Source organism: Pleurodeles waltl, chromosome 1_1 (genome assembly GCF_031143425.1).
Source record: "Pleurodeles waltl isolate 20211129_DDA chromosome 1_1, aPleWal1.hap1.20221129, whole genome shotgun sequence".
Classification (NCBI taxonomy): Eukaryota; Metazoa; Chordata; class Amphibia; order Caudata; family Salamandridae; genus Pleurodeles; species Pleurodeles waltl.
In genome coordinates this window covers 304,521,440-304,593,528 of record NC_090436.1, presented here as the reverse complement: position 1 = coordinate 304,593,528, position 72,089 = coordinate 304,521,440, and the positions used below count along the sequence as shown (strand labels likewise).

Sequence of the window (72,089 nt, the reverse complement as noted above, 5' to 3'; positions counted from 1 at the left end):
GGTGCCAAAGCTTTCTCTGAGATAATCGATGCAGCCATGGACTTGTCTTTGCTAGTCTTTAGACAAATGGCAGGCGCAGCAGTTCTGTGCAGACAAGGACGGCTCAAGACCACATCATTTCACCATGAGGTGCATACTAAAATATTGGCCATGCCCTCCAATGGGGAGAATTTGTTCGGGAAGCATGTTGATCATGACCTTCAGGCAATTAAAGCATACACCAACACTGTGCGTTCCTTAGGTATACTCCAGAAAATAAGTTTTCTCTCCTTTCATGGGGCAAGAGGAAGAGGTCAATATGCTCAGAGGTTCTTCTTCCAGTCCTACAGGTACCAGCTGTATGCACAGATGGGCTATAAGCAACACCATGCCAGACACCATCAACAGTACCAATGCTCTGGGGCTGCATTCTCTAAGCAGCCAAAAAGAAAAGGGCAAGACTCTGTGAGAAGACATTGACAATTCTACAGTACAAGTCACCTCGCAACACCGCAGTCGGTACCTAACTCTTGGCCTCTCAGGCTATCTCAATCAATGGGAGAGTATTACCAGCAACAAATGGGTTTTTGGCATCAGGGTCTCACCCTGGGATTCCTGCAAAAGCCCCTTTACCACCCGCCATGCAAAAGGGCACATCAGCATCTTTCTCTCCCAAAACAGGACATACCGGACCTTCTTTTAAAGGTAGCTATAGAAGAAGTCCCTTACAGACAATAGGGCAGAGGGTTTTATTTAAACTTCTTCCTAATACAGAAAAAGTCCGGGAAGTGGAGGCAGGTCCTGGATCTCAGCCAACTAAACAAATAAATAAAAAAAGCAACCCTTTTGCATGCTATCATTGCAGGAAATCCTTCCCATGATCAAAAAAGGGGATTTTGGGAAGTCTTTCTGTCTTCTAAGCGCATATTTTCACATACCCATACACAAAAATCATCAGCAATTTTTAAGGTTTAAGGTAGCGGGCGCCACTACCAATTAAAAGTTCTCCCTTTCGGGCTAAGGTTGGCCCCAGGCGTATTCACAAAGTGTATGGTGCCTGTAGCAGCCTTACTCAGAAGACAGGGTTGCCAGGTATTTCCTTACCTGGACGACTGGTTGATCAAAGGTCCAGCATTCCTTGCTGCAAGAGACTGTTATAGATTGCAAGCAGCTTTTCAAGTCTCTGGGGCTTCAGCTAAATCTAGGAGAGTCATCTGTAAGGAAATAACTTCCTTGGCACGGGTACCCCCTGACTTTTTGCCTTTTGTTGATGCCAGTTATGATTGAAAGTGTGCTTGGACCCTGCTAACCAGGCCCCAGCACCAGTGTTAATTCCCTAAACTGTACCTTTGTTCCCACAATTGGCACAGCCCTGGCACACAGTACCAAGGGCCCAGTTGCCAGGGAAGGTCTATAAGGGCTGCAGCATGTCTTATGGCACCCTGAGGACCCCTCACTCAGCACATGCACACTGCCTCACAGCTTGTGTGTGCTGGTGGGGAGAAAATGACTAAGCCAACATGGCAATCCCCTCAGAGTGCCATGCCCACCTCTCATTTCCTGTGGCATAGGTAAGTCACCCCTCTAGCAGGCCTTACAGCCCTAAGGCAGGATGCACTATACCACAGGTGAGGGGCATATGTGTATGAGCACTATGCCCCTACAGTGGCTAAGCACAACCTTAGACATTGTAAGTGCAGGTTAGCTGTAGGAGGCTGGCCTGGCTTATAGAGGGTACCCTGTGGTACTTACACCCTGTGCCAGGTCCAGTTATCCCTTATTAGTAGAATAGAGGTGTTTCTAGCAGCTTAGGCTGATAGAAGGTAGCTATGGCAAAGCAGCTTAGGCTGAACTAGGAGACATGCAAAGCTCCTACTATACCACTTATATCATATATCACAATATCATAAGAAAACACAATACACAGAGTTACTAAAAATAAAGGTACTTTATTTTTATGACAATATGCCACAAGTATCTCAGTGAGTACCCTAAGTAAGAAGGTAAGTAATATACACAAGTTATATGTACACAAACCCAAAACCGTTAAGAGTCAGAAAAGTAATGCAAACAGTGTAGGATTACAATAGGATGTAATAGGCAAACATAGGTTTAGGGGGCAACAGAAACCATATACTCCAAAAGTGGAATGTGAATTACGAATGGACCCCAGACCTATGGAAGCTTGTAGAGGGTTGCTGGGACTGTAAGAAAACAGTCAGGGTGTCCAAGATACCCCACCCCAAGACCCTGAAAAGTAGGAGTAAAGTACACCTACTACCCCAAAAGAACACTATAGTCGTGATAGGGGGATTCTGCAAGAACAACAAACACCAGCAAGGCACTGAAGGTGGATTCCTCGACCTGAGGACTTGCAAGACAAAGGGACCAAGTCCAAGAGTTGCGATAGTGTCTAGGGGGGGCAGGAGCCCAGAAAACCCCAGATAAAGGTGCAAGGAAGCTGCCTCCAGGTGGAAGAAGCTTGGAGTTCTGCAACAACGAAGAGGACTAGGAACTTCTCCTTTAGAAGGAAGATGTCCCACGCCGCAATGAAGGTTGCAGAAGAGTTCCCACACAGAAATACCGCAAACAAGCCTTGCTAGCTGCAAGGGTCGCGGTAGAGGTTTTTGGGTGCTGCTGGGGACCAGGAAGGACCAGGATGTCGCCCCTTGGAGGGGGAGACAGAGGGGGCTCTCAGCAACTCAGAGAGCCCCCACAGAAGCAGGCAGCAACCGCAGAAGTACCCCAACAGGCACAGAAGATTTGTGAAACGGAGCTGGCTCAGAGTCACAAAGGAGGGTCCCACGACGCCGGAGGCCAACTCAGAGGGTTGAGCACTGCAGGACGGAGTGCTGGGGACCAAGGCTAGGCTGTGCGCGAAGGAAATCCTGGAAGAGTGCACAGGAGCTGGAGCAGTTGCAAATCACGCAGTACACAGGTTTTGCAGTCTAGCGTGGGGAGGCAAGGACTTAACTCCACCAAACTTGGACTGAAGGATCACTGGACTGTGGTTGTCACTTGGATATACCTCCTGTGTTCAAGGGACCACGCTCGTCAGGATGAGAGGGGACCCAGAGGACCGGTGATGCAGTCTTTTGGTGCCTCGATAGCAGGAGGAAGATTACTTCGCACAGGAGATTTCTTCTTGGCTTCCAGTGCAGGGTAAAGGCACATGACCCCCAGAGCATGCACCACCAGGAAACAGTTGAGAAAGCCGGCAGGATGAGGCGCTACAATGTTGCTGGTAGTCGTCTTGCTACTTTGTTGTGGTTTTGCAGGCGTCCTGGAGCAGTCAGCGGTCGATCCTTGGTAGAAGTCGAAGAGGGAGATATAGAGGAACTCTGAATAATTCCCCAGAGGAGAGACCCTAAATAGCCAGAAAAGGAGGTTTGGCTACCAAGAAAGGTAAGAGCCTATCAGAGGGAGTCTCTGACGTCACATGCTGGCACTGGCCACTCAGAGCAGTCCAGTGTGCCCCCAACACCTCTGTTAACAAGATGGCAGAGGTCTGGGACACACTGGAGGAGCTCTGGGCACCTCCCCTGGGAGGTACCGGTCAGGGGAGTGGTCACTCCCCTTTCCTTTGTCCAGTTTCGCGCCAGAGCCAGGCTGGGGGATCCCTGAACCAGTGTAGACTGGCTTATGCAGAGATGGGCACCATCTGTGCCCATTACAACATTTCCAGAGGCTGGGGGAGGCTACTCCTCCCAGCCCTTCACACCTATTTTCACACCTATTTTCAAAGGGAGAGGGTGTAACACCCTCTCTCAGAGAAAATCCTTTGTTCTGCCTTCCTGGGCAGGGCTGCCTAGACCCCAGGAGGGCAGAATCCTGTCTGAGGGGTTGGCAGCAGCTGCAGTGGAAACGCCGGAAAGGCAGTTTGGCAGTACCTGGGTTCTGTGCTAGAGACCCAGGGGATCATGGAATTGTCACCCCAATACCAGAATGGTATTGGGGTGACAATTCTATGATCTTAGACATGTTACATGGCCATGTTTGGAGTTACCATTGTGAAGCTATACATAGGTAGTGACCTATGTATAGTGCACGTGTGTAATGGTGTCCCTGCACTCACAAAGTCTGGGGTATTAGCCCTGAACGATGTGGGGGCACCTTAGCTAGTGCCAGGATGCCCACACACTAAGTAACTTTGCACCCAACCTTCACCTGGTGAAGGTTAGACATATAGGTGACTTATAAGTTACTTATGTGCAGTGAAAAATGGCTGTGAAATAACGTGTATGTTATTTCACTCAGGCTGCTGTGGCAGGCCTGTGTAAGAATTGTCAGAGCTCCCTATGGGTGGCAAAAGAAATGCTGCAGCCCATAGGGATCTCCTGGAATCCCAATACCCTGGGTACCTAAGTACCATATACAAGGGAATTACGTGGGTGTACCAGTGTGCCAATGAGAATTGGTGAATTTTGTCACTAGCCTGCAGTGACAAATTTAGAAAGCAGAGAGAGCATAAACACTGAGGTTTTGGGTAGCAAAGCCTTAGTGATACAGTTAGGCACCACACAGGGAACACATAAAGGGCACATACTATGAGCACTGGGGTCCTACCTAGCAGGATCCCAGTGACACAGGGGCTAAAACATACATACATACAGTGAAAATGGGGGTAACATGCCAGGCAAGATGGTACTTTCCTGCACAACCTCCCTTCCTTAACATCTTTGGTGTGAGGTTTTGGTACAAGCATCACTGGGCTAGCCCATGGGTTTTCAGAAGGTTCAGTCACCCCCAAATCCAACATTTTCTGCACCTCTTGTTTAATGCAGTCTCTGACATGGTCAGGCTGCCTATACATTTTACTTTTGACAGGCAGGCTATCTCCAGTGTTAATTGTGTGTTCACACCAGGATGTGGTACCTGGTACAAGTGAACAGAGGTCTGAAAATTGGCTTAGGAGACTGATGCAGTTGTCTTTCTGTTCTGCAGTCAGACAATCTGCTAAAACTACTCCCTCCACTAAGGCATCTGCTTCCGTGGTAGAGAAGAGATCAGGAAGAGGGTCACTCTCTTCTTCCTGTCCCTCATCTGTTGCCATGAGTAGGGTGAGATCAGCCCTGTCATAGTAGGGTTTCAGGCGGTTGACATGAATCACCCTAACGGGACTCCTGGCAGTGCCCAGGTCTACCAAATAGGTAACCTCACCCTTCTTCTCAACAATTAGATGGGGTCCACTCCATTTGTCTTGGAGTGCTCTTGTGGCCACTGGCTCCAATACCCACACCTTCTGTCCTGGTTGGTACTGGATCAGACCAGCCTTCTGGTCGTGCCATTTCTTTTGCAGCTCCTGGCTGGCCTGAAGGTTTTTACTGGCCTTTTTCATGTACTCAGCCATTCTGGATCTTAGGTCAAGTACATAATCCACTATGTCCTGTTTAGGAGCTTTAAAATGTTGTTCCCAACCCTCTTTAAGAGTAAGTGGACCTCTTACAGGGTGCCCAAAGAGGAGTTCAAAGGGGCTGAAGCCCACTCCTTTTTGGGGTACCTCCCTGTAAGCAAAAAGGAGGCAAGGTAACAGGACATCCCATCTGCTCCTGAGTTTTTCAGGGAGTCCCATTATTCCTTTGAGAGTTTTATTAAACCTCTCAACCAGACGATTTGTGGATGGTAAGGGGTGGTGAACTTGTAGGCAACATCAGACTCTTTCCACATTGCTTTCAAGTATGCAGACATGAAGTTGCTACCTCTGTCTGACACCACCTCTTTAGCATAACCCACCCTGGAAAAGATTCCCAGGAGGGCCTTTGCCACTGCAGGAGCTGTAGTGGTCCTTAAAGGTATGGCTTCAGGATATCTTGTGGCATGGTCCACTACCACCAAGATAAGTCTATTGCCTGAAGCAGTAGGAGGGTCAAAGGGGCCAACTATGTCAACCCCTACCCTTTCAAAGGGCACCCCAACCACTGGAAGTGGAATTAGAGGGGCATTTGGAGTGCCACCAGTCTTGCCACTGGCTTGGCAGGTCACACAAGACTTGCAAAAATCTTTGGTGTCCTCTGACATATGGCTGCTCCAGGTTTCGGGCCCCTTGACTCTGTGTACAAGAGGTTATCTTCTCAGTATTCTCTGATTGTCACTGACATCCCCGTTCTGCTGCTTGACAGCTTGCTGTCTGAGACCCTCTAATATAGGACAGGTTTGCTGTGCCACACTCAGCTCTTCCCTGGCAGGCCCCCCTCCACCCAAAAGCTCAGCAGTGTCTGCTGCCAGCTCCTCTGGTGTAGGTTCTGCACAAGGAGGAAATTCCTCTAATTCAGAAGGGGAATCATCTGTAGAGCGAGGGATAATGTGTAGGGATTTACCCTTTTTACCCCTAGCTTTAGGGAGCACTTGGTCCATTGTTCAAGGATCCAAGCCACCCTGTCCTTTTTGCTTTTTGGCCTGAGCCCTGGTTAAAGCAAAAATATGCCCAGGAATGCCCAGCATTGCTGCATCAGCCTCCACCTCCACTTCTGCCCAAGCTGATGTCTCTAAATCATTCCCTAGTAGACAGTCTACAGGTAAATCTGAGGCAACCACAACTTTCTTTGGACCAGTACCCCCCCCCCCCAGTTGAGATTCACAACAGCCATGGGGTGGCTAAGAGTGTTGTTATGAGCGTCTGTCACTTGGTACTGCTGACCAAGTAGGTTTTGTTCAGGGTGGACCAGTTTTTCTATCACCATAGTTAAACTGGCTCCTGTGTCCCTGTAGGCCTGAACCTCAACACCATTTATTAGGTGAAGTTGCTTGTACTCATCCATATTAATGGGACAAGCAACTAAGGTGGCAAAACTAATGCCACCATCAGAGACTAAAATAGCCTCTGTGGTCTCCCTAACAAGACCAACCCCAACTACATTGCCAATAGTGAGCCCAGCTACACCCTTGGATTGGCTATTAGTAGTAGATTTCCCACCACCACTGCTATTACTAGGGGCATTAGAATTTGCAGCAGGGGATGTGGTGGTGGGAGGTTTGGTGTTTTTCTTTGGACAACTGGAATCAGTTGCCCAATGGCCTTTGACTTTACACAAATAACACCAAGGCTTTTTAGGTTGATTATTGGAAGAGGATTTTGACCCACCACCCCCAGAGGATTTTTGTGGGCCTGATGAAGACTCAGAATGTTTACTTTTGTCCCCACCCTTCTCATAAGACTTACCATCCTTCTTGCCATCCTTGTCACCCCCTGTATGAACTTTTCTGTTCACCCTTGTTCTGACCCATTTGTCTGCCTTCTTTCCCAATTCTTGGGGAGAGGTCAGATTCGAGTCCACTAGGTATTGGTGCAATAAGTCAGACACACAGTTGCTCAGAATATGCTCTCAGAATGAGATTGTACAGGCTTTCATAGTCAGATACCTTACTGCCATGTAACCACCCTTCCAGGGCCTTCACTGAACAGTCCACAAAATCTGTCCAGTCTTGAGAAGACTCTTTTCTGGTGTCTCTGAACTTAATCCTGTTTTGTTCAGTGGTTAAGCCAAATCCATCCAAGAGTGCATCTTTCAAAACTTTGTAGTTGTTGGCTTCACTTTCTCTAACAGTAAGGAGCCTATCCCTACCCTTTCCATTGAAAGATAGCCACATAATAGCAGCCCACTGCCTTTGAGGGACCAACTGTACCATACAGGCCCTCTCAAGGGCAGCACACCACGTATTAATGTCATCCCCCTCCTTGTAAGGGGGGACTATCTTGTGCAGGTTCCTGGAATCTTGCTCTCTAACAGGATTGCTATCAGGAATACTGCTGCTGCTAACCTCTGTCTTTCCTTCTCTATGTCTAGGGATTCCCTATCTAAGGCCAGCGGTTGCTGTTTAAGCTTCAGTCTGGTCTCTTCAACCCTCAACTTCTTGAGTTCCCTTTCTAACAAGTTATCCTCAGGGTGGGTGGGTGCTTAATGCTTTGACACAGATGACAGATTGGAAACTTCAGAGGGGGACCTGTCCCTAACTGTCTGGACCCTGGTAACCTGGCCTCTAGGGATAAAGGGTGCCCTACTGTTATGGGAACTTTTCTCACTGCCAGCATCACTAGGTACCCTGCTATGGGGCAGACCCTTGTCAGAACCCTCCCCAGCTTCTTCAGGGGGTTCCTCTGAATCAGACTGGGAAGCGTCTCCCTTTTCTAACCTCTCATTTGATGGTCCAGACTGGTTCTGGTCATCCACAACAAGCATATTAAAGAGAAACTCTTTTGTAGGGTTATTTCCTATACATAAACCTCTATCCAGACAGAGACCCCTTAAACGCTTGTAGTTCAAACTCTCATAAGTTGCATTAACAGTTTTGAGAGTGGAATCTACAACAGACATGATAGAAAAGGTTTAAGGATAGTGAGAAGAGAGAAAAAGCTTTAGAACTTTTGAAAGCACAGAGAATTTTTTTTTTCTGACTTTTAGAAAACCTTTAGAAGTTTTAAGAGACTTTTCAGAACTTTGCAAAAAGCTTTAGGATAGAAAAGCAAACTTTTTGGGTTAAGTGTACATACACTGAAATGTTTGGTATATGATTCTCTTATGAAAAGTACAAAATGACAAAGTGGTAAAGCAGTTGCAAGTACTTATCCCAGTGACACAGGGGCTAAAACATACATACATACAGTGAAAATGGGGGTAACTTCCAGGCAAGATGGTACTCTCCTACAGTAGCCATAAAGAGTATATGGTCTGGGAGTTTGTCAAACACGAGCTCCACAGTTCCATAATGGCTACACTAAAATCTGGGAAGTTTGGTATCAAACTTCTCAGCACAATAAATGCACACGGATGCCAGTGTGGGATTTATTGTAAAATACACCCAGAGGGCATCTTCGAGATGCCCCCTGAATACCAGTCCCATAGGATAACATTAGGGGGCAAATACATAAAACTGTGAGGCAACGCAGCGCAGCAGCCAAAAATGCTGCGATGCGTTGCGTGACAGGCTGGAAGCAGGAGAGCACCATATCTGCAGAGACAAGGCTCTTGCCTCCCCTCTCCCTAGTGCTGGTGCTGATTTCAGCTGCACTCCACACAAGTGTGAGTCTAGTATAGGTTTTGTACTAGAATGGTTCCCTTCCAGTGCAAAATAGTATGCCTAGACAACTTCTAAAACTTTTCCTGCTTGCTTTGTATGTGTGCTGCAAAGTAGGAAAAGAAAGAGAAATGACTAAGGGAGATTAACAAACATTTTGCGCTGGGTTAGCATCACTAAAGTGATGCCAACCAGCACAAAATGTTTTCTTCTCCTAATTTACTTTCCTGCACAAAACTTGTTTTGCACTTAAAAGAACCCTATAAGTAACGCAAAGCAGCCAGAAGCACTGCTTTGCCTTACTTAGTGCAGAGGGGGCGTTCATGGTTGGTACATGGGTGTTCCCATGCAACCACCCATGCCTTTTGACGCAAAACTTTATCCACAAACCGTAGTAGACAGGGCTTTGTGCCAAAACGTCATTTGAAAGCAGGCATTAAAAGGAGAAATGCTTTCATTTCTCCTTTCTTTTTTGACTTTGCATATGTGCTACACTATGCAGCACACATACAAAATGGGAAAAGTTTTAAAGTGTGTCTGATCATAGTATTTTGTACTGAAAGGGTACCCTTCCAGTACATAACCTGTGCTAGACACGCACACACACCCTTACACTATGGCGGAAAGGGGTGCGTGTTTGTGTGTGTGGGGTGGGTGTGTAGGGCAGCTGAAATCATAGCCGGTGCTAAGTGGAGGTTGGGAGAGTACCATATCTTTGTAGATAAAGGCCCTGATTTAAGAGGGCCTAGCACAGTCTAACCACAGCATCATTTAAAAAAAAAAAAAAGATTTTACGCTAATGTGAGGTAGATGGCCAAAAATGCTGCACCTTAATTACAAATTGGCGCAGTGCATGCATTGTGCCACTTTGTAACCCCTTGCGCCAGTCATAATGTTTGAAAGTGGGCTGCAAAAATGGAGCAAAGAAATCAAAGAGATTGCTTTACGCCATTTTTTTCTGTTATTATTGACACCTGCTCACAGCAGGCGTTAAAAGTGGGCCTACCATTGTTTTTAGTGGACCCCTATGTAATGTTCAGGGTTAGCGCCAAACTTTTGGTGTTAACCCTGAACAGTAATTAATATCGTCAGAAATTCTGACACTATTTCCCCCTACCCTGCTCCATGGTGCACCTTATATTAAATATGGCGTACACATGGTGGTGTTAGGGGGCCGCAAGAATAGTGGCGCTACATATAATGTAGAGCTACTTTTCTTAAATCTGTCCCAAAGTGTTCTGCTTCCTCCCTGACCCACAGCATTTTTTTTTTTTTTTACTGCTGCACTGTGCTTGGTGACAGTTTTGTAAATCTGCCCCAACATCTCTCCTTTTAACGCCTGGTTCTATACGGCGTAATTTTTTTTTTCCACAACCCTGTTTACCATTTTTTGGTACAATGGGTTTTGCATCAAAAAGGGTGGGTAGTTGCATTGAGACACCCATGTAAAACCTCCTTCACGCTAAGTAATGCAAAGCAATGCTTTGAGTTACATTGGTGAATTTCCAGCGCAAAAGAAGTTTTACACTGGAAAGTAATTTTATTTTTTATTTTTTAGATTGCACGTCACTTTTATGACGCAAAGCCAGTGCAAAATGTTAGTACATTGGGTTTCCAGAAGCAGTGGGGCATATTTATAAGCCCAGTGCACCCCGGTGCATCACTTTTTGAGACGCATCAAAGGTTCATAGTGTAGACCTATATCTACAAGGCCACACAAAGCACTGTGTGGCTTTTCATAGCTTTGTAGATATGGGTACATACTTAAAAAGTCTGTGGCACAGGGCAGCGCAGAAATGCATTACAAGCTACGACACATTTCAAAATTTTTCCCCCTCTGCGCTGGCGCACAATGGGCTTCCTAATGGCGCTGATGCAAGCACCCTTTCACCAAGGTGCAGTGCCTCGTAAATCTGGGAATTTTTCAAAACCGATGGGTATTGCATGGGAAAACCCACTGCAGCGCCCATGGAACGCTTCCATGAAGCAGTTGCAAGGCAGCAACTTGCACTGCGTTATCTTAAACCATATCTACAATGCCATGAAAAACACAGCCTTGTAGTTATGGGCCTGCACTTTGCGCCGTTGGTGTATCACAAAAAGACACACCCCAGCGCACACAGGGTTTGTAAATGAGCCCCTTGCTGTGCTGCTATGAACCATGGTGTTTGTAAATAAGCCCTGTACTTTTAAGTTTTACGTGTCCTGATAGTGAAAAACTCATAAATTCTTATTTCACTACTGTGATGCCTACCTATCCAATAGGATAAGACTGGTTTTCCGGAAGCAGAGAGCATATTTACAAGACGTGTGCTGCCAGTGCGTCACTTGTTGTGAAGCACCGACAGAGCATAGAGGAGACCCATCTATAAGGCCACGCAAAGCCACTTAGCCTTAGACTGCATCATGGAAGCATTTCAGAGGGTGTTTCTACCCAACATCCATGGTTTTTGACAGATTCCCAGATTTACAAGAATCTGTAAACCTGTGAATGCGTCAAAACTGTATGCCTCCCAGGGCAGGCGCAACGAAGAAAAATATCTTTATTTCTCCTCTTTCTGTATGTGCTGCACAATGCGTCTCACATAGAAAAAAGAAAATGCCTTCCTGCTCAGACAGTCCTGTCAACAACGAAGACACTCTTGCAAAGGTTCCTGCATTGGCCCTAGGCAGCAATTTGTGCCACAGCATAGGGAAAAAAGGACAGAAATGCACTGTATCTTGTAAAAACGGTCCAATTTTGCCCTTTTGAATTGGCATAGGGCAGCGCAACAGAAAAGCTTCCTGCGCTGCCCTATGCCAATTCCTTGTAAATATTCCCCCTAGGTTAAGGCATATGAGCTTAAAGATCAGTCATTAAGCCCACTCTAGACGCAGGCAGTGCCTTTTTGCCAGCCTAGGCCCAGGTTGACTTACTGTTGCCCAAAGCCAGGGGCAGGCATGCATGGGAGCAGGGATTCTCGCCCAAGCCCCTCACACCTTCCCTAACTCTCCCAAACATGGCAGAACCCTCGCCTGGGGGCCTAAGCCGGGGTCCGGGCCTGCGAAGGCAAGGGTGAGGCTACGGGCGGGCAGCTAGCCCACCCCCTTGGAACGCGTCTAAAAGGGATATACCTGTCTCTAATACAGGGCCTACTGCCCTTCCCCTAGATAGGACCCCAGAGTGGGAGGCCAAACCTATCCCAACATCCTCCAAGCTCATTAATTTGCATATTATTCCCCCAGCAGCACCCTGAAGAGACAGCAAAGCGTGCTCCAGAGTCAATTTTATTTTTACTTTTGTCTTTCCTAAAACCAGAGATCAGGGGAATGCGCGAACGCAGTCCCCCACTACCAGAAACTATACAATCGACTATCCAGCTTTTGCAGTCATCGCAGGGTTCCGCACATCCGAAGTGCAATGGATGAGCCGCACCCTGGGAGAACCTTAAGTTTTTTAAGTTTCAAAAACCTTTATTAAATTAAAAGGGAGCCAATCCATGTTTCAGGTGGCACTACATTTGACTAGGTGAAAACCGCAGAGTGTGCCAAGTTCAACACGGGGTTTACTTCTAGATGGTATTGTATTCTGACTTAAAAGAACCTTAGAGGAAGACTATTAAAACAAATGGAATAAACTGAGATTAATAAGCGAAAAAGTGAGTAAAGCAAATAAACACATTAACTCATGACTGAAAAAGCTAAAAATAAAAAATAAAACAACCATCACCCGCGATTCTGATAGTTAGAGATAATGTAATGCAAAAATGATTATCCAGACCATGATATAGTGATTAGAATAGGTGTTTATTGACACATGGTAAGAAATTGGTGATGTATGAGTAGAGTTAAAAGAAAGTTTGGACAATATGTTGTCTCCGACACAATCCTGCAGCTGTTTGCGCATGATCCCCCTCCTGTTGATGGACAGCATCCTCCTCTTCCTCCTCTTCAGGCATTTGTGGGTCTGGTTCATATAGTGGAATGTTCCTTCTTACACATATGTTGTGCAGGATGGCACAGGTCACATTTATTTTGCACACCATTTCAGGTGAGTATAGGAGGCTGCCTCCAGTGATGTCGAGGCACCTGAATCTTGACTTCAGGATGGCAAAGGTCCTCTCGACTGTGGTGCGTGTCCTCCTATGTGCTTTATTATAGGCACGCTCTGCTGCAGTGCTTGGGTTTGCAAATGGGTTCATGATCCAGGGCTGGATCCCATACCCCTGATCAGCTGAAAGAGAAAATGAGTGAGAACATATTGATGTAGCTTGCAGCATAATTATCACTTTGTATGGCAGTTGTTCTCTTGTGTTGTCTGTGACTCATCGGTGTTTGTGTTATTGTGTGGAATCCTAGGCTTCTAGGATGTACCATCAGCATTGGGTTGTTTCCTTATCTGAACGGGTGTTTGGCTGATTGACTGGTTGTCAGCAGTATTTTTGTAGAGTTGCAGTACGGTGTGTACTCCCTTGCATTATGTCATGTGAAAGAGGTGTACCTGTGTCTTAACTGGGGGGTGACATGATACTTCCATACACAGAATCATTTCCACAGTGGTGGCAACACGGTGGCATCTATATACCCTGGATATCCCATCCAATTTCACATATGCAATAGAATTATTGAAACATCAATGAGACCCTTAGATTTGGCTAGATGACAATGTACAACACATCTCCGTACGTTGTCAGTACTGACGTGTTGACAAATTACTATGCACTAATTTCACATGACAAGTTCACTGCAGACCTATTTCTCTGACCTTGCCAAGTCGACTCAGGTTGTAACGTGTACCTATACTACTAAACATGTTCTAGTTCAGATGGCTAACTTGGTTGTGAGATTGTCATTTTGAGTGTCAGATGGTCTGTATGCCTGTACATCTGTTCGTATGTGTAGGAATGTGCACCTTCAATATTGTCCCATCAATATGCGTTCTTCACACAGTCCACTTGCTTATTGGTAGTAGGCAGTGTGAGAGCAGGAGTGATGTGAGATATTGGTACAGCCTCAATGATTGCATGTGACCTTCATGGTAGTCGTCATCATGCTATGTGTGTCATGGTGTTTGACCTGCAGCGAAATACATTACACACCCCTTACACAGTACGTACTGGTTGGAAGGGTGTTTGATTGAGTGTTATTGATGTGATATTGAAAGATCAATTTTCCAAATTGTACTGCCAGTTGAGGCCATGTCAATGTGTTGTTTTAAATTGTCCCCTTGTGTGTGTGTGGAGTGACATCTGTTATTTGGATCTGTCATTTGTCCATAGGTGTGTATCCAGTTGGGTGAGGATATCAAACATGCCTAGCGGTGTCACAACCGCATTGTCTTCCTGGCCACGTGTCGATGTTGTGGTGTATGTGTTGTGTGTCCTAGAGGGTTGCTGTGCTGTGTGTGTATATACCTGGGTTTCTGTACTTACCAACAAGTAGGCCATTTCCATATCAGCCATCTTGGAAGTGTTGATTGATAGTGCAGTGACGGAAGATGAATGAATCATGTACACTCTCAGGATACTTTGCCACGATGTTGGTGATCAATCCCCGGTGATCGACAATGGCCTGCACATTGATGGAGTGTGTGTGCTTTCTGTGGCGGTATAGAGGTTCGGTTGCAGCAGGTGGAACAAGGCGTACATGTGTGCAGTCAGTGGCACCAAGCATGTGTGGGAACGCTATTAATTTGGTAAAACCCCTGTTTTGTCTCTGCTGTGTGTTGAGGAAGCTGATGTTGCGGGGTGTGAGGGAGATGACAGCATCCAGTACCTTGGGAAGGAAGGTGGAGAATGAGGGCTGTGAGATCCGGGCAACCAGGGCACCAGTGGTTTGAAAGGAGCCACTTGCCAACATGTGGAGTACAGCTAGCAGCTTGGTTTCTGATGAAATGGTGCGGGGTGTCTGCAAGCTGGGTGTCAACTGTGGCTCAATGTTGCGCAGCAGCTGCTGAATGGCTTGCCAGTTGAGCCTGTACCTCTGAATGATGTCTTCTTGGCGGAGTCCCAAAAGGGTGGTCCTGGTATGGAATATCCTCTCCTGCCTTCTGTGTTGCCTTTGGGGTCCCTGCTGGTGTTGTGGAAGCTTCTGTTGTTGGTCCTGTGCTCTGTGTGCATGCAGGATGAAAAGCACCTCCATGTCTTCCTTTTGGAGCTCTGTTGTTGCTTCTATGTGTTTTCATTAAGTACAGGTGTGTTTGCCCTATTTTAACGCCTGCCCTGAGCCAGGCGTTATTTGTTTACGCTAATCTGGCTGTGCGTCATTTTCCGACTCCGCCTCTCGGCCGTGCGGGATTTTTGCGCAAATTGATAAATAAGGCGCACAGGTGTTTACTTCATTTTTTTGGACGGGAACGCCTATTTTGCATGTCATTAACGCAAAGCGGTTTCCTGCATCCAGAAAATGACGCACACGGTGGAATTTTGGCATTCGCAGGCTCGGGCGTCAAAGTTTAAATATGATGCACGATTTGCGCCGAATGTGTGTCAAATATTTTGATACACATTTGGCGCAAACAGAGTATAAATATGCCCCTATATTTATCAGTGAGTTAGAGCTACTATCAAGGTACACTGTAGAAGAAGATCTGTCCTTTACATCCAGTAAACAGTTAAAATCACCTCCTAGGAAAACATTACCGTTCCATGAAAGGAGCTGAGGCAGGAAGCTCAAAACATTGTCACTGCAGGACAATGAGGGAGGGCAATACACATTGAGGCGAAAATCATGTCCATTCCATATACCATCCACACATAGTAGTCTCCCTTTATCCAAATGTAGTACCTTGTGAATAGTAAAATCTGAACTACAAAATAAAATGCCTATTCCTGCATTTCGGTCTGAGTTACAGCCTGACCAGAGTGAAGGGCCACAGGTCCACATTTGCTGCAAGTTTTTGTCCTTAAAATGTTCTGGAATAGCACATTCTTGTGTCTAGTTTTTGCTGTTCCAAAAAGTCAAAAACGCATGAACATTTGGCATCATTACCCAAACACCTGACATTATTACTTCCCAAGAGAAGCATCGGGAAATATTGAAAAAAATATTTAACATTGTAATATGTACTTCTAGTTTAATTTCCTATTCTTTTTCTTTGTCTTCCTTTTTATCACAGGGGTAAAAGCATCCTCCCCTGTCCACGCCTGGAAATTACATCTTTCATCCTTTGCACACAAGTCTCTAGAGTCATTGCTCTCAAATCCAGTCTCTTCAGCTTAATCACCCTTTTTAATGAGGTTGAGACATCCATGGCTGCTTTAATCTCTTCCTCAATAAAAGTGTCATTCTTGCCCCACTCAACAAACACACCAGCAACCGCAGTGTCAGAGAAAGGAGACTTTTCCAGGACATTACCGGCATACTCTATCTCAGTACAAGAGTCTGTAGAGGAAATTGTAGACACTGTTACTTGATTATCAATAGTATTTGCAGTATCAGGTCAAGCTATTTCTACTGTGTGCTGGCTTAAAGTAGAAAATACCTTTGGCGTGTAGCATACAGGCTCTGATCCTTATCAGAGTCTTGTAGGTGCACTTTAGAATGTGGAACAGGTTGCACCTTGGATGTTTCAGTGGCTACACCCGTGTTCGAAATCAAGGAAGAGCTTCCAGCTTTGAGTTTTTCATTCCTTTCAGCAGCACACAGGTGATGTTGGTCCAACCCCCCACACCCAGCCCACCATGGCCTTGGAACATTAACGCTGAGATTGGGCAGCCAAATCCAAAGCAGGTGTGGGAGTCTTGATTGTTAGATCAGGAGCACCTGGTGAAGCTTCCTTGTTGGGTTCTATGCATTTTCCCGCCTCATCAACAGCATCCGCTTGCTTTCCCTCCACAAAGGGAGTTACTTTCCCAGAGGTGTCTTGCTCCAAAGTGATATCCACCTTTTCAGCAGACAGTGATAAATGAGTTTGGAAATCAAATTTCTCTTCCTCCAAACCAAGTCTGATTAATTCTTCCTCTTCTGCCTCAACATCTTCCCTCGACCTACCTTTACTGATGGGTGTTGCTTGGGGTGTTCCCATGCAACTCCAACGGAACCTGAAGGAATCTGATGCATTCCCAGATTTACAAGTCAGGGTGGCGTAAGAATGATGCAGGGGGACAAATATATTTATTTCTCCCCTTTTTTCCCTCTTTCTATGTGTGCTGCATAGAAAGAAGAAAATACCTGAAGTGAGGACAACTTGCAGGCCAAGTAGGTATAATCCCTTTATTTGAAAGTAGAGACGGAAAGAACAGGTCCGTTCAGGGAACAAGCTAAGGCTCAACTGACTTCAGGAGACTGCACGTACTAGAACGTGGAATCTCCCCAAGTCAGCATCACGAGCATTCCAGCAAGGAACATAACACACTACAACACCTCTTGTGATTGTTTTTGTGCAGGAAGGGGCACCTACATGCACAAAAACAATCAACCCCACAATGCAGGCACCCTTGCACCATGGTGGAAGAGTGCCTGTGTTGGCGGTAGACAGCAATTTGTGTGCCAGCACAGAGGGAGAGGACAGAAATGCGCTGTATCTTGTAGGTACACCGCATTTCTGCCTTTTCCAGGTGGTGCAGGGTGGAGTAGCAAAGCACTTTGTGCTCCAAACTGTGCCATGGGCATAAATGAGGACTTTGTTTCCACAGTCCCTTCCCTTTAAGAGGTATTTCAGCTAGGCATCTCGGCTATGGACACACCAACTGAAATAAGGTTATGATCTGAACAGGAAACTGGATTGAGTGACTTGCAAAAATAATCAGTGCAGGACTTAGTGAAAGAATTAGAACTAATCCAAGTGTATCCTGGGTCATTGAGCTGCAGTACTTAATAGGAATCCTGTAAGTGAAAATCAGCAATAATATTCAGTAGTGGGTTGGAGCTACTGTCAAGGTACACTGTAGAAAATGATGCTCTGTCTACAACATCCAAAAAACAGTTAAAATCGCTTCCCCAAAAATATTCCTGTTGCATAAAAGGAGCTCTGGGAGGAAGCTCAAAACATTGTTTTTGCATGAGGTAGGGCAGTACACATTAATGAGGCGAAATACATGTCCATTCAATGTACCATCCTGAGAGAGTAGTCTCCTTTTAGCCACTTGTTGTACCTTTTGAACATTGAAGTCTGAACTGTAAAATAAACTGCCTACTCCTGCATTTCGGTGTGAATTGCACCCTGACGAGATTGAAGGGCTACAGTTCCACATTTGTGGCCTTTTTTTGTCCTTAGAAAGATCTGCAATAACACATTCCTGTAAAAAAAAAAAAAAAAAAATCTAATTGTTGCTGTTTCAGAAAGTCAGAATCTGCTGAACATTTAGCATCGTTACCCAAACACCTCACATTAATACTTCCCAAGTGAAGCACTGGAAAATATTTAAATAAACATTTTACTATGTTACTTCTAGTCCAGTTCCCTTTTTCTTTTCTTGGGCTTTCTTTTTATCACAGGGGTAACAGCATCTTCCCCTTCCCCCACTGCAATTTACATCTTTCATCCTGTTCACACAAATCTCTCGTCATTACTCTCAAATCCAGTTTCTTCTGCATCATCACCCTCTTTCTCTTCCTTATAATGACGTTCGAATGTCCATGGCAGCCTCAACCCCTTCCTCAAAAATGTCATCCTTGCCAATTATCAAATGAGCACGTCAGCAGCTGCAGTGTCAGAGAAAGATGACTGTTCCAAGGCTTTACAGGCATACTCGATCTCAGTACAAGAGTCGTTTGAAAAAATAGTAGACACGGTTTCTGAAGTATCAATAATATTCACAGTATCAGATGAAGCTGTTTCTACTGTTTTTTGGCTTAGGGTAGAAAATACTTCTGGTGTAGCAAACAGACTGTCATCCTTATAAGTGTCATTTAGCTGCAGTTCAGAATGTAGGGCAAGTTGCACCTTGGATGTTTCTTTGGCTGCCCGTGTACTGGAAATTAAAGGAGAGCTTGTAGCATTCATTATTTCAAGCCTTTCAGCTGAACACAGGTGATAATATTCAACACTCCACTTAGTGGCCTGGGAAGATTTATGCTCTGATCGGACAGCCAAATCAAAATCACGTGTGGGAGCCATGATTGTTTGACCAGAAGCACCCAGTGTTGCTCCCTCATTGGGGTTCCATGCACTTTTCAGCCTCAGCCTCATTAAGAGCACCAGCTTGCTTTCGCTCCACAAAGGGAGATTCTTTTCCTGAGGTTTCCTGCTCCAACGTGACATCCACCTTTTTATTAGATAGTGATAAACGAGTTTGGAAATTGAACCTCTCCTCCTTCATTCTAAGACTGACTCATTCTTCCTCTTTTTTTCCTCAACATCTTTCCTTGACCTTCCTACTCTGGTGAGGAGTGACAGCCACAAAGATTGCACTTTTTTCTGCCACACAATTCACAGCTTCATGGCCAGTGTTTGTACACTTCATACAGAAAGGTGCAGTAGAATCCTTAGCCAAGTGCCCCGCCAAATTACATTTCTGGCATCTTTTTGGCTGACCCACATGCCTGTAGCTCCTCCCAGTCTAATAGCACTTGGTGTATGTCTTAGTTCCTCAGTGGCTGAGTCTCTTTTTAAAGTCACTAAGACTTTAAAGTAGACGGTCTTTACTCCATCAGCATCTCTCACTCTGGCCCCATATGAAACAATGCAAAAGTGATTTACCCATGTGATTGTCAGCACTCTGAACATATTCATTAAACATGGAGACATTTACCCATAAGCCACTTGTGGTGCAGAATCCTTCTTCTCTTTAAAATGCTTGAGGCATTGTTCAAGCAAATTGGTGAAAATCACTTCAAAGACTTTACCTCCAGGAAAAGCAAGCAGTCATTCTGATCTGAGACCAAGTTCCTTCTGCAGCACTGACCGGTTGAACATCAATCAAGGGACTGGAGACTTTAAAGTATTAGGATCAAGGAGGTTCTGAGAATGAAATACAGAGGCATTCTGCTTTCCTTCTTCCAGGAGGGCAAGAAAGCTGGTGAGCTCATTCATTTCTGCCTGCCTTTCTGACTATGACAAGCCTGTTGTAAAGTCAAAATGCTTTTCCTCTAGACCAAGGCGTATTAGTTCTGCTTTCTCAACCTCTAGCTCCTCATGTGGGTGACCTTTTGCATGTGGGGAAGGCAGTGGGACTTCTTTCTTTGTAGCTTTAGCTTTAAAAGCATAAGAGGACAGGCAATTCTTAAACATATGTTGATTAGAGTCACATAGGTTACATGATTTCTCCTCTATGCACTGTACAGCTTCATGTCCAGTGATCTGATACTTTGTACAGTATATTTCAGTGCAGTCTCTTGTACAATGCCTCTCAGAGTTGCACCTGCGGTATGTTTTGGGTTGTCCCACATAACAAACACTCCATTGGGCACCACCAAGTCGAATAATGCTTGTAATGTGCATCAGTTCTTCTGTAGCAGGGTTCCTTTTTAAAGTTGTGTATGCCATAAAATACCCTGTCTTCACCCCATCTGTATCTCACACTCTAACGCCTTGAGACACCACACAGTATTGGTTAAGCCAAGTTATTATGTCTGTGCTTTGTATATATTTCCTAAACATAGATATGTTTACCCATCTTTTCTGAGGTTCTGTTACGGCTGTCACAATTAATTTATTTAAAGACTCAGTACTCCTTTTTTGTTTACATTTTGTGAAAATAGATTCAAACACTTTGTCCCCAGGATAAACAAAAAGATAATCTATCTGTTCAGGTTCTTGCCACCCAAAACCACAGGTTCAAACATGATCACACAAACCACACATTCTTGTTTCCTTCTCCAAATGAACTGAAAAACTCACTTTTATAAGACTGTCAGGCAGTTTCGGGAGATGGGGTAAACCACTGCAACATACAGAAGGCTTGACAGAAATTCTGGCCTTGCAACAATAATTTTACTAGATAAAGTAAGGGACTGAGACCCCAAAGTGCAATCTTTTGCTTCACCTTGGACATACATTCCGACCAGTTCTGCAAACTACCACCCCCACCAAAGAATATACAGAAAACTTTGATGCGATCTTAAACCACTTTAAGGCCCCAATCCATCATGTGCTCTTTACAATTCAGATACATACACTCACTCTTTTCCAGGTTAATTCAGAGATATCGTCCATATAAGCAGAAGCAGTGACAACCATGCCCCATGTTCTGCACACCAGAAAATTCAGCCAGAAACTGGCAAAAAAAAAACACTTCCTTTCTTCCTTATCCAGACAAATACTCCCTCTGATCATGGTGCAAATAAACAAAGATTGCAAAGCGAGACCAATGTTTGGAGCACTCTTGCCACCCAAATCCACAGGCTTTAACATGGTCACGCGGGCCACTCGTTCTTGCTTTCCTCCCCAAATGAACGAAAAACCCACCTCTGTAGCAGTGTAAGGCAGTGTCGGGGGATGGGGTAAACCACTGCAATATACAGAAGGCACGATAGAAATTCTGCCTTTGCAACAAGTATTTTACCAGTCATAGTAAGTGACCGCAAACCCCAAAGTGCAATCTTCTGCTTTACCTTGGACATGCATTCAGACCAGCTCTGCAAGCTACCACCCTCACCAAAAAACAGACCAAGAACTTTGACGCAATCTTGCACTACCTTAAGGCCCCAATCCATCTAATCTTCCTTCCAGTTGACATAATAACACTCACTGTTTGCCAGGTTAATCCTCGATGATGAAGCAAAGGAAAACCTACTACAATACCATAAAACCTGGCGGATGGAAATATTATCTGAACAAAAAACAGATACATCGTCCATATAAGCAGAGGCAGTGACAGAAACCCCCCTACCTCCAGGGACAGAGATCCCTTTAATCAGCTTATCAGCCCTCAGTGAGGCAAGAAAAGGTTCAATAGCCAAAATGAACAAGAGGGGGGACGAAGGACATCCCTGCCTCACTCCTGACAGAACAGAAAAAGAGTCAGTCAACCTGCGTTGACAATTACCTTGCTGTAACAATGGGAATACCATAACCTAAAATGAGGACCAGAATTCATATGTTCTAAAACCTTGAACATAAAAGAGTGGCTTAACCTATCAAAAGCCTTTTCCCGGTCCAAGTTCAGTAAACACACAGATAACCCACGGTCTTTCACATACGTAACATATCTGTTACTAAGCATATATTAACAGAGATTTGATGCCCACGTATGCCACATGTTTGGTCTGATTCAATCACAGTGGGAACAACAGCCCGTAATCGAAGGAACAATGATTTTGACATGATTTTAAAGTCAACATTAAGAAGGCTGATTGGACGCCAGTTTATAACATCAGCTCTATCACCTTTCTTCTTATAGATAAGTTTGACGCAACCACCTCTCAAGGAGTAGGGAAGCAATCCTTGCCTCATAGAACATTAAAATACTTCAAGCAATCAGAGCCCATTAAGTCCCAAAACGTAGCATAGAATTCTACAGAAATGTTATCTGTACCCAGGGCCCTTTCCTTAGGAAAGCTGACCATTGCCCTTTCAATGTCTGCAAGTACCAAATCCCTTTGGAGATCGGCCTTATCCTCATCAGACAAAGAGAACCGCAGATGTTGCAAGACAAAATTCACAGTCGCATCGTCTGATTCTTTGGGGCCATACAGGTGTTTATAGAAGTCATGCACACAGTCCAGGATACCTTCAGTGGTGGTATGTTTGGTACCCTGGGAGTCCAACATAGCATCTATAAGTCTCCCAGCAGCCTTAGTTTTCCAAAAGAAAAACCTAGAGCAAGCCTAATTTTCCTCTAGGAACTGAACCCTGCTGTGGAGAATCAAACCCTTTGTAAATTCATTGTACAATGAGGACATCCTTTGTTTGCACAACATTGTCTGCTTGTACATCAACCCTGTATTTCCACAGCTTGGACAAATTCTTGAGCTTGATTTGTAAATAGTTGATTCTGCATTGTCTCTCTCTAGCCACTCTAGTTCCCTCACTAATAAAGAAGGACTGCATATGAAGCTTAATGGCCTTCTACCACTCACTGATTGAGGAGGAAAAAATCTTCAGGGACTGCCAATTCTGGTAAAGACACCTAAACTTCTTCCAGGTGGCCTTGTCATTGAGTAAATCAGTATTTAGTTTGCACAAACCTTTCCCTCTAATAGATATCTCACCTATGGACACACCAATGGAAATAAGGTTGTTATCTGAAAAATCAAAATGGAATGATTTAGGCTGAAACTATCGTTTCTGAGGGACTTGCAAAGATAAAATCAATGCAAGACTTAGTGGAAGAGTTAGAACTAACCCAAGTGTATCCTGGATCATTAGGATGTAACACTTTGTAAGTATCCTGTAAATGAAACCCAGAAATTATACTATTCAGTGAGTTGGAGCTACTGTCAAGGTATACTGCAAACAAGGGAATCTGTCTTCCACATCCGGTAAACAGTTAAAATCACCTCCTAGAAAAACATTTGTGTTGCATAAAAGGAGCTGAGGCAGGAAGCTCAAAACATTGTTTCTGCAGCAGGACAGTGATGTAGGGCAGTTCACATTAATGAGGCGTAAATCATGTCTATTCCATGTACCATCCACACATACAGGGAGTGCAGAATTATTAGGCAAGTTGTATTTTTGAGGATTAATTTTATTATTGAACAACAACCATGTTCTCAATGAACCCAAAAAACTCATTAATATCAAAGCTGAATATTTTTGGAAGTAGTTTTTAGTTTGTTTTTAGTTTTAGCTATGTTAGGGGGATATCTGTGTGTGCAGGTGACTATCACTGTGCATAATTATTAGGCAACTTAACAAAACAAAAATATATACCCATTTCAATTATTTATTATTACCAGTGAAACCAATATAACATCTCAACATTCACAAATATACATTTCTGACATTCAAAAACAAAACAAAAACAAATCAGTGACCAATATAGCCACCTTTCTTTGCAAGGACACTCAAAAGCCTGCCATCCATGGATTCTGTCAGTGTTTTGATCTGTTCACCATCAACATTGCGTGCAGCAGCAACCACAGCCTCCCAGACACTGTTCAGAGAGGTGTACTGTTTTCCCTCCTTGTAAATCTCACATTTGATGATGGACCACAGGTTCTCAATGGGGTTCAGATCAGGTGAACAAGGAGGCCATGTATTAGATTTCCTTCTTTTATACCCTTTCTTGCCAGCCACGCTGTGGAGTACTTGGACGCGTGTGATGGAGCATTGTCCTGCATGAAAATCATGTTTTTCTTGAAGGATGCAGACTTCTTCCTGTACCACTGCTTGAAGAAGGTGTCTTCCAGGAACTGGCAGTAGGACTGGGAGTTGAGCTTGACTCCATCCTCAACCCGAAAAGGCCCCACAAGCTCATCTTTGATGATACCAGCCCAAACCAGTACTCCACCTCCACCTTGCTGGCGTCTGAGTCGGACTGGAGCTCTCTGCCCTTTACCAATCCAGCCACGGGCCCATCCATCTGGCCCATCAAGACTCACTCTCATTTCATCAGTCCATAAAACCTTAGAAAAATCAGTCTTGAGATATTTCTTGGCCCAGTCTTGACGTTTCAGCTTGTGTGTCTTGTTCAGTGGTGGTCGTCTTTCAGCCTTTCTTACCTTGGCCATGTCTCTGAGTATTGCACACCTTGTGCTTTTGGGCACTCCAGTGATGTTGCAGCTCTGAAATATGGCCAAACTGGTGGCAAGTGGCATCGTGGCAGCTGCACGCTTGACTTTTCTCAGTTCATGGGCAGTTATTTTGCGCCTTGGTTTTTCCACACGCTTCTTGTGACCCTGTTGACTATTTTGAATGAAACGCTTGATTGTTCGATGATCACGCTTCAGAAGCTTTGCAATTTTAAGAGTGCTGCATCCCTCTGCAAGATATCTCACTATTTTTGACTTTTCTGAGCCTGTCAAGTCCTTCTTTTGACCCATTTTGCCAAAGGAAAGGAAGTTGCCTAATAATTATGCACACCTGATATAGGGTGTTGATGTCATTAGACCACACCCCTTCTCATTACAGAGATGCACATCACCTAATATGCTTAATTGGTAGTAGGCTTTCGAGCCTATACAGCTTGGAGTAAGACAACATGCATAAAGAGGATGATGTGGTCAAAATACTCATTTGCCTAATAATTCTGCACTCCCTGTAATAGTCTCTCTTTAACCAGATGTTGTACCTTGTGAATAGCAAAGTCAGAACTGCAAAATAAAATGCCTATACGTGCATTTTGGTCGGAATTACAGCCTGACCAGATTGAAGGGCCACAAGTCCACATTTGCTGCAATTTGTCCTTAGAATGTTCTGGAATAGCGCATTCCTGTAAAAATAATGTCTACGTTTTGCAGTCTCAAAAAAGTCAAAAACTGATAAACATTTCCTATCATTACCCAAGCATCTGACATTAATACTTCCCAAGAGAAGCATCTGGAATTATTTGAAAAACATAAACATTGTAAGATTGCACTTCTAGTCTTCTAGTCTACTTTCCTATTCCGTTTCTTTGTCTTCCTTTTTATCACAGGGGTAAAGCCATCCTCCCCTTTCACCGCCTGGAAATTACGCCTTTCATCCTGTGCATACAAGTCTCTAGAGTCATTGCTCTCAAACCCAGTCTCTTCAGTGTCATCACCCTCTTTCTCTTTCCTTTTTAATGAGGTTGAGGCATCCATGGCATCCTCAACCTCTTCCTCAATAAAAATGTCATCCTTGCCCCACTCAACTAACTCACCAGCAGCTGCAGAGTCAGAGAAAGAAGACTGTTCCAGGGCTGTACAGGCATACTCTATCTCACTGCAAGAGTCTGTAGAGGACATTGTAGAAACTGTAACCTGAGTATCAATAGCATTTGCAGTACCAGAAGAAGCAGTTTCTAGGGTGTGCTGGCTTAACATAGAAAATACCTTTGGTGTAACATACAGACTGTCACCCTTATCCGTGCCTTTTGGCTGCAGAACAGAATGTGGAACAAGTTGCACGTTAGATGTGTCAATGGCTGCACCTGTGTCGGAAATCACGGAAGAGCCTCCAGCACTAATTATTCCATTCCTTTAGGCAGCACACAAGTTATATTGGGCAACACCGCCCCCCAATCCAAATCATGTGTGGGAGCCATGATTGTTGGATCAGGAGCACCTGGTGAAGCTCCCTCATTGGGTTCCATGCATTTTCCAACCACATCATCTGCACCTGCTTGCTTTCCCTCCAAAAATGGAGCACCTTTCCCAGAGGTGTCTTGCTCCACAGTGATATCCACCTTTTCTTCAGACAGTCATAAACCAGGTGGGAGATAAAATCTTTCCTCCTCCAAACCAAGCCTGATTAATTCTTCCTCCTCTGCCTCAACATCTTCCCGTGACCTCCCTCTACTCTGGTGGGGAGTGAAAGGTTGCTCCAGTCGTGCAGCTTTAATATTAAAGGCACAGGAGGAGGGGCAGTTTTTAAAATCCTGCACGTCTTCTCAGCCACACAATCCTCAACTTCATGGCCAGTGGTTCTACACTTAGTGCAGAAAGGTGCAGTACGATCTTTAGCCAAGTGCCCCTCCAAATTACATTTCCTACATCTCCTAGGCTGATCCACATAGAGGACAGTGCCTGTGGCTCCTCCCAGTCTAATAGCGCTTGGCCCCAGTTCCTGAGTGGCAGGGCCTCTCTTTAAAGATACCAAAGCTTTAAAGTAGACAGTCTTTACTCCATCAGCATCTCCCACTCTTGCCCCATGAGAAACAATGCAAAACTGATTGAGCCAAGTGTAATGTCACCGCTCTGAACATATTCATTAAACTTGGAAACATTCACCCACCTCTTCTGAGGCTGAGTCAAGGCATTTATGGAAAACATTTTCAAAGGTGTAGAGTCATTCCTTTCTTTAAAACGCCTGAGGCATTGTTCAAACAAAGCAAAGGAGTTGAAAATCACTTCAGAGACTTTACCTCCAGGAAAAGCAAACGGGTAATAAACCTGATCTGCTGTAAATCCAAGTTCCTTTTGCAGGACTGACTGACTTAACAATCCATCCATCTTGACATCTTCAACTGCTGAGAACCTCATGGCATTTCGGCGTGCTCGACTAGCCGCCATCTTTGCAGAGATCCCTTCCCGAAGGGTCCCCCGATTTCACACTGAAGAGAAGAGCTGCACCCACTGGAAACACCTCTTCGGATACCTCATAGAACACAACCATGTGATCATGGTGTCTCCCCTGCAAAGGAAGTATGAGTTGGAAGATGAACAGGGCAAGAGGGGCCCGCTTGGCATCTCCCTGCAGAGTGAGGGTGGCATCCACAGAGGCAAGGCAGGGCTTGGGGGTGCAAAGTGACCAGCCAAGGCCCCGCAGCCACTTTGGGCAAAGCAGTTGCCTACCCAAAGCTGCTTCCCACAAGTCTCCGCTGGCCAGCAGAGCCAATCAGGGCCTTGTTTTCAGTATCCTGTCGATTGCTGAGAATTTGGACAAGCGTAGAGTAGAGCATGCTGGCAGGTGGGCTGGCCAGGTGGAAAACAGGCCCAGAAGCAGATTTTAAGGCCCTTTCCCAACATTCCCCAGGCTCCTGAATTTAGCATGCCGCTCGCCCATGCCCATTTCCAACCTGCTGCAGCACTCAGAAGGAAGTTCGAGAGACGGCTACAGGTGCTCCAGAGTGTTTTTTCTTTTTTTCTTTTATCTTTCTTTGATATCAGAGATCGGGGGAAAGCGCGAACTTAGTCCCCCCCACTACCAGAAATAATGCAGTCGAGTATCCCGCATTTGGGGACATTGCAGGGGTCAGCACATCCGAAGTGCAATGGATGAGCATCACCCTGGGAGAACCACCTTCGTGATCATGGTGTCTCCCCTGCCAGGTAAGTATGAGTTGGACGGGGACAGGGCAAGGGGGGGACGCTTGGCATCTCCCTGCAGAGCGAGGGTGGCATCCACATAGTCAAGGCCTGAGGCGGGCAGAGCATGGGCGTGGGGGCGCAAAGTGACCAGCCAAGGCCCCGCAGACCCTTTGGGCAAAGCCGTTGCCTACCCAAAGCTGCTTGCCACAAGCCTCAGCCGGCCAGCGAAATTTCCATGACCACACCATCCAGCAGAGCCAATCAGGGCCTTGTTTCAGGATCCTGTCCATTGCTTAGAATTTGGGCAAGGGTAGAGTAGAGCATGCTGACAGGTGGGCTAGCCAGGTGGAAAAAAAGCCCAGAAGCAGATTTTGAGGACCTTTCCTAACATGACCCAGGCTCCTGAATTTGCATGCCGCTCCCCCGTGCCCAGCCCCATTTCCAGCCTGCTGCAGCACCCAGAAGGAAGCTGGAGAGACAGCTAAGGGTGCGCCAGAGTGGTTTTTCTTGTTGCCTTACTTGATACCAGAGATCAGGGAAAAGCACAAACGCAGTCCCTCACTACCAGAAATTATGCAGTCGAGTATCCCGCATTTGGGGACATCGCATGGGTCAGCACATCCGAAGTGCAATGGATGAGCCTCACCCTGGAAAAACCTTTTTTTTTTTTTTTTTTTTTTTTTAGTTTCAAAACTTTAATTGATTTAAAAAAAAGCATATTTACATGGAAGCCAATCCATTTTTCAGGTGGCACAACATTAGTCCTTGCGAGAACTGTACACAATGCTTAGTTCAACACAAAGGATTACAATATTCTTATTGTAATCAAAACTAATAAAAGCTGTAATGCAAATGAAACAAAGGATTTTAAAGTCCTGTAAACTGGATTTTTGAGACTTTTAACAAAAAATTAGTCAAGCAGCAATAAACTAAAATTAGCATTAGCCTAGAAAATAGGGAAACATTCATATTTTTATAGAATCTAATTGGGTATTGTGGATAAACCATTGGAATCAACCATGATCATCCCAAGCCCAATCTGCATATGCAAATGTTTTCCCAAACTTCAATAGGTCATTGCATAAATAGTCTTTGGTCAGAGAATGAGCAAAGGCATATATAATATCGGAAGGAAGATCAACTTTTTTTAAAAGAAGTAGGTTGCGTGCTTTCCAAAGAGCATCCTTTATGCAATTAATAATTATCCACAGCTTTTGGCAAGGAGAGTCTGAATCAATTATACCAAAAATAACTATCTTTTGACAAGACTACATCGGCATTAAGGCGAGAAAGCCAGGGTTTCACAATTGCCCAAACCTCCTGTGCTACTGAACAAAACCAGAAAAGATGACTTACTGATTCTTCAGCAAAACACTTTTTCCTCACACAAAGCGGGGACCTAGTGAATCTCCTTTGAAACATGAACTGATGCAAAGGTAAACAACCATGAATACCATTCCATGCCAGATCTCGGTGTTCATTACTAAGATTCTTAACCGACGCATTGGCCCATATTGATTTTGACTTTTTAGAGGAAAAGCCACTAACTGGAAGTAATAGCTGTTCTCCAGTAAGAACTTTCATTACTAGTTTTGGAGCCAGCAAATCAATGGGAATCGGGCTCAAATCATATTGTTTTAACATTTTTCTGGCAAAAGAGTACACAAAGGGGCATGATTCAGAATGTGGAACCATATTTGACACCTCCTTTCCCCATATTTTACAAACTGTAAAGTTTAACCAAAAACAACAAAAGAAGGACCATTTATTTTCTTTTTAAACTTGCCCAATGCTTCCTTTGATCATATTAGACATGAAAACTGCAAGGGTTCGTAAACCAATGTTTGGAACAATTTTGCCACCTTGGAGAACAGGCAAATACATTTTCACAGGGCTATCCTTTCATGAGCTCTGCCCCAGATAAACTGGAAAACCCACCTCTGAACCTGGGCTATATAATCACGAGGCATGGGAAAAACCACCGCTACATAAAGTAAGATAGAAAGTAATTCTGCTTTGGACACTAGTATTTTCCCTGACATAGGAAGTGATCCCAAGCTCCAAAAGGCATTTTTTTGTTTTATTCTACTCATACATTCCAGCCAATTGCAATCACTCCCTCCTTCTCCAAAGAAAAGGCCAAGGATCTTAATGCGTTTATGGACAACTTTAAGTCCCCAATCCAGAACTGGTTCTTTCCAACAAATGTATAAGCATTCACTCTTGCTGAAATTAACTTTCGATGAGGTGGCATAGAAGAAACGATAGAACCTGACGTATGGAGACATTATTCGTACAAAACACAGATATGTCATCCATATATGCAGAAGTAACAATTGTGCTCCCCATGCCCCCTGGGGGAGAAAATCCCTTAATGAGTTTGTCAGCCCTCAATGAAGCCAGAAAAGGTTCAACAACTAGGATAAATAATAGAGGAGATAAACGGGACCCCTCTCGTACTCCAGATAAAACAGGAAAGAAATCAGCAAGAGTACCATTAACTAAAACTCTACTGTAGCAATTTGAATACAAAAGTTTGACCCAAGAGCAGAGTTTTGGGCCAAATTTATCTTCTGCAGAACCTTCAAAAGGAAAGAATGATTCAGTCTATCGAAAGCTTTCTCCTGGTCTAAATTCAATATACAAAGAGACACATCACGATCATTAGCTAAAGATAATACATCTCTTATGAGACACAAATTGTCATGAATTTTCCTACCAGGTACACCACATGTTTGGTTGGAGTTAATAACAGAAGAAATTACAGGTCTTATTTTTTTAAATAAAGTATTTGACAGGATTTTCAAATCAACGTTTAGAAGTGTGATTGGACGCCAGTTTTTTAAATTGTGTCTGTCGCCTTTCTTTTTAAAAATTAACTTTATACAACCCTCCCTCAAGGAAAAAGGAAGGGAGTTAACCATAAGTGAATGTGAAAATACACTAGGATGTTCAGGACCTAAAGTATCCCAGAAGGTAATATAAAACTCCACAGGTAGGCCATCAGAGCCAGGAGCTCTCCCTTTTGGGAGACTTCGGGCTGCCCTATCTATATCTTCTAGTAAGATATCAGAGTCTATCATGTCTTTATCATTGTCAGACCAGAAAAGACGCATATGTTGTAGAAAGAAATTTGCAGCTGCCTCATCAGAAGTACTTACAGTATACAAATCGTTATAAAACTTACATACACAATTGCTTATAGCATCTGTAGTGGTATGTTTTATGCCATCAGAGTCTACAATAGTGTCAATCATTCTGCCTGTTGTCCTGACTTTTTTAAAGAAATAGCGAGAGCATTTTTCATTCTGTTCAACATGTTGAGCCCTACTTCTTAGGATTAATCTTTTAGTGAAATCAGAATATAATAAAGAAAGTTTTTGTTTGCATAACAAAAACTCAGGCTGCACAGGTAAACCCAGTTCTAACAGGCGAGAAAGATTCTGCAACTCTGATTGGAGATGGTGAATTTTCTTTTTCCTCATTTCGGCCATTTTAATCCCCTCACGAATAAAAAAGTTTTTGGTGCGGACTTTAACATCCTCCCACCATTCACATATATCAGAGAATAAAAGTTTTAGAGATTGCCAATTCTTGAAGTTATATTTGAACTTTTGGCATATAGATGTTTCCTCCACAAGCTTAATATTAAGCTTCCACAGACCTTTGCCACGTGGGGGTATGTGTGATAGAGCTAAACTTACTTTAATAAGATTATGGTCTGAAAAAAATACCGGGATGAGATCTGCTGTAAGGACCTTTATAGATGGGCAGGTAAAAATAAAGTCAATTCGGGATTTAGTAAAATAATTAGGGCTAATCCATGTAAACCCAGGGTCTCTGGGATGTATAGTTTTTTTTTGTGTCCTGTAAATGAAACTCAGAAATAAGATTTAACAATGTTCTAGAACTGGAATCTAAACGTGCAATAGAAAGAGACATTCTATCATTTGTATTTAGCAAACAGTTAAAATCTCCAGCCATAATAACAAATTTATCACACATTAGATACTGGGGTAATAGATTAAGGATACCTTCTCTTTCAGACAGTGAAGTTGGACAATATACATTTATGAGGCGAATGTCATGGCCATTGAGATTACCATCAACACATAGAATTCTACCTTTAACGACATGATCTATCTTCTGGATGGTAAAAGAAGAGGACCTGCGAAAAAGGATTCCAACACCAGCATTCCTATCGAGGTTGCAGCCAGACCAAATGGAAAGGCCACAATCCCATCTGCCTTTCAATATTGTATCCTTAGAGCCATCTGGTATAGCGCACTCCTGAAGAAAAATAATATCCATGTTCTGATTTTTTAAGAAATCAAACACAGATGAGCATTTAATGGCATCACCTAGACATCTAACATTGATGCTGCCTAAGAAGAGCATCACAAAAAAATAAGTAAATATATACATTATCAAAGTTTTCGAGAGTCCATCTTCTTGGTCTTACTTTTAGTCTTCTTTTTCTTAACTTGAATAAAGGGGTCATCCTTGTCTGGCTGAGGTTTAAGGTGGTCCTCAACATCCAGGGCAGCATAATCCTTAGCCGTTAAATTCAACTCCAGATGCCTCTGCGTCATCATATTCCGATTCCTTCCTTTTTAGGGATGTTGAAAAATCCATGGCCACCTCAATCTCTTCAGCAGGAATATCATCTTCCGTATCCCAGTTTATCATCATCTGCGCTACCACAGAATCAGAAAAGGAAGCGGCAGACAGCTCCACGGCCTTGCAGGCATAGTCAGTGTTTGCAAAAGGATCACCTGGGGCAAGTGGAGGCTTTCCTTTATTTATGAAGCAGGAGCCTAAATTGGAAGAGATTTTTTCCTTTGCAATGTTTTCGTCACTATGTTGAGGGAACAGTTCAGGAGAGACAAGGAAATTATCAGCATCTCTTGTGTGAGCATCAGACCTCAGGACCTCTGGTTCGCAAGAAGGACGCAAGGGATGCGTGGTAGGCTCAGGAATAGTTACAGGCTCATGACGATAAACACGAGAATTCTTAGGAAGAGCAATGGCGTCTTGCTGCACCATTGACTGACTGTGAAACATCTGCTCCTTTGACCCTGGTTGCTTGTCAGGTGTAGATTGTAGTTCCTCAGCAACATATATGGCACTGACAGGGGCGTCTTTTGGTGGGATAATGACTTGCATGTCTGACTGTGATATTATGTTTTCCTTTGTGGGGGGCAGAGCAGGAAGGCAAAGAAGGAGCTACATCGCTGAGGCTACGAGCAGAAGCCACTGCGGACATTGGGTTTGGTTGTATAACAATAATTTCATTAGATATGACAGGAAACTGTTGTTGGATATGTGGCAAGGGCATACCATTTAGTTTCATGGAGACTGACTTATCCTGAGGCTCCAGAAAACCTTCTACTTTAGAGTCAGGGAGCTGTTCAGGAATATGAGTTGCTACCCCCTCTCCATCTGTAAGAGATACTTTATCAGGATTAACTATCACATCTCTTTCAGACTTTTTGTATAATGCGGAGGCTCCTGTGGTGAAATCAATACGTTCCTCCAAGCCCAAACGGTTAAGTTCCTCTTCCTCAGCTTCTCTTATTTCATCATCCCATGAAAGTCTTCTTGGGCGCGGGGTAGGCAGTTTATTTTCATACTCAGCAGCTTTTGCCTTAAAGGCGTATGAGGATGGGCAATTCTTAAACATGTGTTCCTTGGAACCACAAAGATTACAAGATTTTTCAGTTGTACACTGCGCAGCCTCGTGCCCAGTGTGCTGGCACTGCGCGCAGTAGAGCTCAGTGCAGTCTCGAGCAAAATGCCCCTCAGCATTACACCTACACGTCTTAGGTTGCCCTACGTAGAAAACATTTCCCACAGCTCCACCAAGTCGAATAATGCTTGGAATATGGATTAATTCCTCTGTCTCCTGGTTCCTTTTTAAGGTAACATATGCCTTAAAATAACCAGTCTTCACACCATCTGCATCCTGCACTCTGGCCCCATGGCACACCACACAGAACTGGTTAAGCCATGTAATGATGTCAGCACTCTGTATGTATTCATTAAACATAAATATATTTATCCATTGTTTTTGTGGCTGTGTCAGAGCAGTCATTGTAAAATTATTTAAAGGCTCCGTAAAATGCTTCTCTTTAAAACGTTTAAGACATTGTTCAAACAGAAGGAAGGTAGTAAAAATTATTTCAAACACTCTGCCCCCAGGGAAAACAAAAATGTTGTCAATTTGATCAGGTTTAAAACCTAACTCTTTCTGTAGCACTGACCTTTGTTGGCCAAAGCAAGGGAAAAGGCCTGCTGGGGAGCAGGGTTTCGCGCCCTGAGCCCCCCACGCCTTCCCGAATGCTCCCAAACGCGGCAGAGCCCACGCCGGGCCCAGGCCTGGTGGCCTCAGCCATAGTCTTGGCCCCAGAAGGGAAGGGTGAGGACTACAGGCTGGCAGCCGGTCCACAGGCCCGGGGCTTTGCTGAGAGGGACAGACCTGTCACCTAGCCAGGGCCTACTTTCCTCTCTGGATAGGTCCCCTGAGTGCGAGGCGGCAGCTGCCCCAGCACTCCCCAGGCTCCTGAATTTGCATGCCGCTTCCCCTAGCCCAGCCCCATTTCCAGCCTGCTGCAGCACCCAGAAGGAAGCTGGAGAGACAGCTAAGGGTGCTCCAGAGTGGTTTTTCTTGTTGCCTTTCTTGATACCAGAGATCAGGGGAAAGCGTGAACGCAGTCCCCCACTACCAGAAATTTTGCAGTCGAGTATCCCGCATTTAGGGACATCGCAGGGGTCAGCACATCCGAAGTACAATGGATGAGCCCCACCCTGGGAGAACTTTTTTTTTTTTTTTTTTTTTTTAAAGTTTCAAAACCTTTATTAAACCCTTAAAAGACAGAATACATGTTAGCCAATCCATGTTTCAGGTGGGACGACATTGGACCAGGTGAAAAACCGCACACAGTGCCAAGGCCAACACCAGGTTAACATCTAGATGTTAATGCATTCAGAAGTAAAAGAAACTAAAAGGAGGAATGATTAAAAGCAATGGGATAAAAGAAAAAAGTCAAAGATCAATCCCAAGAAACACAGCAGCTCCTGTGTTAGAAAAAAGCCCAAACCAAAAAATAAACCATCCATCACCCATGATCACTCCAACACCATTCCAAATAGGTAGGCACCTTACCCTTCAGACATATATCTTTACACAAGTAATCGTGGACCAAAGAACAACCAAGAGCATAGACCACTTGTGGGGAGAGATCAACACCTTTGAAAAGTAGAAGATTTCTAGCCCTCCACAAAGCATCCTTCTAGCAATTCACCACTATCCAATACTTCTGACATGGGGAGCTGGAAACGAACAGGCCAAAGATCACACCCTCTCTACACAAAACCACATCAGAATTCAGGGAAGAAAGCCATACTTCCGCCAAAGCCCACACCTGTTGTGCCATGGGGCAGTACCAAAACAGGTGGTCACAAGATTCTTCTGCCAAACAACCCTTCCTGACACAAAAGGGTGCCCTAGAACATCGTCTCCTAAACAAAAAAAGACTGAGAGGCAGGCAACCATGTGCTGTGGACCATGCCAGGTCACAATGGATATTATGAAGGTACCGTACAGAAACATTTGCCCAAATAGCCTTAGAAGCCAGGTCTGAAAACCCCCTGACTGGTACCTGCTGCTGGTCCCCAGTAACAGATTTGCAAATGAGCCTAGGTGAGATCAAGCCCAAAGGAATTGTGTGTAAATTGTGAGTCCTAATGAATTTCCTGGCATAAAAGTAAGCAAATGGGCAGGATTCTGAATGAGGCATGCTATTTGAGACAATCATGCCCCATGTTCTGCACACCAGAAAATTCAGCCAAAAACTCGCAAAAAAAGACCACTTCCTTATCCAGACAAATACTCCCTCTGATCATGGGGCAAATAAACAAAGATTGCAAAGCGAGACCAATATTTGGAGCACTCTTGCCACCCAAAACCATAGGCTTTAACATGGTCACGCGAGCCACTCGTTCTTGCTTTCCTCCCCAAATGAACTGAAAAACCCACCTCTGTAGCAGTCTAAGCCAGTGTTGGGGGATGGGGTAAACCACAGCAATATACAGAAGGCACGATAGAAATTCTGCGTTTGCAACAAGTATTTTACCAGACATAGTATGTGACCGCAAACCCCAAAGTGCAATCTTCTGCTTTACCTTGGACATGCATTCAGACCAGCTCTGCAAGATACCACCCTCACCAAAAAACAGACCAAGAACTTTGACGCGATCTTGCACTACCTTAAGGCCCCAATCCATCTTATCTTCCTTCCAGTTTGCGTACAAACACTCACTCTTTGCCAGGTTAATCCTCGATGATGAAGCAAAGGAAAACCTACTACAATACCATAAAACCTGCCGGATGGAAATATTATTTGAACAAAAAACAGAGACATGGTCCATATAAGGAGAGGCAATGACAGAAACCCCCCTACCTCCAGGGACAGGGATCCCTTTAATCAGTTTATCAGCCCTCAGAGTGGCAAGAAAAGGTTCAATGGCCAAAATGAACAAGATGGGGGACAACGGACATCCCTTCCGTACCCCTGACAAAACAGGAAAAGAAGCAGTCAACGTGCCATTGACCATGACCCTGCTGTAACAATTGGTATACAATAAAGAAATCCAGGACCTAAAAGTTCAACCAAAATTCAAATGTTTTAAAACCTGAAACATAAGAGTGGTTTAGCCGATCGAAAGCCTTTTCCTGATCGAGGTTCAGCAAACACATAGATAACCCACGGTCTTTGACATACGATAACACATCCCTAACCAAACATAAATTGTCAGATATCTTACGCCCAGGTATGCCACACGTTTGGTCTGATTCAACGACTGTGGAAACAACAAAGCCGCAACCAAAGGAACAAAGTTTTAGACAATATTTTAAAGTCTACATTGAGAAGGCTGATTGGACGCCAGTTCTTTACATCGGCTCTATCACCTTTCTTCTTGTAGATAAGTCTTATGCAACCACCTCTCAAGGAATTGGAGAGCAATCCGTCCCTCATAGAACAACGAAAGACTTCAAGCAAGTCGGAGCCCACTAAGTCCCAAAATGTAGCATAGAACTCTACAGGTATGCCATCAGAACCGGGGGATCTCCCCTTAGGCAAGCTGAGCATGGCCCTTTTGCGGTCTGCAAGCACCAAGTCCCCTTCAAGAACTTCCTTATCCTCTTTAGACAAATACAACTGCAGATGTTGCATAAAAAAATTCCCAGTTGCATTGTCTGAAACTTTGGGCCCATATAAGTCGCTACATAAATCATGCACACTGTCTCGGATTCCTTCAGTAGTGGTATGAGTGGTACCATGGGAGTCCATCATGGCATCTATAATTCTCCCAGTAGCCCTCGCTTTAAGAAAGAAAAACCTAGAGCAAGTCTCCTTGTTCTCTAGGAACTGAACCCTACTGCGGAGAATCAACCCTTTAGTAAAATCATGGTACAAGGAGGATAACCTCTGCTTGCACAATAGAATATCTGCCTGTACATCAAAACCGTGCTCCAATAGCTTTGACAAATTCTGGAGCCAGATTTGCAAATGGTTGATTCTACAACGTCGGACTCTAATCACTCTAGTTCCCTCCCGAATTTAGAAGGACCGTATACGAATCTTAATGTCCTCTGACCACTCACTGACTGAGGGGAAAAGAATTTTCAGGGACTGCCAATTTTGGTAATGGTAACTAAACTTATCCGGGGTAGCCTTGTCATTGAGTAAAAGAATATTGAGTTTCCACAGACCCTTCCCCCTAAGAGGTATATCTGCTATGGAGACGCCAATTGAAATGAGGTAATGATCAGAAAAGAAAACCGGAATGAGAGTGGCTGAAACTATATTTTCTGAGGGACTTGCAAAGATAAAATCTATGCGTGACTTAGTGGGAGAGTTGGAACTAACCCAAGTGTAACCTGGATCAGTAGGATGCAACAATCTGTAAGAATCCTGCAAATTAAAATCAGAAATAATACTTTCAGTGAGGTAGAGCTACCGTCCAGGTGTACTGCAGAAGAAGAGGATCTGTCTTCCACAGCCAATAAACAGTTGAAATCACCACCTAGAAAAAAATTCCTGTTGCATAAAAGGAGCTGAGGCAGGAAACTCAAAACATTCTTTCTGCAGGACAATGATGTAGGGCAGTACACATTAATAAGGCGTAAATCATGGCCATTCCAAGTAACATCCACACATAATAGTCTCCCCTTAACCACATGTTGTACTTGGTGAACAGCAAAGTCAGAACTGCAAAGTAAAATGCCTCCTCCTGCATTACAGTCAGAATTACAGCCTGACCGGATGGAAGGGCCACAAGTCCACATTTGCTGTCGTTTTTGGTCCCTAGAATGTTCTGGAAGAGCACATTCCTGTAAGAAAATCATGTCCAATTTTTGCAGGCTCAAAAAGTCAAAAATTGATGAGCTTTTCACATCATCACCCAAGCACCTGACATTAATACTCCCCAAGAGAAGCATCAGGAAATATCTGAAAAACATAGACATTGTAAAATGGTACTTTCAGTCCAATTTCCTATTCCTCTTCTTAGTCTTCCGCTTTATCACAGGGGTAAAAGCATCCTCCCCTGTCACCGCCTGGGAATTACGCCTGTCCTCCTGTGCGCACAAGTCTCTGCTCTTAAACCCAGTCTCTTCCGTATCATCCCCCTCTTTCTCCTTCCTTTTTAATGAGGTTGAAACATCCATGGCAGATTCAACCTCTTCCTCAACAAAAATGTCATCCTTGCCCCACTCAACTACCTCAGCAGCAACCGCAGTGTCAGAGAAAGAAGAGTGCTCCAGAGCTGTACAGGTGAACTCTATCTCACTGCAAGAGTCTATAGAGGAAATTGTAGACACTGTACCTTGAGTACCAACCGCTTTTGCAGTACCAGATGAAGCGGGTTCTAGGGAGTGCTGGCTTAGAGTAGAAAATACCTTAGGCGTAACATACAGACTGTTATCCATAACAGTGCCATGTGGCTGTGGAGCAGAAGGTGGAACAAGTTGCACTTGGGGTGCGTCAAGAGCTGCACCTGTGGTGGAAATCAAAGAAGAGCCTCCAGCACTGACAGTATCATTCCTTTCAACAGCACTCAGGTGGTGTTGGGCAACACCCCCCCTAGTGCTTTTGGAGGACGTCTGCTGTGATTGGACATCCAAATTTAAATCAGGTGTGGGAGCCATGATTGGTTGATCAGCAGCACCTGGTGAAGCACCCTCATTAGGCTCCATGCAGTTCCCAGCCTCATCAACTGCACTGGTTTGTTTTCCCACCAAAACCGGAGCACCTTCCCCAGAGGTGTCTTGCTCCACAGTTAAATCCACCTTTCCTTCAGCCAATGATAAACCAGGTTGGAGAGCAAATCTTTCCTCCTCCAAACCAAGCCTGATTTATTCTTCCTCCTCCTCCTCTACATCTTCCCTTGACCTCCCTCTACTCTGGTGGGTAGTGAAAGGTGACTCCAGTCGCTCAGCTTTGATTTTAAAGGCATAGGAGGAGGGGCAGTTTTTAAACTCATGCTCGGTTGAGCCACAAAGATTGCACGTTTTTTCAGCCACACAATGCTCAGCTTTATGTCCAGTGTTTCTTCACTTAGTGCAGAAAGGAGCAGTGCAATCCTTAGCCAAGTGCCCCTCCACATTACATTTCCTGCATCTCCTCAGCTGACCCACATAGAAGACAGTGCCTGTGGCTCCACCAAGTCTAATAGCGCTAGGTATGTGCCTCAGTTCCTCAGTGGCATGGTCTCTCTATAAAGTTACCAAGGCTTTAAAGTAGCCAGTCTTTACTCCATCAGCATTTCTCACTCTTTCCCCATGAGAAACAATGCAAAACTGATTGAGCCAGGTGATAATGTCAGCGCTCTGAACATACTCATTAAACATGGAGACATTCACCCATCTCTTCTGAGGCTGAGTCAAGGCATTAATGGAAAACACTTTCAAAGGTGCAGAGTCATTCCTTTCTTTAAAGCGCTTGAGGCATTGTTCAAACAAAGCAAAGGTGGTGAAAATCACTTCAAAGACTTCACCTCCAGGAAAAGCAAACAGGTAGTCAATCTGATCAGGTCTGAATCCAAGTTGCTTTTGCAGCACTGAGCGGCTGAACAACAATCCATCCATCTTGACATCTTCAACTCCTGAGAACCTCACGGCATTTCGGCGCGCTCGACTAGCCGCCATCTTCGCAGAGATCCCTTCCGGAAGGGTCGCCCGATTTCACGCTGAAGAGAAGAGCTGCACTCTCTGGATAAACTGAAACCTCCTCCTCGGATACCACAGAGAAAACAACCACGTCACCATGGTGTCTCCCCTGCCAGGTAAGTATGAGTTGGAAGGGGACAGGGCAAGGGGGGCCCGCTTGGCACCTCCCTGCAGAGCGAGGGTGGCATCCACAGAGGCAAGGCCTGAGGCGGGGCAGAGCATGGGCGTGGGGGCACAAAGTGACCAGCCAATGCCCCGCAGATCCTTTGGGCAAAGCCGTTGCCTACCCAAAGCTGCTTCCCACAAGCCTCGGCCGGCCAGCAAAATTTGCATGACCACGCCATCCAGCAGAGCCAATCAGGGCCTTGCTTTCAGGATCCTGTCCATTGCTGAGAATTTGGGCAAGGGTAGAGTAGAGCATGCTGACAGGTGGGCTGGCCAGGTGGAAAGAAGGCCCAGAAGCAGAGTTGGAGGCTTCTGAGCCTACAGAACTGCCACTAAGCCCTACTCTAGGGCTAGGCAGTGCTTTTGTTGGCCAAAGCCAGGGAAAAGGCCTGTCGGGGAGCAGGGTTTCACGCCCTGAGCCCCTCACGAACGCTCCCAAACGCGGCAGAACCCTCGCCGGGCAGAGCCCTCTGCCGGGCCCAGGCCTGGTGGCTTCAGCCATAGTCTTGGCCCCAGAAGGCAAGGGTGAGTACTACAGGCTGGCAGCCGGTCCACAGGCCCCGGTGCTTAGCTGAGAGGGACAGACCTGTCACCTAGCCAGGGCCTACTTTCCTCTCTCTGGATAGGTCCCCTGAGTGGGACGCCGCAGCTATCCCAGCACTCCCCAGGCTCCTGAATTTGCATGCCGCTTCCCCTTGCCCAGCCCCATTTCTAGCCTGCTGCAGCACCCAGAAGGAAGCTGGAGAGACACCTAAGGGTGCTCCAGAGTGTTTTTTCTTGTTGCCTTTCTTGATACCAGAGATCAGGGGAAAGCGCGAACGCAGTCCCCCACTACCAGAAATTATGCAGTCGAGTATCCCGCATTTGGGGACATCGCAGGGGTCAGCACATCCGAAGTGCAATGGATGAGCCTCACCCTGGGAGAACCACCTTCGTGATCATGGTGTCTCCCCTGCCAGGTAAGTATGAGTTGGAAGGGGACAGGGCAAGGGGGGCCCGCTTGGCATCTCCCTGCAGAGCGAGGGTGGCATCCACAGATGACAGCCTGAGGCGGGGCAGAGCATGGGCGTGGGGGCGCAAAGTGACCAGCCAAGGCCCCGCAGACCCTTTGGGCAAAGCCGTTGCCTACCCAAAGCTGCTTCCCAGAAGCCTCGGTCGACCGGCCAGTGAAATTTACATGACCACGCCATCCAGCAGAGCCAATCAGGGCCTTGCTTTCAGGATCCTCTCCATTGCTGAGAATTTGGGCAAGGGTAGAGTACAGCATGCTGACAGGTGGGCTCGCCAGGTGGAAAGAAGGCCCAGAAGCAGAGTTGGAGGCTTCTGAGCCTACAGAACTGCCACTAAGCCCTACTCTAGGGCTAGGCAGTGCTTTTGTTGGCCAAAGCCAGGGAAAAGGCCTGCCGGGGAGCAGGGTTTCGCGCCCTGAGCCCCTCACGCCTTACCGAACGCTCCCAAACGCGGCAGAACCCTCGCCGGGCCCAGGCCTGGTGGCCTCAGCCATAGTCTTGGCCCCAGAAGGCAAGGGTGAGTACTACAGGCTGGCAGCCGGTCCACAGGCCCCGGTGCTTAGCTGAGAGGGACAGACCTGTCACCTAGCCAGGGCCTACTTTCCTCTCTCTGGATAGGTCCCCTGAGTGGGAGGCGGCAGCTATCCCAGCACTCCCCAGGCTCCTGAATTTGCATGCCTCTTCCCCTTGCCCAGCCTCATTTCCAGCCTGCTGCAGCACCCAGAAGGCAGCTGGAGAGACAGCTAAGGGTGCTCCAGAGTGTTTTTTCTTGTTGCCTTTCTTGATACCAGAGATCAGGGGAAAGCGCGAACGCAGTCCCCCACTACCAGAAATTATGCAGTTGAGTATCCCGCATTTGGGGACATCGCAGGGGTCAGCACATCCGAAGTGCAATGGATTAGCCTCACCCTGGGAGAACCTTTTTTTTTTTTTTTTTCTTTTTTTTTTTTTTTAAGGTTCAAAATCTTTATTCAACCATTAAAAGACAGAATACATGTTAGCCAATCCATGTTTCAGGTGGCACGACAATGGACCAGGTGAAAACCCGCACACAGTGCCTAGGCCAACACCAGGTTAACATCTAGATGTTAATGCATTCCGAAGTAAAAGAAACTAAAAGCAGGTTTAAAAGCAATGGGATAAAAGAAAAAAACCAAAGATCAATCCCAAGAAACACAGCAACTCCTGTGTTAGAAAAAAGCCCAAACTAAAAAATAAACCATCCATCACCCATGATCACTCCAACACCATTCCAAATAGGTAGGCACCTTACCCTTCAGACATACATCTTTAGACAAGTAATCGTGGACCAAGGAACAACCAAGAGCATAGACCACTTGTGGGGAGAGATCAACACCTTTGAAAAGTAGAAGATTTCTAGCCCTCCACAAAGCATCCTTCAAGCAATTAACCACAATCCAATACTTCTGACATGGGGAGCCGGAAACGAACAGGCCAAAGATCACACCCTCTCTAGACAAAACCACATCAGAATTCAGGGAAGAAAGCCATACTTCCGCCAAAGCCCACACCTGTTGTGCCATGGGGCAGTACCAAAAGAGGTGGTCACAAGATTCTTCTGCCAAACAACCCTTCCTGACACAAAAGGGTGCCCTAGAACATCGTCTCCTAAACAAAAAAAGACGGAGAGGCAGGCAACCATGTGCTGTGGACCATGCCAGGTCACAATGGATATTATGAAGGTACCGTACAGAAACATTTGCCCAAATAGCCTTAGAAGCCAGGTCTGAAAACCCCCTGACTGGTACCTACTGCTGGTGCCCAGTAACAGATTTGCGATTGAGCCTAGGTCAGATCAAGCCCAAAGGAATTGCGTGTAAATTGTGAGTCCTAATGAATTTCCTGGCATAAAAGTAAGCAAATGGGCAGGATTCTGAATGAGGCATGCTATTTGTGACAACCATGCCCCATGTTCTGCACACCAGAAAATTCAGCCAGAAACTGGCAAAAAAAGACCACTTCCTTTCTTCCTTATCCAGACAAATACTCCCTCTGATCATGGTGCAAATAAACAAAGATTGCAAAGCGAGACAAATGTTTGGAGCACTCTTGCCACCCAAATCCACAGGCTTTAACATGGTCACGCGAGCCACTCTTTCTTGCCTTCCTCTCCAAATGAACTGAAAAACCCACCTGTAGCAGTGTAAGGCAGTGTCGGGGGACGGGGTAAACCACTGCAATATACAGAAGGCACGATAGAAATTCTGCCTTTGCAACAAGTATTTTACCAGTCATAGTAAGTGACCGCAAACCCCAAAGTGCAATCTTCCGCTTTACCTTGGCCATACATTCGGACCAGCTCTGCAAGCTACCACCCTCACCAAAAAACAGACCAAGAACTTTGACGCGATCTTGCACTACCTTAAGGCCCCAATCCATCTAATCTTCCTTCCAGTTGACATAATAACACTCACTGTTTGCCAGGTTAATCCTCGATGATGGAGCAAAGGAAAACCTACTACAATACCATAAAAACTGGTGGATGGAAATATTATCTGAACAAAAAACAGATACATCGTCCATATAAGCAGAGGCAGTGACAGAAACCCCCCTACCTCCAGGGACAGAGATCCCTTTAATCAGCTTATCAGCCCTCAGTGAGGCAAGAAAAGGTTCAATAGCAAAAATGAACAAGACAAAGGACATCCCTGCCTCACTCCTGACAGAACAGAAAAAGAGTCAGTCAACCTGCGTTGACAATTACCTTGCTGTAACAATGGGAATACAACAAAGTAATCCATAACCTAAAATGAGGACCAGAATTCATATGTTCTAAAACCTTGAACATAAAAGAGTGGCTTAACCTATCAAAAGCCTTTTCCCAGTCCAAGTTCAGTAAACACACAGATAACCCACGGTCTTTCACATACGTAACACATCTGTTACTAAGCATATATTAACAGAGATTTGATGCCCACGTATGCCACATGTTTGGTCTGATTCAATCACAGTGGGAACAACAGCCCGTAATCGAAGGAACAATGATTTTAAAGTCAACATTAAGAAGGCTGATTGGACGCCAGTTTATAACATTAGCTCTATCACCTTTCTTCTTATAGATAAGTTTGACGCAACCACCTCTCAAGGAGTAGGGAAGCAATCCTAGCCTCATAGAACATTAAAATACTTCAAGCAATCAGAGCCCATAAAGTCCCAAAACGTAGCATAGAATTCTACAGAAATGTTATCTGTACCCAGGGCCCTTTCCTTAGGAAAGCTGACCATTGCCCTTTCAATGTCTGCAAGTACCAAATCCCTTTGGAGATCGGCCTTATCCTCATCAGACAAAGACAACCGCAGATGTTGCAAGACAAAATTCACAGTCGCATCGTCTGATTCTTTGGGGCCATACAGGTGTTTATAGAAGTCATGCACACAGTCCAGGATACCTTCAGTGGTGGTATGTTTGGTACCCTGGGAGTCCAACATAGCATCTATAAGTCTCCCAGCAGTCTTAGTTTTCCAAAAGAAAAACCTAGAGCAAGTCTAATTTTCCTCTAGGAACTGAACCCTGCTGTGGAGAATCAAACCCTTTGTAAATTCATTGTATAATGAGGACATCCTTTGTTTGCACAACATTGTCTGCTTGTACATCAACCCTGTATTCCCACAGCTTGGACAAATTCTTGAGCTTGATTTGTAAATAGTTGATTCTGCATTGTCTCTCTCTAGCCACTCTAGTTCCCTCACTATTAAAGAAGGACTGCATATGAAGCTTAATGGCCTTCTACCACTCACTGATTGAGGAGGAAAAAATCTTCAGGGACTGCCAATTCTGGTAAAGACACCTAAACTTCTTCCAGGTGGCCTTGTCATTGAGTAAATCAGTATTTAGTTTGCACAAACCTTTCCCTCTAATAGATATCTCACCTATGGACACACCAATGGAAATAAGGTTGTTATCTGAAAAAACAAAATGGAATGATTTAGGCTGAAACTATCGTTTCTGAGGGACTTGCAAAGATAAAATCAATGCAAGACTTAGTGGAAGAGTTAGAACTAACCCAAGTGTATCCTGGATCATTAGGATGTAACACTTTGTAAGTATCCTGTAAATGAAACCCAGAAATTATACTATTCAGTGAGTTGGAGCTACTGTCAAGGTATACTGCAGACAAGGGAATCTGTCTTCCACATCCGGTAAACAGTTAAAATCACCTCCTAGAAAAACATTTGTGTTGCATAAAAGGAGCTGAGGCAGGAAGCTCAAAACATTGTTTCTGCAGCAGGACAGTGATGTAGGGCAGTTCACATTAATGAGGCGTAAATCATGTCTATTCCATGTACCATCCACACATAATAGTCTCTCTTTAACCAGATGTTGTACCTTGTGAATAGCAAAGTCAGAACTGCAAAATAAAATGCCTATACGTGCATTTTGGTCGGAATTACAGCCTGACCAGATTGAAGGGCCACAAGTCCACATTTGCTGCAATTTGTCCTTAGAATGTTCTGGAATAGCGCATTCCTGTAAAAAATAATGTCTACGTTTTGCAGTCTTAAAAAAGTCAAAAACTGATGAACATTTCCTATCATTACCCAAGCATCTGACATTAATACTTCCCAAGAGAAGCATCTGGAATTATTTGAAAAATATAAACATTGTAAGTTTGCACTTCTAGTCTTCTAGTCTACTTTCCTATTCCGTTTCTTTGTCTTCCTTTTTATCACAGGGGTAAAGCCATCCTCCCCTTTCACCGCCTGGAAATTACGCCTTTCATCCTGTGCATACAAGTCTCTAGAGTCATTGCTCTCAAACCCAGTCTCTTCAGTGTCATCACCGTCTTTCTCTTTCCTTTTTAATGAGGTTGAGGCATCCATGGCATCCTCAACCTCTTCCTCAATAAAAATGTCATCCTTGCCCCACTCAACTAACTCACCAGCAGCTGCAGAGTCAGAGAAAGAAGACTGTTCCAGGGCTGTACAGGCATACTCTATCTCACTGCAAGAGTCTGTAGAGGACATTGTAGAAACTGTAACCTGAGTATCAATAGCATTTGCAGTACCAGAAGAAGCAGTTTCTAGGGTGTGCTGGCTTAACATAGAAAATACCTTTGGTGTAACATACAGACTGTCACCCTTATCCGTGCCTTTTGGCTGCAGAACAGAATGTGGAACAAGTTGCACGTTAGATGTGTCAATGGCTGCACCTGTATCGGAAATCACGGAAGAGCCTCCAGCAATAATTATTCCATTCCTTTAGGCAGCACACAAGTGATATTAGGCAACACCGCCCCCCCAATCCAAATCATGTGTGGGAGCCATGATTGTTGGATCAGGAGCACCTGGTGAAGCTCCCTCATTGGGTTCCATGCATTTTCCAACCACATCATCTGCACCTGCTTGCTTTCCCTCCAAAAATGGAGCACCTTTCCCAGAGGTTTCTTGCTCCACAGTGATATCCACCTTTTCTTCAGACAGTCATAAACCAGGTGGGAGATAAAATCTTTCCTCCTCCAAACCAAGCCTGATTAATTCTTCCTCCTCTGCCTCAACATCTTCCCTTGATCTCCCTCTACTCTGGTGGGGAGTGAAAGGTTGCTCCAGTCGCGCAACTTTGATTTTAAAGACACAGGAGGAGGGGCAGTTTTTAAAATCCTGCACGTCTTCTCAGCCACACAAATCTCAACTTCATGGCCAGTGGTTCTACACTTAGTGCAGAAAGGTGCAGTACGATCTTTAGCCAAGTGCCCCTCCAAATTACATTTCCTACATCTCCTAGGCTGATCCACATAGAGGACAGTGCCTGTGGCTCCTCCCAGCCTAATAGCGCTTGGCCCCAGTTCCTGAGTGGCAGGGCCTCTCTTTAAAGATACCAAAGCTTTAAAGTAGCCAGTCTTTACTCCATCAGCATCGCCCACTCTTGCCCCATGAGAAACAATGCAAAACTGATTGAGCCAAGTGTAATGTCAGCGCTCTGAACATATTCATTAAACTTGGAAACATTCACCCATCTCTTCTGAGGCTGAGTCTAGGCATTTATGGAAAACATTCTCAAAGGTGTAGAGTCATTCCTTTCTTTAAAGCGCCTGAGGCATTGTTCAAACAAAGCAAAGGTGGTGAAAATCACTTCAGAGACTTTACCTCCAGGAAAAGCAAACAGGTAATAAACCTGATCTGCTGTAAATCCAAGTTCCTTTTGCAGGACTGACTGACTTAACAATCCATCCATCTTGACGTCTTCAACTGCTGAGAACCTCATGGAATTTCGGCGCGCTCGACTAGCCGCCATCTTTGCAGAGATCTATTCCGGAAGGGTCCCCCGATTTCACGCTGTAGAGAAGAGCTGCACCCGCTGGAAACACCTCTTCGGATACCTCAGAGAACACAACCATGTGATCATGGTGTCTCCCCGGCAAGGGAAGTATGAGTTGGAAGGGGACAGGGCAAGAGGGGCCCGCTTGGCATCTCCCTGCAGAGTGAGGGTGGCATCCACAGAGGCAAGGCAGGGCGTGGGGGTGCAAAGTGACCAGCCAAGGCCACGCAGCCACTTTGGGCAAAGCAGTTGCCTACCCAAAGCTGCTTTCCACAAGTCTCCGCTGGCCAGCAGAGCCAATCAGGGCCTTGTTTTCAGTATCCTGTCCATTGCTGAGAATTTGGACAAGCTTAGAGTAGAGCATGCTGGCAGGTGGGCTGGCCAGGTGGAAAACAGGCCCAGAAGCAGATTTTAAGGCCCTTTCCCAACATTCCCCAGGCTCCTGAATTTGCATGCCACTCGCCCATGCCCATTTTCAACCTGCTGCAGCACTCAGAAGGAAGTTCGAGAGACGGCTACAGGTGCTCCAGAGTGTTTTTTCTTTTTTTCTTTTATCTTTCTTTGATATCAGATATCGGGGGATAGCACGAACTCAGTCCCCCCACTACCAGAAATAATGCAGTCGAGTATCCCGCATTTGGGGACATTTCAGGGGTCAGCACATCCGAAGTGCAATGGTTGAGCCTCACCCTGGGAGAACCACCTTCGTGATCATGGTGTCTCCCCTGCCAGGTAAGTATGAGTTGGACGGGGACAGGGCTAGGGGGGCCCGCTTGGCATCTCCCTGCAGAGCGAGGGTGGCATCCACAGAGGCAAGGCCTGAGGCGGGGCAGAGCATGGGCGTGGGGGCGCAAAGTGACCAGCCAAGGCCCCGCAGACCCTTTGGGCAAAGCCGTTGCCTACCCAAAGCTGCTTGCCACAAGCCTCAGCCGGCCAGCGAAATTTGCATGACCACACCATCCAGCAGAGCCAATCAGGGCCTTGTTTCAGGATCCTGTCCATTGCTTAGAATTTGGGCAAGGGTAGAGTAGAGCATGCTGACAGGTGGGCTCGCCAGGTGGAAAAAAAGGCCAGAAGCAGATTTTGAGGACCTTTCCTAACATGACCCATGCTCCTGAATTTGCATGCCGCTCCCCCTTGCCCAGCCCCATTTCCAGCCTGCTGCAGCACCCAGAAGGAAGCTGAAGAGACAGCTAAGCATGCTCCAGAGTGGTTTTTCTTGTTGCCTTTCTTGATACCAGAGATCAGGGGAAAGCGCGAACGTAGTCCCCCACTACCAGAAATTATGCAGTCTAGTATCCCGCATTTGGGGACATTGCAGGGGTCAGCACATCCGAAGTGCAATGGATGAGCCTCACCCTGGGAGAACTTTTTTGTTTTTTTTGTTTTTAAGTTTCAAAACCTTTATTCAACTATAAAAAGACAGAATACATGGTAGCCAATCCATGTTTCACATGGCACGACATTTTACCAGGTGAAAAACTGCACACAGTGCCAAGGCCCAGTTAAGTTAACATCTAGATGGTAATGCAGTCAGAATTAAAAGAAACTAAAATCATGAAAATGTAAAATCAGTGGGATAGAAGAAGCCAAACAAAAAGAACAATACCAATGAACACAGCAACTACTGGGTTTGGGAAAAAAAAAAAACAAAGCAACAAAAAAAAAATAATCCATCACCCATGATCACTCCAACACCATTCCAAGTATGTAGGCACCTTGCCCTTCTAGAATATGTCTTTACACATATAATCTTGGACCAAAGAACGACCTAGAGCATAGATCACCTGTGGGGAGAGATCAACACCTTTGAAAAGCAGAAGATTTCTAGCCCTCCACAAAGCATCTTTCAAGTAGTTCACAACAATCCAATATTTCTAACATGGGAAGCAGGATCTGACCAGGCCAAAGATCATAACCTGTTTAGACAAAACCACATCAGAATTTAGGAACGATAGCCATACTTCTGCTCAAGCCCACACCTTTTGTGCATAGGGCAGTACCAAAAAAGGTGGTCACAGGATTCCTTTGACATGCAATCCTTCCTGACCCTAAATGGGGTTCTAGAATATCTTCTCCTATACAAGAAACAGCGGAGAGGTAGACAACCATGTACCATGTAGGTCACAATGTATATTAAGCAGTTACCATACACAGACATTTCCACAAATTGCCTTTAAAGTCTGATCTGAAAATTCACTGTAGCTGTTCCCCAGTGACTGATATGTTAATGAGCTTAGGTGAGATCAGGCCCAAAGGAATCCCTTTTAAATTGTATTTCCTTTTGAATTTCCTGGAATAAAAATAAACACCAGGGCAGTATTCTGCATGAGGCATGCTGTTACATACTACAATGCCCCATGTTCTTCATACCAAAAACGTTGACCAAAAACTGGCAAAAAAGGACCATTTCCTTTCTTCTTTCTCCTGACAAATGTCCCTTTTTATCGTGTCGCAGATAAAGGATTGTAAAGAGAGACCAATGTTTGGAACTTTCTTGCCACCCAAAACCACAGGTTTAAACATGGTCACACGAGCCACTCATTCTTGGTTCCCTCCCCAAATGAACTGAAAAATTCAACTTTATAGGAGTGTTACGCGGTTTTGAGAGATTGGGTGAACAGCTGCAATACACAGAAGGCTTGGGATAAATTCTGACCTTGCAATAACAATTTTACCGGTCATAGTAAGTGACCTCAGACACCAAAGTGCAAAATTTTGCTTGACCTTGGATATGCTTTCTGACCAGCTCTGCAGACTGCCATCCTCTCTAAAAAAAAAAAAATAGACCAAGAACTGTAATGTGATCTTGCACCATTTTAAGGCCACAATTTGTGTTGTTTTCTTTCCAGTTCACATACAAACACTCACTTTTTCCCAGTTTAATTCTTGATGAGGATGCAATATAAATTCTACTGCAATACCACAAAACCTGTCAAAATGTTATCTGAACAAAAACAGATAAAATATCCATAAAAGCCGAAGAAGTGAAAGAACACCCCATTCCTCCTGGGAAAGATATCCCTTTAATCATCTCATGAGCCCTCAGAGTAGCAAGAAAGGGTTCAATTATCAAAATGTAAAAACAAAAAAAGGGGGAAGGGCAAAGGGCATCCCTACCTCACTCCTGACGAAAGAGGAAAACAGTCCTTTAATGTGCCACTGACCATGCTGTAACAATTTTAGTACAAGAAAGCAACCCATGACCGGAAATTTTGACCAATATTCATATGTTGCAAAACCTTGAACATAAAAAAGTGATGTAACCTATCAAAGACTTTTTACTGGTCAAACTTAATTTCACATTTGATAACTCATCATTAACTGAACATAAATTGTTGGATGTTACGCCCTGGTACACCACATTTGGTGTGATTCAATGACCGTGGAAACGACAGTCCGCAATTGAACGAACAACATTTTAGACAAGATTTTGAAGTCTACATTCAGAAGACTAATTAAACACCAGTTTTTAAAATGAGCTCTATTACCTTTCTTCTTATAGATAGTTTTATGCATCCACCTCTTAAGGAGGTTGGGACCAATGCTGAAATACTTCAAGTAAGCCAGAGCCTCCTAAGTCCCAAAGCGTAGCATAGAATTCTATGTGTGTGCCATCTGAAGCAGGGGCCTTTCCCTTGGGCAGGCTCTGCTAAGCTCTTTCTATGTTTTCAAGTACAAAATACCTTTCAAGATCATCCTTGTCTTTATCAGACAAAAATAACTGCAGATGTTAGTTACATTGTCTAATTCTTTGAGGCCATATAATTCTTTATAGAAGCTATGCACACATTCTTTGATTCCTTCAATAGTGGTATGTTTTTTACCCTGTGAGTCCAACCTGGCATCTGTAATTCTCCCATTGGCTTTAGCTTTCGGAAAGAAAAATCTAGAGCAAGCATCATTTTCCTCCAAGAATTGAGCTGTACTTCTGAGAATCAAACCTTATGTAAAATCATTGTACAATGAGGGTATCCTCTGCTTGCACAACATTGTCTGCTTGTACATCATACCCATACTCCAACAGCTTGGACAAAGTCTGGAGCTGGATTTGTCAGTGGTTGATTCGGCATCTTCTCTTTCTAGCCACTATTTTCCTCAGGAATAATCCTGCAAGGTACATAGAGGGCCATTATAAATAATGGTGTGCCCCCTTTTAACGCCTGCTCTGTACAGGTGTTAAAAATAGCTGCTAAAAATTGTGCACTGGAATCTCAGATTCACTGTGCCATTTTTGCGCTCCATAACCCCTCCCTACCCAATGAGGGAATGCACCCTTGCGTTCATTATGCCTGGCGCGGGCATAATGTGGTGCAAGGGGATACAAAGTGGTGCAGTGCATGCATTGTGCTACTTTGTAAATCTGGTGCCGCAAATTTGGCCTTGTTAAGCCACATTAGTGTCATAAAAAATTGTTAAAGTGGTGCAAGGAGGCGCTAGTCCCTTTTAAATTTGGGCCTTGATTCTTCATAATTAATGTATAAGTATTCTCTCGTGGTGACATTAACTTTTGACCAAGAGGCAAAGAAGAAACAGTCACAGTCCCATAGAACCTGTCATATGAAGACATTATTTGTACAAAACACAGATATGTCATCCACATATGCAGAAGTAACAATCAAGGACCCCAGGCCCCTTGGGGAAAACAAATCCCTTAATGAGCTTGTCAGCCCTCCTTGTAGCCAGAAAATGTTCGACAGCCCGAATAAACAAAGAAGGGACAAAGGGCACCCGTGCCGCACCCCAGATAAAATAGTTATTGGTACCTTCACTGTCTCCTTTCCTAACACTCTACTGTAACAATTTGAATACAAAAGTTTGACCCAAGAACAGAATTTAGGGCCAAACTTTATTTTCGGCAGGACCTTAAAAAGGAAAGAATGATTCAGTTTATCAAAGGCTTTTTCCTGGTCTAAATTTAATTTGCAAAGAGACAAACCACAATTGTTAGCAAAAGATAAAACATCTCTTGTACGGCACAAATTATCATGAGTTTTCCTACCAGGTACACCACATGTTCGAACATAGTTAACAACCAAAGAAATGACAGGTCTTTTTTTTTTTTGTTTGATAAAGCGCTTTTATTGATTTTAAGAAAATGAGCAAAAGGAGAGAATACAAACACAAAAGCAAATAAACTTGCACCATTAACCCCAAGTCCCTGCTCCGACCTTTTGGTCTCTCTAGAACTCCCAAGCATTGATTGTGTATATGCATCCATTTCTGGTTCAGTAGATCACCGTGATGCGGTGGCTAACGTAATAAATGTGTGTTCATAAGCTGCAGTTCCCTCGCCACAGAGGCTCCGGGCCAGAAACTGAGATATTTCGTCAGACATGGTCATATACAGGTTAGTTGTTTAGCGCGTTTTCCCATTTCCCCCACACTCTGTTGTGTTTGTCTGGGCAACCCATTGCTTCATATATGGGCTTTTCGCATTGTGCGCACCAGTCCATCCCTCGCCTCCACTTGGCCAGGGCCGGTGCCTTCCAATCCACCATAATGTCTCTCTTTGCCACCAAGCAAGCTAATCCTAGGAAAGTTTGATTTCCTCTAGTTAGTCCCGTTTCCCCCATGGCACCCAGTAGGAGCTGCACAGGAGATGCCTCCACCTCAGATTGTAGAACCATTGAAATCTCAGCTATTATTGCCTTCCAGTATATCTCTATGATTGGTGAAGACCAGACCATAAGGAAGAAGTCGGCCTCCGGATTGGGGCAATGGGGGCCGTTAGCTGTGGGGCGGAGGCCTGCTTTAAAGAGTCTTTTGGGGGTGAGGTATGCTGTGTGCAGGTAGAGGATTTGTAGCATTTGAAATCGGGAGGAGATGGTTAATGATAGCGCGGCCATCAACGCTTCCCTCCAATAAGACTCATCTATAGGGCCCACCCAGCCCTCCCGCTTTAAGCGGAGTCCCACAAGAGGTGGAGAGGTGTTAGTAAGTACTGAGCAGTATAACTGGGAAATTCCACCTTTCCCCAAGCCTCCCATCAGGACCGTCACCTCTAAAGGGCTGTGTTCCGGAATATTGTCCCCTGGCAGCACGTGTGTTAGCAAGGCATGTCTAAGTTGGAAGTATTTATGGAATTGGTATTGTTTAGTGAATATATATCTTGGAGTTCCCCAAACGATCCTATGTGTGACCCTCCCCAAACATCTCTCAAAGTGGAGATTCCAATAGTGTCCCATTTCTGAAATCCCTCCAGTGCGGAGACCTCCGGCAACCACCTTCCCCTCCAGAGAGGAGTCTGCTGGGTGAGCCGACTCCACCAGCCCGACTCCTTCTGAGCTGCTCGCCACCTTGCAAGGGTGATCTTAGTTACCTCAGGGGTATCCCGTGAAATTGGGCCTCCATACAGCGCATCATAAATCCCCCTATTGCCTGTTGTTTGGAGTTCCAGTCTATATGTCGGGCCCGTCCAGCCCCTCCCAACCAGTCATTAATTACTAGTAAGTGTGTTGCCAGGTAATAGAAGTAGATGTTGGACATTCCCAGCCCTCCCTCGTGGATGTCTCTCTGACAGATTGCCAGGGATAGTTTGGGACGGGAGCCGTGCCACAAAAATTGGCGTGTTGTTGACTCCACTTCTTTGAACCATTTTCAGGGGACTGGGTATGGGAAGTTCTGTAGCTTTTATAGGAACCTGGGAAGTATCATCATTTTATAAAGTGCTATCCTACCCAGCAAATTAAGGGGTAACCTCCGCCACCGTTGGAGATCGTCTCTAACTTTACTAATGAGCAGGGTGATATTTAATTCCCACGCCAACTCCGGTAATAAGGCAATGTGTACTCCCAGATATTTAAAGCTATTGCGGCGGATCGGAATATTTTGTTGCTAGTCGACACAGTCTCTAGAGGGGTGCAAGGGGACCAACAGGGACTTACTCGGATTTAAGGTTAGGCCGGAGGCCTGTGAGAAAAGGTCTAGCAGTTGTAGGGTTCGCGGGCCACTCGTGGCAGGGTTGGAGAGGTAAATAAGAACATTGTCTGCATACAGTGCTACCCGGTCCTCTGGACCTGCGGGCCATGACCAGCCCTCCAACACGGGGTCATCCCTTATCAACCTCGCTAGTGGTTCTATCGCTAGTGCGAATAGTAGCGGGGACAACGGGCTTCCCTGACGGGTTCCACGACGGATGGGGAATGGTTCAGAAACTACACCATTCACCTGAACCCGCGCAGTTGGTTGGAATATAATAATTTTACGAGACCACGGAATTTAGGCCCTATGCCGTTGCACTGTACGACGTTATCCAGGTAGGACCATCTGCCGTATCGAAGACCTCTTCAAAGTCGAGCAAAAAGAGGGCCAATGGAGATCGAGTTAGGGTCCTTCGATGGGCCAGGGCGACATGTAGTCGTCTAATGCAGTGTCTAGTACTACGCAATGGTATAAAAACGCACTGGTCTGGGTGTACCAGTGACGGGAGCGCAACCCTCAACCTAGCAGCGAGTATGGTCGCCAGCACCTTAATCTCGGCATTCAGGAGAGAGATAGGCCTGTATGCTGAGCGGTTGCGAGACTGAGACTGGGTTTTCGGGATCACCACTATTGTTGCTTGATCAATCCCAGAGGGGAAATAGCCTTTCTCCTCGGCTTCCTCGTACATATTAAGCAGGTGGGGACTCAGAATATCCCCACACCTGTTATACAGTTCTGATGGGAAGCCATCTGGGCCGGGTGTTTTGCCCGCTGATAAGCTGGATATTGCTGCTGTAACTTCACCGAGTGTTATGGCTTTGTCTAAGTTTTCCCTGATTGTTTGCAAGACTTTAGGGAGGGCAATGTCTTCTAGAAGGGGGAAGTCTCTCTCCGCCTGCGGACGGGGTGTTCAGTATATAGCTGCATATAATAAGAGGCGAAACTCTTAGCGATTTCACCAGGTGTTTTCGCAAGTGAGCCTGTTTCGTCCATAATTTCGGGGATGATTCTATCCGCTAGTGGCCGTGAGGCCAACCAGTGTAGAAGTTTACCATTTTTGGTCCCCCAGCCGCGCACACGGGCCATAGACGCCCTTCAGGACTGTTTTGCAGATTCCAGTACTAATTGCTTTATCTCTTCCCTGACTATGGTGAGGCGCCTCAAGATGGATGCTGAGGCGGTTGTAGTGTCAAGCCGTTCAAGGTACAATGCCTTGGCTTCAAGCTTCTCCACCCGTGAGTCGCGGGTATGTTCCCTAATGCGGACAAGGTGTTTGGCGTAGCCTCTAAGTGAGGCTTTACCTGCGGCCCAGATCGTGCCCGGAGATTGTACGGACCCTAGGTTCTGTTCAAAGTATTGGGTAAAGGGGTCTCTAATCTCGAGTGTGTACGCCTCTTCTTGTAGGTGCCACGCGTTCATGCGCCACATCGGGTGCTAGGTCGGGTCAATACCCCCCCCAGTCGGATTCGTACATGGGAGTGGTCCGGGACCCCACATGGTAGTATTTCGGCATTGGTGACCCTAGAGATATCCAGTGCAGGCATGAACACAAGGTCAATTCTGGCCTGGGAGTGGTGGGCAGCCGAGGTGTGCGTGTATTGTCACGCCCTGGGGTGCCAGGCCCTCCACACCTCACATAGACCCAGCCCGGCTGCCCATCCGTTCAAGCTTGACGCTCTCCCAGACCGAGTGGTAGATATGGGCCCAGAGACATCCAGTCTAGGGTCCAAGACGGAGTTAAAGTCCCCTCCTATTAGTGTGGTACCCTGAGGGAGGTCCGTCAGGACCCGGCGGAGCGTAAGTAGAAAGGCGTCGAGCCCGGCTGGGGGGGCATAAGCACTAAAGACATTAAACGGTAGGCCATGCAGCGTTCCAGTCACAACCACGAATCTACCCTGTGGGTCCGAGTGTGTGGTCGTGACCACCATAGGTAATGTGCAATGGAGCAAGATGGCCACCCCTCTGGAGCCCCGTGAGAATCCCACATGATAAACCTTATCATAACCCCCTCGCGCCAGCATGGGACAGTTAGTGCCGAGGAGATGAGTCTCTTGTAGCAGAACCATTGATGGGGCGTATTGACACAGGGTGCTAAACACCGCGGATCTCTTACTTTTGTCTAGTAACCCGTTAGTATTCCATGAAAGAACTTGTATCAGTGTGTGGGCCGCATGCACAATGCTAAGGCTAATGTAAGGAAACCTGTCAAAACAACTATGCTAAACCCTAAAGGAGCAACTATTCCCCCCAACCTCCCCCCACCCCATACTTCTACCCAGGAAGCATCTGTCACCCAAATACCCAACTGGGGTGTCACAGTCAGATGGTCTGCCATTAAGTGGAGTGTTGGACCCCTCCCTTCAGTCGGATCAGTTACAATCGGCTGTCATTAGCCAAGTTTTGATATTGCTGGAATTTATCATGTTGCGTTGTGTGTGTCCCCATTCCCTGCTGCGAAAGTCAGCACCTGGTGTAATAATTCCCCCCACTATGATCGAGCCCAGTGTGCGAAACCATGTTAACCAAGTGCGGGGGACTGGCTCAGGCGATCTCCCCCTGCCTCCTGCCCCGGTGTCTGAGCTCCCAGGGAGTCCTCGTGGCCCCCAACCACTTGAGAGTCTCGGTCCGGATCGTTGTCTTTGTCTTCCTTTGCCGAGATGTTGGTACTCCTCCTCCTACCGCGTCTGGACCTTGTCCTTTTGCGACTTCTCCGTGTGTCCAATCGAGGGCCGGGTCCATCCCCCGGAGTGCCCCCAGGGGGCCCCTCCGGCTTCCCGCCCCTTCCTCGGTAAGCCAGTCCCAAGCCTCTTCAGGCGATTCAAAGAAATGTGCTTTGCCGGCCAGGATAACTTTGAGGCGTGCGGGGAAGAGGAGCATGTAGGAGAGTTGCATCGCTCTGAGTTTTTGTTTTACTTGTTTGTATGACCGACGCCGGGCCTGGACCTCCAGAGTGTAGTCAGGAAAGATCAGGATTTTATGGTTGTCCAAAAAGGAGGTCAGGAGAGCGCCTGGCCTCTTTAAGAATGGCGTTGCGGTCCTTAAAGTTGAGGAAATGTGCTATCATGGGTCTTTTGGGACCTCCCGGTGGGGGCCGCAGCGCCAAAGCCCGATGGGCCCGCTCAACTGCAAACCATGGTGAGAGTGTATGTTCCAGCATCCAGGACTTGATCCAGCCCTCCAGAAGAAATTCAGGGGCTTTGATATCCTCTGCTCCCTCCGGAAAACCGACAAAGTGTAAATTATTGCGTCGAGAGCGGTTTTCGGCGTCTTCGACCCGGCGATGTAGTTCACCAGATCGAGTCTGCAGTTGAGCTACCTTGGTCCTGAGGTCAGCCAGGTCGTCTTCGGTCTGTGATATGCGGTTTTCCACTTCCGTGATCCAACCCACTGCGTTCCTAAGATCTTGTCTAATGAGGCCGACGTCTCCTCTCACCTCTCTTATTTTGATTTCGACCGCCTGCTGTGATGTTTGGATCGCTTGGAGGATGGTGCTGACTGCGTCTGGGATCGGTGCACCAGATGGCATCTCGCCCTCAGTCCGAGAAGCCGCTGGTGTAGTGAATTGGTCGATCCTCTGTTGGGACGGCTGTGGCTGTTTTGAGGCCCTGTCCTTTCCCATGGCTCAGTCCGGGGTCGGGCAAGGCCGTCGCAGCACCGCCTGATCGCACGGACAAGGCTCAGTAACGCCAAGGACCTTTTACTCCCAATGCACCCCCAGGGAGTCGCCTGGAGGGGTCTTTGCGCTTGTGCCGTCACTAGGGGCGGGGCGGTAAGCAGTAGCCGCAAAGCGAGCGCCAGGCCGCTCGTCGAGTCCACAAAGTTAAGCGTGCTCCAGGTCGCCACATCCAGGTCCTGTTGGGGTCCCAGACCGGCTCAATCCAGGGGGGGGGGGGAGGGATTGCCTCCCCTGCTGGGTCAATGAGCCGCAGGGTGTCTTCGTGCTACCAGCACACCACCAGTCACTCTCCAGGCCCGACCACCGGACCGCTATCAGCGTACTCCCACAACCCCTGACTCACCCACGGTGTTGAGGCGGGTATGCGGGGGGAGGGGGTCCGCTCCAGTCGTCTCATCCCCGTCCAGTTGGGTCAGGGCCACCCCTGCACCTGAGGTATGTGAAGAAAGGGGAGGGAGGGCCTTCCTGGGCCCTCCGCCGTCCCCCGGTGTTTCCGATGTGGTCCTTGGGGGCCGAACTCAATGACCGCTGCTCCGTCCCGCCCAACAGGCCTGGCTGCGTGCCTCCTCAATCCACGTCCTCTTTCAAAAAGCGGTCCTCCCCTCCCCGTCCGGGTCCAGCCGCGGGGCCACCAGTGCGGCAGAGAACCATGGGGTAGCGGGGGGGGGCTCCTAGGCCCCGAGTCCAGCCAAGAAACAAGGAGGAGGTCCCCCCATTTTTTGCGGACTAGTGTGCGTCAAAAAAAAATGACTCACACCAGGCAGCGCCGGCGTATGGGAAAATGGGGGTTGTGCGTCAAAAAACGGTGCAAGTCAGGTCTGAGGCAAAATTCAGGCCTCAAACCGGATTTGCGCAATTTGTTTTGACGCCACACCTCCATTGACATGACTCCTGTCTTAGCAAAGACAGGAGTCATGCCCCCTTGCCCAATGGCCATGCCCAGGGGACTTATGTCCCCTGGGCATGGTCATTGGGCATAGTGGCATAAAATCGGAAAAAAATACTTACCCGAACTTACCTTTCCTTCCCTGGGATGGGTCCCTCCATCCTTGGGTGTCCTCCTGGGGTGGGCAAGGGTGGCAGGGGGTGTCCCTGGGGGCAGGGAGGGCTCCTTCTGAGCCCACAGGTCCCTTAACGCCTGCCCTGACCCAGGCGTTAAAAAACGGCGCCCATCAGGCTGTGCGCCGTTTTTTAAGGCCTGCCCCTTCCTGTGCGTCAAAATGACGTCAGAGTATAAATAAGGGGCACAGGCCTTAAAGTCATTTTTTGGAAGTGAACGCCTACCTTGCATATAATTAACGCAAGGCTGGTTCCCCCTTCCAAAAAATGACGCACATGGTGGAATTTTGACGCCCGCGGCGTCGGACGTCAAAGTATAAATATGGGGCAGGGTTTGCGCCGATTGTGCGTCAAAAATGTTGACGCACATTCGGCGCAAACAGAGTATAAATATGCCCCATAGTCTTGAACCAAAGAACGTTCTAAAGGATAGATCACTTTTGTGGATAGATTACTGCCTTTGAAAAGCAAGAGCTTCCTGGCTGTCCACAGAGCATCTTTCCAGCAATTCTCAATAATCCAAAATTACTGACATGGGGAGCAGAATCTGATCAGACCAAATACCACAAACTGTTTAGATAAAACCACATCTGATTTTAAGGAAGATAGCCATACGTCTGCTAAAACCCACACCTTCTATGCCGTGAGCAGTAGCAAAAAAGGTGGTCACAGGATTCTTCTGCCAAAACAACCCTTCCTGACCCAAAATGGGGGTTCTAGAATATCTTCTCCTATACAAGAAACGAACGATGGAGAGGCAGACAACTATGTACCGTGAACCAAGGCAGGTCACAGTGGATATTAAGCAGGTACCATAAACAAACATTTCCCCAAATTGCCTTTAAAGTCTGATCTGAAAATTCACTGACTGGTACCTGTAGCTGTGCCCCAGTGACTATATGAATGAGCTTAGGTGAGATCAGGCCCAAAGGAATCCCTTTTAAATTGTATTTCTTATTGAATTTCCTGGCATAAAAATAAGCAACAGGGCAGGATTTTGTATGAGGCATGCTATTAGATACTACCATGCCCCATGTTCTGCATACCAAAAACGTTTACCAAAAACTGGCAAAAAAAGACCATTTTTGTTCTTCTTTGTCCTGACAAATGTCCCCTTTTATCGTGTCACAAATAAATGATTGTAAAGTGAGGCCAATATTTGGAGCGTTCTTGCCACCCAAAACCACAGGTTTAAACATGGTCACACGAGCCACTCATTCTTGTTCCCTCCCCAAATGAACTGAAAAACTAAACTTTATAGGAGTGTTACGCGGTTTTGAGAGATTGGGTGAACGACTGCAATATACAGAAGGCTTGAGATAAATTCTGACCTTGCTATAACAATTTTACCAGTCATAGTAAGTGACCTCGGACCCCAAAGTGCAATCTTTTGCTTGACCTTGGACATGCTTTCTGACCAGCTTTGCAGACTACCATCCTCTCCAAAAAAAAGACCAAGAACTTTGATGCGATCTTGCTCCACTTTAAAGCCTGTCTTGTCTTCTTACCATTTCACATACAAACACTCGATGTTTGCCAGGTGAATGCTTGAAGAGTATGCAAAATAAAAGCTACTGCAATACCACAACACCTGTTGAATGGAAATGTTATTTGAACAGAAACAGATATATCAACCATATACATCCATATAAGCAGAAGCAGTGACAGAAAACCCCATTCCTCCTGGGACATAGATCCCTTTCATCATCTTATCAGCCCTCAGAGTAGCAAGAAAGGGTTCAATGGCCAAAATGAACAAGAGGGGTGGACAGAAGGCATTCCTGCCTCACTCTTGACAAAATAGGAAAAGAGTCAGTTAATGTGCTGTGGACCATGGCTTTGCTGTAACAATTTGATTACAAAAAAGCAAGCAGTTAACTGACATTTGGACCAAAATTGATATATTGTAAAACCGTGAACATAAGGTTGATTTAACATAGGCCTTTTTCTGGTCCAAGTAGAGTAAACTCACAGATAACCCTTGTTCTTTAACATATGACAACACATCTCTAACTCTACATAAGTTGTCAGAGATGTAACGCCCTGGTACACCACATGTTTGGTATGATTCAATGGCTGTGGAAACAACAGGCTGTAATCGTAAGAACAATGTTTTAGACAAGATTTTAAGGGCTATATTAAGAAGACTAATTGGATGCCAGTTTTTAACCTGAGCTCTGTTAACTTTCTTCTTATAGATAGGCTTTATGCATCCACCATCAGAGTCTACGAAGTCCATAAACGTAGCTTAGAATTCTACAGGTATGCCATCTGAACGAGGGACCATCCCCTTGGGCAGGCTCTGCATAGCTCTTTCTCTGTCTTCAAGTGCAATATCCTTTTCAAGATCTTCTTTGTCTTCATCGGAAAAAATAATTGCAGCTGTTGTAAGAAAAAAAAATTCAGTGGCATTGTCTGATTCTTTGGGGCCATATAGTTCTTTATAGAAGCTATGCCCTCATTCTTTGGGTACCTTCAGTAGTGGTATGTTTGTTACCCTGGTAGTCCAACATGGCATCTAAAATTCTCCCATTCAGTAAGTAAAATTTAGAGAAAGTCTCATTTTCCTCCAGTTATTGTGTCCTACTGCAGAGAATCAAACCTTTTGTAAAATCATTGTACAATGAGAATATTCTCTGTTTGCACAACATTGTCTGCTTGTACATCAAACCCATAGCTTAGACAAGTGGTGGAGCCAGATTTGTATATGTTTGATTCTGCATCTTCTCTCTCTAGCCATTCTAGTCCCCTCACCAATAAAGGAGGCATACAAATCTTAATGCCCTCCCACCACTCACTTATTGAGGGGGGAAAAACACTTTCAGGGTTTGCCAATTCTGGTAATGGTATCTTAATTTTTCATGGGTGGCCTTGTTTGTGAGTAAATCAATATTGAGGGCCTCATTTCCAATGCGTTCATGTCACTGTTTTTTTTTTTTTAATGCAACAGTGGTGCAAACAGTGCTTTACACTGCTTCACATTTACAAGCTTCTGCATTGGACCCAATGTGTCAGATTGTAAAGCCTTGCATCACATTATACCTGTGCCAGGTATAATGTATGCAAGGTAGGCATTCCGTCACGAAAAGCCATGCAAAAGAGACACAGTGAAATTTACAACATTTTACTGCGTCATTCTACCACTTTACTGCATCAGAATTTTAATGCCTGCTCAGAGAAGGTGTTAAACCGACGCAAGGCTTTTCCCTATAGGAGCCTACCTCGCATTGCTGGAGTAGTGTCATTCTTTTTGACGCTGGAGCAGCAGAGCGTCAGTTTTACACCGCAGATGTGTCAGAATTTGATGCATCAGTGAAAACTTGCACCATGGAGCTCTGTATTGTAAATACAGTGCATTCATGGCGTTTTTAGGGAGTCGTAGGGCATTGAAGGAAATCTGATGGATAGGATTCGATTTGTCAGATTCTTGTAAATGAGACCGAATGTATACCTTTCATACATTATACCTGGTGCATGTGTAATGTGACGCAAGGCTTTACAAACTGATACATTATGCCCAATGCATCAGTTTGTAAATACGTAGCAGTGTAAAGCACTGCTTAGTGCCACTGCTGTGTTAAAAAAAAAAAAAAAATTAAATGATGCAACGGTGGTGCAGGGGCTTTGCAAATGGGGCCCATTGTTTCTGCATGATAATGAGGTAGGGTAATACACATTAATGAGGTGAAGTTCATGTCCATTCATTGTACCATCTGCACATAGTAGTCTCCCTTTAACCACGTTGTACCTTTTGAATATTAAAGGCTGAACTGCAAAATAAACTGCCTATTCCTGCATTTCAGTCTGAATTGCAATCTCACCATAATGAAGGGTCACAGTTTCATTTCAACTGTAATTATTTTGTCCTATAAAGGTCTGGAATAGCAAATTCCTGTTAGAAAATTAAATTAAATTTTTGCTGTTTCAAAAAATCAAAAACGGCTGAACATTTAGCCTCATTACCTAAACATCTGACATTAATATTTCCCAGGAGAGGCATCAAGAAAACATTCATATAAAATAAACATAGTAATATTTTGCTTCTAATCCAGTTTCCTATTTCTTTTCTTGGTCTTTCTTTTTATCAAATGGTTTAAAGCATCTTCCCCTTTCCCCTCCTGAAATTTAAGCCTTTCATCCTGTGCTGACACATCTTTAGCGTCATTACTCTCACATCTAGTCTCTTCTGCATCACTTCCCCCCTTTCTCCTTCATCTTTAATGATGTTAAATTATCCAGGATTGCTTCAACTTCTTCCTCATTAATATTTTCATCCTCATTTAATGAACACGCCAGCAACTCCAGTGTCAGAGAAAGATCTCTTCCAGGGCTTTACAAGCATAGTATATTTTCGGTACAAGAGTATTTTGAGGAAATTGTAGACACCGTTTCCTGATTATCAGTAGCATTCACAGAATCAGGTGAAGCTGTTCCTACAGTGTGTTAGCTTAAAGTAGAAAATACCTTTGGCGTCTCATAGAGAGTGCCATCCTTAGCAGTGTCGTTTAGCTGCAGTTCAGAATGTGGGTTAAGTTGCACACTCGGGCTTCATTTTCAAGGCTCGTAGTGCAGGGTGGCGCAGCAAGCAAGGGTAGAAATGTGCCACATCTACAATATACTGTGCATTTCTGTTCTCTCCCCCTATGCTAGTGCACACATTGCTGCCTAGCGCCAACGCAGGTACCCTTGCACCTTGATGCAAGGGTGCCTGCATTGTGGGGATGATTGTTTTTGTGCAGGGAGGGACACCTTCCTGCACAAAAAAAAAATCACAAGAAGGTGTTTACCTCTTTCTAAAAGTGGAAAATGAAACGGGGAGAAAGAAAGATATTTTTCCCTGTTGCATCACTCTTAAGCCACCCCTGAAGTGGCGTAGGAATCCAACTCATTCCCTAACTTGTAAATTTGGAAATGCATCAGATTCCTTTAGGTTCCATGGGTGTTGCGTGTGAACACCCCAAGCAACAATCATGGAAAGCCCCTTTCACACAGTGTTGTGTGTGTAAAGGGTCTGTACTTACCAGGCCATGAAAAGCCACATAAGTTGGCTTTGTGTGGCCTTGTAAATATGGCTGGCACACTGCGCCAACAGAACGTTTAAAAAAAAAAAAAAAAAAAAAGACGCTCTGGTGGCTCAGTGTGCTGCAAGGGCCCGGTAAGTTAGACCCCGTATGTTTCATTTGCTGCACCTGTGCTGGAAATTATGGAAGAGCCTCCAGCACCAATTGTTTTATTTATTCCAGCTAAACACAGTTAATGTTGTTCAACACGCCCCCTAGTTACTGTAGGAGGCTGGCCCGGTTTGTAGTGGGTACCTAAGGTACTTGTACCTTTTACCAGGTCCATTTATCCCTTATTAGTGAAATTTAGACAGTGTCTAGAAGCCAGGCTCGCTAGGGGTAGTGTGGATGAGCAGCCAAGGCCTAACTGGGACACATGCAAAGCTCATGCAATACCACTGTAGTCACACAGTACTCACACACGAAAGAAAATACTCAGTATTACAAAAATAAAGGTACTTTATTTTAGTAACACAAATGTCAAAAATACCATAGACACTATACTTCCTTAGGAGGTAAGTAATATACAAATTATATACACTAGTATGCAGAAATTGCTGTAAAAACTGTTAGAAAACTGTGCAAATAGTGAAAATCACAATAGTTCGAAATGGGCCTAGGGGAAACACAAATCATATACTAAGAAAGTGGAATGCAAAACTCAGTTTCCCTCCTAGGCAAGTGGAGTGTGTAGAGGGGAGTATTAGAACACACCAAAGGTAAGTAATATAATCCACCCAGAGCCCAGGAAAGCAGGAGTAAATCACATTAACTCTTCCTACAACACACAAGAACATGAGAAAGAAGATTATGCAAGAACCAGAAGAGACTACAAGACACCAACAATGAATTCCTAGACCTGAAGACCTCTGGAAGAAACGTACCAAGACCAAGAAGCACTGAAGAGTCAAGGGAGAACAGGAGTCCCTGCTAACCCGGATGAAGGTGCAAAAGAACAACAGTCAGTACTGCACCCAAGAAGACTGATGTGGGTTCCTGGTTGGTGCAGATGTTGTCCCACACCAGATGCATGAATGCAGTCTGGTTTGCGTCGCTGGATTCCGCCAACAAGCCTTGGCACGCGCAAAGCTCGTGGTTAGCGGAAAATGGTGCTGCCTGGTACCAGGAGTGACCTAGTGGACTCTCCCCACGAGGGGGAGACGGGAGCTCTCAGCAACTCAGAGAGCCCTCAGAAGACCAGGCAGTGCGCCCAGGCGTCCCACTGCATGGGGAAAAAGAAGGTGCAAAAGAAGGCCCACGCAGCACTACCCAAAGGGATCTCAGGCCGCCAGAGAACCACGCAGAAGGCTGTGCATCGCAGGAAGGAGTGCTGGGGGCCGGAGCTGCATAGTGTATGAAGAAATTCATTGAAGAATGCCAGCAAGCCTTGGCAACTGCAAAATACGCGGTGCATGGGGGGGGGGTATTATCTTGGTGGGGAGGCAAGCTCTTACCTCCACCAAAGTTGGACGTCTGGACTGTCAGGACCTCTTCTGTCCACCACCTGTGTTGCTGGATCCACGCACTTCTTCAGGAAAGGGTACCCAAGCCACCGGTTGTCGCTGCAGAGGGGTGCCTGCTGAAGCAGGGTGCCACTTTAAGGGAGATTCCATAGTTGTTCTGGTGCAGACTGAGGACTGGCTGTCCTCTGAAGATGCACAACCAGGAAACAGTTGCAGTTGCTGGCAGAAGCAGAAAGATACAATGTTGCAGAAGTCATCTTTGCTTCTTTGTTGCACTTGTAGAGTTCCTGGAGGGTCCAGATGCAGTTTCTTCTTTAAGAATGTGAAGTAAAGGATGCAGAGGATTCCTGCTGTAGTCTTGCAATCCGAATCTGAAGAACCACCCAAGAGATAAACCCTAAATAGCCCTGGAAGGGGGATTGGCAAGCTAAACAGGTAAGCACCTATCAGGGGAGGACTCTGACGTCACCTGCTGGCACTGGCCACTCATATGCTCCCAGAGTTCCCTGTCATCTTGGAATCAAAGATGGCAAAACCTAGGGACCCTCTGGAGGAGCTCCGAGCACCAACCCTAGGGCTGGTGATGGACAGAGGAGTGGTCACTCCTCATTGCGCCACTTTGTAACTATTTCTGCTACAGTATGCCTGCGTGCCAGACATAATGTATGCAAAGGGGGCGTTCCCCTGTTGGGGGGAAGGGCGAAAAAATGGCTTAAGGAAATCTAAATTTGGCAACTTTAATATTTTAACGCCTACTCAGAGCAGGCGCTAAAGGGGGGCATGTTTATGTACTCTGTGGGAGTAGCGCCAAAATGTTGGCACTACTCCTGCAGAGTACATCAGTAGCATCATACCCATGTGGAAGGGGAGGATAAAGTCTTGGAGTTGTTTTTGGTTACTGGGAATAGGGCTGGTGGCTTTCCTGGAGGGATTGGGCTGTCAGTGTGGCAGAGGGGTAGGAAGGCTTGCTCTGTTGCTCAAAGGTACCGCTATTGCTACTAACAAGTTTGCACAGTATAGCACCCTGGCATTTTACTCACCGCACAAATAAGCAGATGACACAAATGTATTTGAGAAAAGACAGATCCTGATCACTTGCAATCCGCCGCCCCTCGTAGTTCCATTAATTTTCTTTCATGGAAAGTTAGGGGACTCTCGTTAGTGCAGACACATACTTGCATACCTAGAAAGGCATGATATTCAAGTGGCCCTGTTGCTGGAGACGTATTTTGTAGACACAGTGCATACTACATTCGTTACACGATGGGTGTCATACTGACAATTTACCACCTACTCCTCCTACTCTAGAGGCACAGTGATACGGAAAGGGACACCGTACATTCCACAAGGTGCTCAAAACGACCTTCAAGGGTGTTATACCATAATCTGGGGCAGGCTGCCACAATACTCATTCACTATAGTTAAGTGCTTTGGCCCGAATACCGACGATCCCTCTTTGTTTGACAGGCTGTAGGGCCAAATAGTAGATACTGGATCCATGTACATCAGTGGCGGCTGGCAGTTTTAGGAGGGGGGGGGGCGGGTGTTAAGCACACTCATTCTTTCACTCACACATGCACATCCATTAACAACATTCATCATCTCCTTCTCCCTCTACCCCCCCTTGCCTCGGAGGTCCCATGAGGGTTGGGACTGCTGCCTTCCCTCACCGGCTGACCTTAGGCCAGCCAATGAGGGAAGGCAGCAGTCCCAACTTCATCACAGAATGGGATGGGGTCAATGAGATTGCTGACCCCACTTAGTGATGAGGTGTCACTGATTGACACTCTCCCTGGGTGCTTCAGGGCTTAAACCTGAAGAGCCCAAGTCGAAATCAGTGGATGACACTTCCCTCGTCAACCGGGGGAGGGCCTCGAGGCACCTTTGCTGAGCCGAGGAGGTCACACCCACAGGAGGTGTGACCTCTTCAGCCCAGCAAAGTTCAACTCAGGCAGCGAGTAGTCTGCGCAAATCGCGCATGTCTGCTCCTGGCTGCCTGACCTGAACATAAAGAGTGTCTGTCAGGCTGACCTTTGTTCAGCCTGACCGTCACTCTTCATGAGGGGCAAAAGGTGTGGGGGGGTCGTGGCCCCTCCACCCTAAAGGATGGGCCGCGCCTGATATACATACTCTGGGAGGTGACTTTGATTTGGCACTTAATGCAGAATTGGACACAATGGGCGGCTCCTATGCATCCCACAGTGTAGCCACAAGACATGTCCATAACATAATAGCAGAGCAGGGGCTGTTTGATATTTGGCGAACAGTGCACACCCACCTAGCAAAAGGGACCTATTTGAGTGTACATGCAAGCTGGTCTACTCTAGGCTCTTAGATTTTTTCACTGAGTCTTGGGACATGGCTAAGAAAAGTCACACATTTAGCACGCACATACTCTGACCATTGCTTGCTCCCTACCTCACCATGCATACTGTGAAAACTTTCTCAACCACTGTTGTTGGACATACCATTTAGAGAAGAAATATGCCAGGACATTGGCAACTTTTTCCTCCCGAACAAAGAAACCGTTCCCAAATTGGGCTCCTTTAGGAAACCTTCAAAGTTAGTATACGGGCCTATGCTTAGCTAAAAGTGGCTGTGTATTACGAGCTCTTAGAACTATGCTTAACAATTTAGAGGAGTACATTAGGTCACTGAAGGCCCAGATGGGAATGACAGACGATTCTCAAGTGGCCAAAAAGATTAGACACACCCTGATGGAATATCATGACACCGAGAATTCTGTACGGAGCGAAATATGCCCAAGCGAGGTCCTGTGGCAGTGATTCCAAATCTGTGCGCCGTGAAAACTAGCTAGGGGCACTGTGAACAGCACACAGCACCAAGCACACAGTTTAGGAACCACTGCACAGTCCACATTCTTCTCGCAGTTCTTCCCACACATGCCTCACAGTAATCTGACGGTTGGTCACGTTCCTGAGCCCAGTCTAAAGAGCAGTGGACCAGGTTTATGCTGGCCTTGCGCCGTTCCATTGCCACATTAGCATCATTTTCTTTATGGTAATGTGGTGTGTTGGAAGTGGAAAAACGTTGCACCATATTTACAAATTGGTGCAATTCTTGCATTGTGCCACTCTGTAACCATTTGCAACACATTATGCCTGCGCCAGGCATAATGTATGCAAGGGGGCATTCCAGTGCTGGGGGGGAGGGGCGTAAAAATGGCACAGAGGAATCTATAAGATTCTTTTGCACCATTTTTATATCCATTTTTAACACCTGCTAAGTGCAGGTATTACAAAAAGGCTCCCGTTGATTACAATGGGCCTCTGGGTGCTTTGCAGGATTAGCATCGTACTTTTTGTTACTAATTCTGCAAAGCACCAGACTAGGATAAAAATTATGATGCTAGTCACCGTAACTACTGCCCTGGTATGCCATATTTTAAATATGGCGCTACCATGGTGGTGTTAGGGGGGGCACTAAGGGGGGGGGCAAGAAAAGTGGCGCTGCTCTAGGCGCGGCTCCACTTTTCATAAATCTTCCCCATATTCACTAATATCTGTCAAGTTTCCATGCTGTGAAAGATCCCCTGCTTCATTTGCTGTCTAATGGACATTAGCCCCCCCCCCCCCCACTCCCCACCCCCCCCCCCCCACACACACACACACACACACACACACACCCGCACACCGGCTGTCCAGGGGAACTGCGGCATGTTTATTTTGTCCATAATCTAATTTATTTTCTTAATCTTAATCACCACTATTTAAAATAAAGTATACCAAATAATATTGCATGAGTAAGCATGAGAAAATAAGGAAAGTAAACAAAAGTATCTATTTTTTAGGGAACTATTTCGGCAACTTTTACAATTGCAATCAGCTCTTTTTTTTTTTTTTTTTAAACACTAATCACAATAAATCTTTATAATACGTAACTTCCTGCAATGCCTTTGTAGAAGACCGCCTCTTAAGTTCCTTTTTACAGTCAACTGCTAACATCTCTAGTCATCAATGAACTGCTCAGAATTAATACATTTTTACAGTCTATTTCGCAAATCACAAAGCGTGCTGTAAGGGCCAGCAGCGAAGGTGAAAAGCAGGTTGCAGGGCAAAATAGCGAGCAGTGAAAATATGAATTAACTTTTCTTTTTTCTGGTATACTTCTCAAGAAAGAAAAGGTGATCAGTAGAAAGCAACAATTTAGGGCAACATTTCTATTTTTCCAAGCTACTTTAGAAGAAGGTAGTGTTAGCCAGAGGCAATTTTGTTAAAATAAAATGTAGTTTTAAAAAATTCCATTTCCAGACACCAGAGAACATTGTTTCTGGCTTAACCAATTTAGGCCCTGATTTCTGCTATTTGGTGCAAAACTGCACTAACTCAGTTTTGGACCAAAATGTTTAGCACAGTCTTGCACCATTTCTGTGCACCAGCCAGGCACCAGATTTATGGAATGGTGCAAGGTTAGGCAGGTTTGAGTTGAAAAAAAAAAGAGACTAACCTGCTTAGGGGCATATTTATACTCTGTTTGTACTGAATTAGCATATATATATATATATTTTTTACTCTAATTCGGGGTAAAACTAACTCCATATTTATACTTTGATGCTAGACCCGTCTAGTGCCAAATTTCTGGAGTTAGTCATTTTATGGAAGTGGAAACCTACCTTGCCTTAATGAGATGCAAGGTAGGCGTTCCCGTGCAAAAAAATGACTCTATGACCTTAACGCCATATTTAAACTTCCGTGGACATATGGTGCACAGGAGGGAGGAGGTATCAAAAAACTGTGCAAAGCTTGCTTTGCCCCATTTTTTAACACCTGGGTCAGCGCAGGCGTTATAAAATGGGATAAAGTAAGCTTTGCACCATTTTTTTACCCCTCCCGTGCACTATTCTTTGTTAAAAAAACGTTTTTTTAAAATGTCGCTAATTCGGTGCAAGCGGAGCATAAATATGCTCCTCAGTTTTTTAATTAATACGTTTTAGATTTAAATGTTGTTACATTTATCATTATAATACCTTCATATGCTTCATGTTAGTTATTTTCAGGGAGAAAAATGGAAGTACTCTTGAGGCCAAGCTAACACCCCCTTACTAGCAAAAAAAAAAACAAAGTAACATAATAGGGAACTGCAACCAACAGCCAATACATCGAGGGAATCGCAGATCAACATTTTGGGAACCACTGTCCTATGGAGAGGGAGAATGGCCTGGGCATGCATTCGGTTCCTTGATCCATAAACCTCGCTTTCCAAACGCAATCCTAGAGGTCAATATGGTACTTTAGTGAGTGACTTGTCCTATATATTACGAGTCTTTGCCTCCTGTTATGGTACACTGCATACCTCGACCAGGCAGCAGGTGGCTAAGGTAGATGCCCATCTCAAAGATGTCGCATTAGAATGGCTGAGTAATTCCAAGAGGCAGCTCCTAGCAGCTGATACCAAAAAGTTGAAAATAAGTGAGGCCGTAACACAATTGCAGTCAATGAAGGCCCCTGGCCTGTACGGTCTTCCCGCAGACTTCTACAAGACCTATAGTGGGAGTCTGATACCGATGCAGAAAGCAGTCTTAAGAGAAGCAGAACAGGACGGATTCCTACCACCCACCAGGAGGGATGCTATGGTCATAATTTTGCTCAAACCTAACAAGTCATCAGATACCTGTGACTCCTACAGGCCCCTTTTGCTAATTAACTGTGATACCATGATATTGGTAAACCAAGTCTCCTGATGACATTCTTGGTCAGACCGGACTAATTGGGATTCATTCCCGGTAGGGCCACTTCCCATAACCTGCGTACACTGTTAGCTCTACTACAGAATATAGATCAGGATTTATCGACAGCTGCAGTTTTTCTTGATGCCACAAAGACCTTTGATTCGTTTGAGTGGGACTACGTAATTATAGTACTTAAGCACATGGTATTCCCCCCCTACATTTTCTGCATGAATAGCTCTCATGTACTCTTGCCACACTGCAAAGGTTTAAATCAATGGAGCGTGCTCATCACTCTTCCCAATCACACAAGTCATGCAACAGGGAAGATGTTCTTTCCTGCACAAAAGCAATCTCCCCTCAACGCAGCCATCCTTTCACTATTGTTCAAGGGTGGCTATGTTGGTGCATGGCAGCATATTTAGCGCCGGCACATGGGTGTGCCGTATTTGAGTAAATACGGCACATCCCTGCGTTTTGAAAAAGGTGTGCGACGCTGCCAAATTTGGTGCAATGACGCGCACCGTCATTTCTAGTCTTAAATCTGGCCCTAAACATGTTGCACACACTAATCAGTTTGGCGGAACCACAATACTTGAGCCCAGATTCTGAAAGGTGACATGCAGTGCAGCAGCCAAAGATGCTGCGCTGCGTTGCATGAGAGGGAGGGAGCTGGAGAGCACCATATTCACATAGAAATGGCACTCTCCTCCCTAGCGCCAGTGCTGATTTCAGCTGCTGAGCGCCAGGCACACACCTTAGTGCCATAGTGTTAGGGGGTGTGTGTGTGTGTGTGTGTGTGTGTGTGTGT

The 72,089-nt window shown here is 45.5% G+C and overlaps 3 non-coding genes and 5 pseudogenes across 3 annotated transcripts; all 8 read right to left on the bottom strand.

Moving 5' to 3' along the window:
• Positions 1 to 12,293: 12,293 nt before the first annotated feature.
• LOC138292087 (U1 spliceosomal RNA) lies at positions 12,294 to 12,435 on the bottom strand (annotated as a pseudogene).
• A 15,154-nt stretch (positions 12,436 to 27,589) lies between these two features.
• Positions 27,590 to 27,755, bottom strand: LOC138291830 (U1 spliceosomal RNA). Its single transcript, XR_011202572.1, has one exon. It is a non-coding gene; the product is annotated as a U1 spliceosomal RNA (small nuclear RNA).
• Positions 27,756 to 28,259: 504 nt separating this feature from the next.
• Positions 28,260 to 28,414, bottom strand: LOC138292085 (U1 spliceosomal RNA; annotated as a pseudogene).
• A 6,005-nt stretch (positions 28,415 to 34,419) lies between these two features.
• On the bottom strand, positions 34,420 to 34,573 carry LOC138292075 (U1 spliceosomal RNA; annotated as a pseudogene).
• Positions 34,574 to 40,926: 6,353 nt separating this feature from the next.
• LOC138295170 (U1 spliceosomal RNA) lies at positions 40,927 to 41,090 on the bottom strand. Its single transcript, XR_011203528.1, has one exon. It is a non-coding gene; the product is annotated as a U1 spliceosomal RNA (small nuclear RNA).
• Positions 41,091 to 41,928: 838 nt separating this feature from the next.
• LOC138292079 (U1 spliceosomal RNA) lies at positions 41,929 to 42,063 on the bottom strand (annotated as a pseudogene).
• A 5,922-nt stretch (positions 42,064 to 47,985) lies between these two features.
• Positions 47,986 to 48,150, bottom strand: LOC138291819 (U1 spliceosomal RNA). Its single transcript, XR_011202571.1, has one exon. It is a non-coding gene; the product is annotated as a U1 spliceosomal RNA (small nuclear RNA).
• A 505-nt stretch (positions 48,151 to 48,655) lies between these two features.
• Positions 48,656 to 48,806, bottom strand: LOC138292061 (U1 spliceosomal RNA; annotated as a pseudogene).
• Positions 48,807 to 72,089: the final 23,283 nt, after the last annotated feature.